The 72089-nt window shown below is 45.1% G+C and overlaps 1 protein-coding gene and 2 long non-coding RNA genes across 3 annotated transcripts; 1 reads left to right on the top strand and 2 right to left on the bottom strand.

The window, feature by feature from the left end:
* Positions 1-3309: 3309 nt before the first annotated feature.
* Positions 3310-4740, top strand: LOC134958762 (paraneoplastic antigen Ma1 homolog). The gene has a single exon (XM_063941500.1). The coding sequence runs from the start codon at positions 3310-3312 to the stop codon at positions 4738-4740; it is 1431 nt and encodes a 476-aa protein (XP_063797570.1).
* Positions 4741-31245: 26505 nt separating this feature from the next.
* Positions 31246-38890, bottom strand: LOC134956851 (uncharacterized). Its single transcript, XR_010186233.1, has 3 exons — positions 37724-38890; positions 36938-37112; positions 31246-31624 (listed from the first exon to the last, which is right to left on the bottom strand). It is a non-coding gene; the product is annotated as an uncharacterized LOC134956851 (long non-coding RNA).
* A 2942-nt stretch (positions 38891-41832) lies between these two features.
* On the bottom strand, positions 41833-68067 carry LOC134956849 (uncharacterized). The gene is made up of 4 exons (XR_010186232.1): positions 67882-68067; positions 66401-66542; positions 45027-45209; positions 41833-44440 (listed from the first exon to the last, which is right to left on the bottom strand). It is a non-coding gene; the product is annotated as an uncharacterized LOC134956849 (long non-coding RNA).
* Positions 68068-72089: the final 4022 nt, after the last annotated feature.

The following is a 72089-nucleotide window of genomic DNA, read 5'->3' as shown; positions in this document are numbered from 1 at the left end:
ACTGCTAAACTTGATGCCACCGGACATCGATGGTTGGCTGCCTTGTCTAATTATAATTTTACATTAAAATATCGACCAGGGACAAGTAACATTGATGCAGATGCGTTGTCAAGAAGTCCAAAGATTGCGGCGATTAGCTCCAATGATGATTGGGTAGAGGTTCCTGCGCCAACATTACAACGCTTATGCTATCAGATGAATCGGATCCAAGAAAACCCGCAAGAGGTTATTAGTTCACTGGGGGCTTCTGCTGCGGTTGTACCAGTGATGTACTGCTGGTTAACACAGGCCGAACTGGGAGGACTTGAGGTAATGTCTAAAGAACAGATTAGGGAAGCTCAACTGCAGGACATTAATTTGGCAACGGCTATTGACTGTATGAATAATAAAATTTCGAGAGAAAATGGAATTGCAATATCAGATATAACTCGAGCGTTATTACGTCAAAGAAAAAGGCTAATCGTCAAACAAGGGATATTACAACGGAAGACAATGACTCGAAAAGGGACGATTCGATACCAGCTAGTGTTACCATCAATATACATTCCTATGGTGCTGCATTCCCTACACGATCATCATGGTCACTTGGGATATGAGAAAACCCAGCAGTTAATCAACACCAGAGTCTATTGGCCATTCATGAATAAAGATATAGAACAATATTGTAAAAATTGTCGGAATTGCATATTGAGAAAAACTATTCCTGTCCCGTCTGCCAAGTTAATAAATATTGATAGTTCAGGTCCATTAGAGCTCATATGTATTGACTTTTTATCATTGGAAGGACTGTCTGGGAAGGAGGGAAATATTTTGGTAGTAACTGACCATTTTACCCGGTATGCACAAGCGTATGTTACAGGGGATCAAAAGGCGATAACAGTGGCTAAAACTTTGTGGGAAAAGTTTTTTGTAAATTATGGGTTGCCAGCCAGAATACACACAGACCAAGGGAGGGATTTCGAAAGCAACCTAATTAAAGAACTCTGTCGGTGTTGCGGGATCCGAAAATCAAGGACTTCACCCTATCATCCCCAAGGAGACCCCCAGCCTGAGAGATTTAATCGCACCCTGCTGGATAAGTTAGGAAGTCCTAGTGAGGAACCTCGATATGTACACCCTAATGTTGTATGCTCATGGCCTTATTATGGGCATGTAAGTAATACTCTACCCATTAATGCAACCGAGTATCATTTTTGAAAAGGAAATTAATGGTGACAGTCAGGAGGTATGTAAGTGTAACATAAATACTTACCTGGCTGTCCCCAGGGGGAGAAGTGTAGCATGATTAGTATGATATATATATATATAGTGTCAACTATATTATAGTAATAATAGTATAAGTTATAAATTCTTTATTAATAAAGGTGATTGAATGTGTATAGGTTTTCCACTACTGTGCATATGAGGGAATGGGACTGAGGGGACTGAGGTTGAAAATCCTATGATGTTGGATAGCGGTGGATCGTGACAAGAGGGAGAGCGAGGATCTCCCGTGGAGACCCGGATAGAGACGTCAGAGAAAAAAAGACGTTGGCGCTGGGCAGTTGGTGCGGGGAGAGAGAGAGCGAGAGCGGCACTGCGGAGAGGGGAGACGGAGCCTGAACGAGAGAGGACGGCTGTGTGGCGGAGAAATAAAAGGATTGACCGGCGGCTGTGACAGGCAGAGAGCGGGGACGGTTTCCCGGTATCGGAGGAAACCGTCGATCGGAAAGGAAGACGAGAGCCGTGGCAGGTCTGGGAGCTGGGGGAGCGGAGCAGAACAGATTTACCGAGGACAGCGCAGCAGAGAGAGACGTGGATACCTGATACACTGAACAAGGTATCTCCTCTAGTGCGTCACTAACACTCCCCTGTGCCTAATTATCCACTGGAGCTGAACCAGTGAGATAGATAATTAAAGTACTACATAGGACCTTATCAGACATTAGCAGTACTAATCGAACTGTTATGAGCAAAGACACTGAGTTTTACAGAAGTGGCTGCAGTAAAGTGCTCCTTATTAACCCCCCACCGTTATAGACATTTATTCCCACTCCGGGTAACAGGATAAGTCTATGTATCCCATCAAATGCCATCGATAAATGTGAGGAGAGATAACCAATTACAATTTTCCTACATTGGCCTAGTGAAAGACTTTTTTCCAGTATAGTCGAATATTATCAAATATACCAATATACATATATATTCCATTTATAAAGACTGTAGCTGCTTCCAGCATTTGGAGACAAAATATATATGTATCGATTGTCTTCCTCTACCTCTCATAACGATGTCTACCTACCAATATCTCCATTAATATTACTGTGAGCCGTAAAATACAGAGTGGTGAAAGTATTAAGTTGTTATTACCACAGAATATTCTCCGCAACACATAGTGCCCAGCTCCCCACTAAAGCGTCACCCGAACTGGAGACAATAGTATTACCCTAAACCGATGCCAACAGTAAATATCGAGTCCATCAAAGTGCAATGGAAATGGGAATTGTTGATTGAGCTTATTACAGTATTGGAAAGAGACAGATCTATACCCCGTGGATACCATTAAGCTACCGCTCTGGATAGAATTTATTTTATTATTACTCAGTCCTCATTCCCTGTCTCATGACTGTGTTAATATTTCACCTAGAAAGAAGATAGAAAACAAACTGCAGGATAATTATACTTCTCCTCCCTTTAATTGACTGCAGTATTCGGAAGGAACTAAACTAGCGAAAACTTTAATACCTAGGTATTCGTAAATATATATGCATATATATATATCTATTGATGGTACATTAGCCTTTAAGCAGAGTAGTCCTATATGTGTATATTATAACTTTGGTTACCAGTAATATTGTATATGTATTGGGAAAATTGATTAATGTTTAACGTAATTATAATAACTTGCTAATATATTCGTAATAGAATTTAACGTATTGTACTATTATAGTAAATTCACTAGTGGACTTGCTTAAATTTGTTGGTGTCAGTTATTTCACCCATCTAACAAGAATACTCACCACAATCCGGAGAGAACGACGAATCTCGGAGACCAAGGTAATCTGTAGGTAAAAGAAATACGTTATTAGAGTAGAAAAGTATCATATAATTCATAGAAGAGTAACAACACCACTTATTGCATGTGGGTATTCCCAAGTCTACCCCATTTTACTCTGTCCTAATCTTTGGTACAGGGACCCGACTTGGGTGGAGGCACTCCCGATAAAAGTTCACACCTATATCCCATGGTAAATAGAACATAGTGCTACATTGGAGGCACTGCTGAGATTCTGAGGGTTACCTAATAGCATACTTACTTGTTCATCTATCATGGAAGCTATAACTGAACACGATATATATCGTTGGTGTAACGACCATGGTGTAATTATACCATGCAGTTTAGGTATATTGGGATACTTTGTTGGAATTACTGATGCAGAGGTGCTTGCAGAAGTACAGAAACTATGGGGCGTAAAAATGCCCATTATAGTGGATAAATGGAAGAGAGAGACCGGAGAAATTAGGGCTCTATTGATAACTACAAAAGAATATTTAGATTCGTCTCTTATTCCAGCCAATGTGATGGTAGGAGGAGAAATGAGTAGGAGATGGCAAATAATGTGGCCTAGGAATATTATCGATAGTGATCAAGGAGGTTCCGAGCCTATCAGAGTGGAGGAGAGAGTGGTATTTACAGCAGAACATCCACTACAAAGGGGAGATGATGCTCAACCTTCTGTGATTAAAGATCTGCCTAAAGCTACCACTGGTGAAAATATAGAGCCGCAAGTTGAGACTGTTATGGACAAAGTAGTGAGCCATTTCGAACGTTGGCATTATAAAGGAGGTTACAGGAGACTCAGAGTATTTTCTGGAATACTTCCTATACCTACCGGGGAAGAAGGATATGATGCTTGGCGGGAAGCTGCTATCCAACATTCAGAAGAGTGGCGTTGTCCTGAACACATAAAAAAACAGAGGATTGTAGAAAGTTTAAGGGGCCCTGCTATGGGAATCATACATGCCACTCGCCGTAGTAATCCAAATGCCACCTTGAAAGATTACTTTAACGCCCTGGATTACTCATTCGGAATATTGGAGGACCTAGGGGATATATTGGTAAGATTAAACCAGACATACCAAGAACCCACAGAAAGTCTCACTAACTTTATCTATCGGATAGATAAGATTTTATATAAGCTCCTAGATAAAGGAGGGATCCAGTCATCTGAAATTGATGAGCGACGCCTCAAACAATTATTGAGAGGAGCCCTAACTACCCATCCAGTGGCACAACGACTAAGGTGTAGTGGACCAGGGGTGAGACCACCTACATTAAGTGAATTGATTAAAGATGTGAAATTGGAAGAAGTCCAAATAGAAAATAGGGAAAGAAGTTTAAAAAGGGTAAAAGTTGTATTGCCTTCACCGGTTGACCCCGCACCCAATGTTCTCTCCCCAAATGAAAAACTATATAAACTATTAGAAGAACAAAATAAGAAACTCGATCAAATAATAACCCTACAGAGAAATGTATCACTTCAAGATAGTCGTGGAAGGGGGAGAGGATCTACCCAACGAATGGAGAATAGAGATCAAGTTATTTGTTATCGGTGTGGCCAGATGGGACATCGATCTTTCGAGTGCCCTCAATTGGGAAATTATGAACTGCATATGGACTCTCATGATAGAAGAAATACTACTCCGTCGGAAAACCAGGAAGGGACGTCGATGAACCCCGCATCGACTCCCGGACAATAGTGGTATGTGCAATGGGGGGCGCTGGGTGGCCTACTATCCTTCCTGACGGGATGATGGGACAGGCCCCTGTGATATCGGCAGCTATCAATGGTCAGTTATGTAGAGTATTATTGGATAGTGGATCCCAAGTTTCAATAATCTTTGAGAGTTGGTATCAGCAACATTTGTCGGAGGTACCCATATTACCTGTGGATGGATTGGTGATCTGGGGGTTGAGTGACCAAAAGTATCCGTATTTGGGTTATATTGCTACCCATATTGAATTTCATCCACATTTAAATAATTCAGAAATTCCCATACCATTTATTGCGTTAATCTGTCCTGACCCCCCTGGAAATCGAGAGGCAGTACCAATTATAGTAGGGACAAACTCGAATTTATTCCGTACTCTTGCTGATTGGTGTCTATCCCAAGATGGGATCAATTTGACAAAAGAAATGGATAGAGCTATAAGCAATAAAATCCAAAATTCCGTTCCTAATGAAGTCGCTATATGCTCTACTACTACTTATGAGTCTAATTCCACCAGACCAGAAGATGACAGTTTTAGTAACAAACTACGGAAATGTTTCCAAGAGAGTGATCTAACACCGACGGCACAAGAACAGCTATTAGGAGAACTAATCAATCGAAAAGGGGTCTTTTCCGTTGAAGAATGGGATCTAGGCACTGCAATAGGAGTGGAACATAAGATTAAATTAAATGACACTACCCCTTTCCGAGAACGGTCACGTAGGCTTGCTCCTGCTGATTTTGATGATGTTCGGACCCATTTAAAGGAACTATTGGAAAATCATGTGATAGCCGATTCCGAAAGTTCATATGCCTCCCCAATAGTAGTCGCTCGGAAAAAGAACGGTAGTATACGGTTATGCATTGACTACAGGACACTAAACAACCGAACGATTGCTGACCAGTATACTGTGCCTAGAGTAGAAGAAGCTCTAGATTGCCTACAGGGCAGCCGCTGGTTCTCCGTATTAGATATGAGGTGTGGGTATTACCAGATCCCCATGAATCCGGAAGATAGATCCAAAACAGCATTTATTTGCCCAATTGGGTTTTTCGAATTTCTGAAGATGCCGCAAGGAGTGAAGGGGGCTCCTGCCACTTTCCAGCGCACTATGGAACAAACGGTAGGGGATATGTGCTACCGAGAGGTACTCGTATACCTTGATGACATTATTGTTTTCGGAAAGACGCTGGAAGAACACAACTCTAGATTGCTCAAGGTTCTAGATCGAATACAACAGAAGGGACTAAAGTTATCTATTGATAAATGTAAGTTTTGTCAAACTACTGTCAAGTATCTTGGACATATTGTTAGCCGGGACGGAGTCGCCACAGATCCGGATAAAACCAAAGCTGTATCTCAGTGGCCGCGACCAAAGAACCTTAAAGAACTGCGTTCCTTTTTAGGATTTTGTGGCTACTATCGTCGGTTTGTCCCACAGTATTCACGAGTAGCAAGGCCACTCACAGATCTAACTCGAGGTTATGCATCGAAAAGTAAACATTGGAAAAAAACATGTCATAGTTCCGCTAAGGTTTACTTTAAACCATCAGAAGAATTTGGAGAGAGATGGAATAGTCAGTGTGAGGATGCTTTTATTCAATTGAAAAGATGTTTGACACAGGCCCCTATTCTTGCCTATGCAGATCCGTCACTCCCATATGAACTGCGCATAGATGCTTCTTACGATGGATTAGGTGGGGTATTGTATCAGCTTCAACAAGCGAAGTTAAGACCTATCGCCTATGTTAGTAGAGGTCTTTCTGATAGTGAACGGAAGTACGCAGTGCACAAGCTTGAATTCCTTGCTCTAAAGTGGGTGGTAGTTGACAAGCTACATGATTATCTATATGGAGTGGAATTCACTGTTCATACGGATAATAATCCATTGACGTACATAAATACCACTGCTAAACTTGATGTCACCGGACATCGATGGTTGGCTGCCTTGTCTAATTATAATTTTACATTAAAATATCGACCAGGGACAAGTAACATTGATGCAGATGCGTTGTCAAGAAGTCCAAAGATTGCGGCGATTAGCTCCAATGATGATTGGGTAGAGGTTCCTGCGCCAACATTACAACGCTTATGCTATCAGATGAATCGGATCCAAGAAAACCCGCAAGAGGTTATTAGTTCACTGGGGGCTTCTGCTGCGGTTGTACCAGTGATGTACTGCTGGTTAACACAGGCCGAACTGGGAGGACTTGAGGTAATGTCTAAAGAACAGATTAGGGAAGCTCAACTGCAGGACATTAATTTGGCAACGGCTATTGACTGTATGAATAATAAAATTTCGAGAGAAAATGGAATTGCAATATCAGATATAACTCGAGCGTTATTACGTCAAAGAAAAAGGCTAATCGTCAAACAAGGGATATTACAACGGAAGACAATGACTCGAAAAGGGACGATTCGATACCAGCTAGTGTTACCATCAATATACATTCCTATGGTGCTGCATTCCCTACACGATCATCATGGTCACTTGGGATATGAGAAAACCCAGCAGTTAATCAACACCAGAGTCTATTGGCCATTCATGAATAAAGATATAGAACAATATTGTAAAAATTGTCGGAATTGCATATTGAGAAAAACTATTCCTGTCCCGTCTGCCAAGTTAATAAATATTGATAGTTCAGGTCCATTAGAGCTCATATGTATTGACTTTTTATCATTGGAAGGACCGTCTGGGAAGGAGGGAAATATTTTGGTAGTAACTGACCATTTTACCCGGTATGCACAAGCGTATGTTACAGGGGATCAAAAGGCGATAACAGTGGCTAAAACTTTGTGGGAAAAGTTTTTTGTAAATTATGGGTTGCCAGCCAGAATACACACAGACCAAGGGAGGGATTTCGAAAGGAACCTAATTAAAGAACTCTGTCGGTGTTGCGGGATCCGAAAATCAAGGACTTCACCCTATCATCCCCAAGGAGACCCCCAGCCTGAGAGATTTAATTGCACCCTGCTGGATAAGTTAGGAAGTCCTAGTGAGGAACCTCGATATGTACACCCTAATGTTGTATGCTCATGGCCTTATTATGGGCATGTAAGTAATACTCTACCCATTAATGCAACCGAGTATCATTTTTGAAAAGGAAATTAATGGTGACAGTCAGGAGGTATGTAAGTGTAACATAAATACTTACCTGGCTGTCCCCAGGGGGAGAAGTGTAGCATGATTAGTATGATATATATATATATAGTGTCAACTATATTATAGTAATAATAGTATAAGTTATAAATTCTTTATTAATAAAGGTGATTGAATGTGTATAGGTTTTCCACTACTGTGCATATGAGGGAATGGGACTGAGGGGACTGAGGTTGAAAATCCTATGATGTTGGATAGCGGTGGATCGTGACAAGAGGGAGAGCGAGGATCTCCCGTGGAGACCCGGATAGAGACGTCAGAGAAAAAAAGACGTTGGCGCTGGGCAGTTGGTGCGGGGAGAGAGAGAGCGAGAGCGGCACTGCGGAGAGGGGAGACGGAGCCTGAACGAAAGAGGACGGCTGTGTGGCGGAGAAATAAAAGGATTGACCGGCGGCTGTGACAGGCAGAGAGCGGGGACGGCTTCCCGGTATCGGAGGAAACCGTCGATCGGAAAGGAAGACGAGAGCCGTGGCAGGTCTGGGAGCTGGGGGAGCGGAGCAGAACAGATTTACCGAGGACAGCGCAGCAGAGAGAGACGTGGATACCTGATACACTGAACAAGGTATCTCCTCTAGTGCGTCACTAACACTCCCCTGTGCCTAATTATCCACTGGAGCTGAACCAGTGAGATAGATAATTAAAGTACTACATAGGACCTTATCAGACATTAGCAGTACTAATCGAACTGTTATGAGCAAAGACACTGAGTTTTACAGAAGTGGCTGCAGTAAAGTGCTCCTTATTAACCCCCCACCGTTATAGACATTTATTCCCACTCCGGGTAACAGGATAAGTCTATGTATCCCATCAAATGCCATCGATAAATGTGAGGAGAGATAACCAATTACAATTTTCCTACATTGGCCTAGTGAAAGACTTTTTTCCAGTATAGTCGAATATTATCGAATATACCAATATACATATATATTCCATTTATAAAGACTGTAGCTGCTTCCAGCATTTGGAGACAAAATATATATGTATCGATTGTCTTCCTCTACCTCTCATAACGATGTCTACCTACCAATATCTCCATTAATATTACTGTGAGCCGTAAAATACAGAGTGGTGAAAGTATTAAGTTGTTATTACCACAGAATATTCTCCGCAACACATAGTGCCCAGCTCCCCACTAAAGCGTCACCCGAACTGGAGACAATAGTATTACCCTAAACCGATGCCAACAGTAAATATCGAGTCCATCAAAGTGCAATGGAAATGGGAATTGTTGATTGAGCTTATTACAGTATTGGAAAGAGACAGATCTATACCCCGTGGATACCATTAAGCTACCGCTCTGGATAGAATTTATTTTATTATTACTCAGTCCTCATTCCCTGTCTCATGACTGTGTTAATATTTCACCTAGAAAGAAGATAGAAAACAAACTACAGGATAATTATACTTCTCCTCCCTTTAATTGACTGCAGTATTCGGAAGGAACTAAACTAGCGAAAACTTTAATACCTAGGTATTCGTAAATATATATGCATATATATATATCTATTGATGGTACATTAGCCTTTAAGCAGAGTAGTCCTATATGTGTATATTATAACTTTGGTTACCAGTAATATTGTATATGTATTGGGAAAATTGATTAATGTTTAACGTAATTATAATAACTTGCTAATATATTCGTAATAGAATTTAACGTATTGTACTATTATAGTAAATTCACTAGTGGACTTGCTTAAATTTGTTGGTGTCAGTTATTTCACCCATCTAACAAGAATACTCACCACAATCCGGAGAGAACGACGAATCTCGGAGACCAAGGTAATCTGTAGGTAAAAGAAATACGTTATTAGAGTAGAAAAGTATCATATAATTCATAGAAGAGTAACAACACCACTTATTGCATGTGGGTATTCCCAAGTCTACCCCATTTTACTCTGTCCTAATCTTTGGTACAGGGACCCGACTTGGGTGGAGGCACTCCCGATCAAAGTTCACACCTATATCCCATGGTAAATAGAACATAGTGCTACAGAATGATCATCCAGATATTTCTAAATCCACTCTTTGGTTGGTACATAAGGAGGTCCTGTGGGAACACCTGATCAGTGTGGCTTCCAGAAAAAAGAAAGAATCCCTCACCTAGATTAACAAACTTTCCATCAAATTCCACATTTTGGAATGACAACATAAATCATCTTCTGACCCTATTACTTTGAACGATCTCTGTGCAACAAAGTTGGAACTTGATCTTCTTCTTTCCAGGCAGGTGGCCAAGCACCTTATATGGCTTTGCCAGTCCTTTTATGAGAAAGGGGACAAGGCGGATCAAATTCTTGTAGTACGACTTTGATCTGTCAAGGGCCCACAAAAATATAATTTCAATCCATGATCCCCACAGTCAGCTGGTTCATGACCCTGCAGCTTTTAGAGTGCCCTTCAAACCTACTACAAACTTGTACAATCTGCCATCTTCCTCTGCCACCCCATCACTCCCTTCCCACTATGAACTGATTTCCAATTTACTTGCCAAGTCTATTCTGACGAAATTATCTCATAGTGTTATAGCCAGGGGCGGATTGGCCCACCAAGACACCATGACTGATTCTGATGGGCTGGTCCCATATCCCCCTCAGCCAGGCCAGTTCACACTGAGGCTGGGCTGGCTCACACTGCTCGGGGATTAACCCCTGGTGCCCCCCAGCACACCAAACTATATGGGTAACATGACTTGAAAACCTACATATAATAGAAATCCAGAGGTCTTCGTTACATATATCTGCAGAAATATGGCAAAGCCACCAGGCCTCGACAAGGCTCCTCTGATGCTGGTGGTCCTAAACCTAATACTATATCTGGGCCTGGGGTGCAGAACCCCACAAACCGGCACAGGCCAGCCACCCCAGGGCAGCACACATGTGAGAAGGTAAAGTGTTAGTATGTGTTAATTAAAGGGAACACAAAATCTGTATACAAAAAGTGATACATTAGTGACAGTGTAATTAAAAGACCTAAAGGTTTAATAACAGTGTTAAGGGGGGTGCTAAATAAATATTATAGTGTGCTACCCCACAGCAGCCCAGCCACTCCAATCAGGGGGAGCTGCACCCCAGACCCATCTCCAGTACTAATAATAATAATAATAATAATAATAGCCCTTCTGGGTCATACTAAATATAGCACTATATTTAGTATGACCCAGAAGGGCTATTATTATTATTATTATTATTATTATTATTAGTACTGGAGATGGGTCTGGGGTGCAGCTCCCCCTGATTGGAGTGGCTGGGCTGCTGTGGGGTAGCACACTATAATATTTATTTAGCACCCCCCTTAACACTTTTATTAATCCTTTAGGTCTTTTAATTACACTGTCACTAATGTATCACTTTTTGTATACAGATTTTGTGTTCCCTTTAATTAACACATACTAACACTTTACCTTCTCACATGTGTGCTGCCCTGGGGTGGCTGGCCTGTGCCGGTTTGTGGGGTTCTGCACCCCAGGCCCAGATATAGTATTAGGTTTAGGACCACCAGCATCAGAGGAGCCTTGTCGAGGCCTGGTGGCTTTGCCATATTTCTGCAGATATATGTAACGAAGACCTCTGGATTTCTATTATATGTAGGTTTTCAAGTCATGTTACCCATATAGTTTGGTGTGCTGGGGGGCACCAGGGGTTAATCCCCATCCTGTTTCTTGCTTAGAATTACCCCTCCCTTTTAAGCACCTGAAGTATATTGTCAAATTGATATGAGCAACTTACATTCTGTTTTGCTGGCTCACACTGCTTCCAGTACTTGCGGTTCATTGGAACGCAATCCAGAAGTTAGGCTTCAGTAGCTGACACTTCCAGGTGTCGCTAGCTGTGAAAAGTTGTGAAGCTGTTCTACCAACGGGGGACCTTGAGAAAGTTAACTAGCCCAGCAGCATCCTCTCCCTAGCTCTCCAACATGCGTGGGAGCAGCAGCATGATGGTCGGAGCCGAGTTCACTACACCCGCCGTCACTCTAGCTCCCGCACTCTCACTGAACTGGCCAGAGCAGCAACTGAGCACTGAAGGAGACTCGGCAGAGAGTTTATTTTTAATTATATTATTTGCATTATCATGATGGTGTAAGGGTTAAGGAATTCCCGGTCACAGTGTATGGTTTGGGGACTGGACAGGAGCAGGATGTACCTGTTTCTCACGATACCAGTTGATCAGGCTGCACTCACAGCCAGCCCTGGGACAATCTCTAATGCAGAGTCCTTCACCCCTATAGCTGCCCAATGTCTGTCCATGAAGATGGGCCTATTTATGTAATGCGGTGGCTGCATATGTAATGTGGTGGATACGTATGTAATGTTGCGGCTATGTATGTAATGTGGTGCTATACCTGTAATGTGGTGCTATTCATGTTATGTGGTGCTATTTGTCTAATGCAGAGCTATACGTGTAGTGTGGTGCTAAACATGTAATGCGGTGCTATACATGTAATGTGGTGCTATTCATGCAATAATATGGTGGCTATGTATGTAATCAGGGGTGGATTGGCCACTGGGACAGATGCCATTGCGCTGGTCCCCTGTGACTGTGTTTCACTACTTGTGTATGCCCCTCCCTGTACCGTGCTGTGCTGTATGTAGTGTGTGCCCCTCCCTTTACTGTGCAGTGCTGTATGTAGTGTGTGACCCTCCCTGTACTGTGCTGTGCTGTATGTAGTGTGTGCCCCTCCCTGTACTGTGCAGTGCTGTATGTAGTGTGTGCCCCTCCCTGTACTGTGCTGTGCTGTATGTAGTGTGTGCCCCTCCCTGTACTGTGCAGTGCTGTATGTAGTGTGTGCCCCCTCCCTGTACTTTGAAACATATAACGTAAAAAAAAGAGGTTTGTAGAATGAAAAATCATGAAAATCAGAAGTAGATTAAAGGCATGACTGCAGTGTCAGTAGAAAAAGAAAGTGGGCATATCAGTCCTTGTATATTCAGACGTACAGATGTGCGTCAGTGAAGGGCATTGTAGCAGCATATTCATAAAGTTGCAGGTAAACATTAGCATAACGTAAAGCAAAGGAGGCCCCAAATGTGTCTATCTCAGAATCAAGACCTCTGAGGAGTGACCCCGCCCTCTTGACAGGCCCCTCCGCCTCAACAGACTGTGGCCCCATTAGGGCTGCTTCCATAAATTTCCCGGGCTGGTGTTCGGTCCCAATCCGCCCCTGGTAATAGCCCACCTTAACACCGAGATTGCAGTTGAGGAAATTGAACAGACCATAAAAGTACTGAAAAGAGGCAAATCTCCTGGCCCTGACAGGTTTACACTAGATGTGCTGTAGATCTTATCCATATCTCAAACTCCAGGAGATCCCCTACCATATTGCTCTCCTTAAATGCTGAAAAAGCATTTGATAGGATCTCTTGGAGTTTCATGAAAGCTGTTCTTGAAGTCTTTGTCATGTCTAGTGACTTCCTAACTGGTGTCCTGGCACTGTACTCTGACCCTTCTGCTACGGTCCTGATCAGTGGTTTACAGTCTGGTCCAGTCTGCATCAGCAATGGCACAACGCAGTGTTGCCCCCTATCCCTTCTGATATTTGCTCTTATAATTTAACCGCTCACATCTCAAATTATATCCCATTCTGATATACATCTGTATAAGGTGTGCAAGTAAGCAACACCAATCCCAAAATACCTTGGTCCTATCCCAATAAGGTGGCACTGTACAGTGTAATTAATACTATATTTGGCCTTTGTATTTTCCAGACCCAAGTGATTTTGCATTTTTTGACAATAAACTGTAATTGCCACACTCTTGACCATTCTTCTAGTCTACCTATATCCTCAATCATTTGTTTTACCCCTGCTTGTGTGTCTACCCTGTTGCATACCTTTGTGTCATCTGCAGAAAGGCATACTTTCCCTTTAATGCCAATTGCAAGGTCACCAATAAAGCACTGCTCCAAGTACAGATCCCTGGGGTACTCCACTGGTAGTGTTCACTCTAGGATTTTGTTAGGGCAGGGTGCTGAGCATTGAAGAGGGCATATTTTTATTTTGAAGGGCACATTTTTGATGTGACGCTTTGCGCACAAAGCATAGCGCATATGTTTATAGTTTTTATACATACATTTTTCCCTTAGTAAATCATATACCCATGCATACATACAGTATAAGACACCTAACATCTGTACTGAGAAACATACTGTATGTGTCCAGTCTTCTTGAAAGATCGGCTGTAGCATATACATAAGTAGATAATTCTAAATGTCTTTTCCAGTGCTGAAGTAGTTATAATCCGTATGTGTTATAAAACAGAAAAGCTAAACAATGGGTTAAAATAGATAGGAAAAAAATAAGTCTGTTCTACTAGAGAAATACTGTAAGCAGTACATGCTCACTGCTTACCCTGTTCTTTCCCTCTTTATCAGAGTGCTGTGTTATTTACAGTGCCTCCTCTGCCATCCAGTTGGCTAAGGATAGAAATTGTGTTTCAATTTCAGAGGTGGGCAAGGAGTAGACGACAACATTGTAGCATGCACTCTGACTGTTGCATTCTGTATACAAGGGGGCGATTTATGGTCCTGCAGGGTGCACTGAAAAAGGGCAGGGTGCTTTTTCACATTTCAAATATGGGCAGGGTGCAGCACCCTGCTGAAACAGCCTAGAAGGAACACTACACTGGTAACCTTTCCCTCCTGTGAATGCACTCCATTTACTACAACTCTGTTTTCTATCCTGCAACCAAGATCTCTTTTCTATCCTGCAACCAAGATCTTATCCATACAACAATCTTAGAATCCAATCCAAAGCTTTCAAGTTTATTTAGCAGTCTGCGGTGAGGGACAGTGTCAAAAGCCTTACTGAAGTCTAGATAAGCTATATCTACGGCTCTACATTTATCCATCACTTTAGTCACGCAGTCAAAAAAGTTAATAAGGTTTTCTCTAGTGAATCCTGTTTGGAATCCTGTAAATTGCTGTATTTGAGATAATGTACAACTCTTTCTTTTAAGAGTGTTTCCATCAATTTCCCTACTACTGATGTAAGACTCACTAGTCTGTAGTTGTTTGCCTATTCTTTGCTTCCTTTTTGTGCAGTGGGACTACGTTTGCTCTTTTCCAGTCCTCTGGAATTACTTCTGTAGCTAGTGACTAGTTGAATAATTCTGTTAATGGTGCTACCAGCACCTCTTTAAGCTCTTTTAGTATCCTTGGATGTACAGTATCCTATCTTGCCCCATAGATTTGTCCACTTTTAGCTTTGAGAGTTCAGTTAGGACCTTTTCCTCTGTAAATGTACTTGTTTCATTTTCCTGAATATCCCTGAAATGTAATTGTGGCCCCTTCCCCTATCTTTCAGTAGTGAATAATGAGCAAAAAAAATTAAGATGATATGCTATTACATTGTCTCCCTCAACAAGACTCCCAGGCAGTGCCGTAACTAGCCATTTTAGCGCTGTGTGCAAGAAACGACAGTGGCGCCCCCCCATGTAAGACAGGGGCAGTGCGCGCCGCAGGCGCGCGAAAAATGTATAGGGTAGAGCCCCTTTTATACATTACAGCAGACAGCATCCCCCTTTTTACACATTATGGCAGCCAGTCCCCCTCTTTACACATTGCGGCAGCAAGGCCCCCTCTTTACACATTGCGGCAGCCAGGCACCCTTTTTACACATTGCGGCAGCCAGACCCCCTTTTTATACAATGTGGCAGCCAGTCCCCCTTTTTACACATTGCGGCAGCCAGTCCCCCTTTTTACACATTGCGGCAGCCAGGACCCCATTTTACACATTGCGGCAGCCAGGCCCCCTTTTTACACATTGCGGCAGCCAGGACCCCATTTTACACATTGCGGCAGCCAGGACCCCTTTTTACACATTGCGGCAGCCAGTCCCCCTTTTTACACATTGCGGCAGGCAGGACCCCATTCTTACACATTGCGGCAGCCAGACCCCCTTTTTATACATTGCGGCAGCCAGGACCCCTTTTTACACATTGCGGCAGCCAGGCCCCCTTTTTACACATTGCGGCAGCCAGGCCCCCTTTTTACACATTGCGGCAGCCAGACCCCCTTTTTATACATTGCGGCAGCCAGGACCCCTTTTTACACATTGCGGCAGCCAGGCCCCCTTTTTACACATTTCGGCAGCCAGACCCCTTTACACATTGCGGCAGCCAGACCCCATTTTTATACATTGCGGCAGCCAGACCCCCTTTTTACACATTGCGGCAGCCAGGACCCCTTTTTACACATTGCGGCAGCCAGGACCCCATTTTTACACATTGCGGCAGCCAGACCCCCTTTTTATACATTGCGTCAGCCAGACCCCCTTTTTATACATTGCGGCAGCCAGGACCCCTTTTTACACATTGCGGCAGACGGTGTCCCCCTGAGAGAGAGAGAGAGAGAGAGAGAGAGAGAGAGACATACTTACCTTCTCCCCGCTGACAGGCTCCTCGTGCAGCTCCGTCTCGGTGCAGGTTGTGTGAGGTAAGAAGGAGGAGGAGGGAGGGGGGATTGGAGCCGCAGCAGCGCTATTTGATTGGTAGTAAGCGCCGCTGCAGCATTCCCCTCTCCTTCTGTATTGGCTGCCTGGCGCTGCTATGGATGCTGGGATGGAGGAACCGCATCCCAGCATCCATAGCAGAGCCGGGTAGCCAATACAGAAGGAGAGGGGGATGCTGCAGCGGCGCTTACTACCAATCAAATAGCGCTGCTGCGGCTCCCTGCTCCCCCTCCCTCCTCCTCCTTCTCTCTGCTGCCTGGCGCTGGTTTCTTCCCCTCCACAGCGCGGCGCACACAGAGGCGGCATGTAATGAGTCAATTTGACTCATTACATGCCGCTGGCCGTTGCGCCCCCAGGGCAACTGCGCTGTGTGCCAAGCCCCCTTGGCACACACGTAGTTACGGCCCTGCTCCCAGGGGTAAATTTACTAAGGTGGGAGATTTTTAGAACTGGTGATGTTGCCCATGGCAACCAATCAGATTCTACTTACCATTTATTTAGCTGCTTCTAGCAGATAATAGATATAATCTGATTGGTTGCTATGGGCAACATCACCAGTTCAAAAAATCTCCCACCTTAGTAAATTTACCCCCCAGTCTCTGTCTTTAGTTTTATTATTCCACCTTTTGGTTTTCTCCTTTCGCTTGTTTGTTTGTTTGTTTGTTTGTTTTTGTATGGGATAAGTCAATCTCTGTCTTATGCTGAACCATACTGCTTGATGATCACTGGATCCCAGGTTTTCACCCACTTTTACATCATATATTCTGTCTCCATCTGTAAGTAATAAGTCTAATATTGCGTCTTTCTGAGTGGGCTCCCTCACCAATCGGTGGAGGGATGCTCCCTGCAGGGAATTTAAAATCTCCCTACTTCTAGTTGAACTAGCAACAGACACCTCCCAGTTTACATCAGGAAGATTAAAGTCTCCCGTGATTATTAACTCTCCTCTTAATGTAATTTTAGTTATGCCTTGCAATAGGTTCTTGTCCAGTTCCTCTTCATGACCTGGTGGCTTATATATCACGCAAATCCGAAGAATCGACTTCTACCCTTTCTATGGTCACACAAAGGGCCTCAGTTTTTTCTTCAATACTTTGTATTAAGGTAGTATTTATGCTTTTTTTTACATACATTGATACCCCTCCTCTGATTCTTCCCATTCTGTCCTTCCTAAATAAAGTACATGCCGGTATAGCTATTTTTACAGCACTGCGATCAGGTCAGAACTGTACATGCGTATGCCCCGCAATGCGCAGGTGCGTCGCATGGGTACAAAGTTGATCGTTGCTGTGCAATGGGTTTTACGAAGAATCCATTCGCACAGCCGATCACAAGGAGATTAATAGGAAGAAGGCGTTTGTGGGTGGCAACTGACCATTGGAAAAATGCAGGCATGTCCAAGCATTTGCAGGGCGGGTATCTGACGTCAATTTCCGTCCACAGACAGGCTAAAGTGATTGCAGTGGCTGAGTAAGCACACAATTTTTTTGTACCGCTTGGCTGCACATGCGATCGCATACTTGCACAGCTAAAATACACTCCCCGATGGGCGGCGACTATGCGAACGCAGGACTGCAAAAACCAGCTAGCGAGCGATCAGGTCTAAATGACCCCCACATGACTCTGTAATTGCCACAATATCTAGATCATCCCTTGTCATTATTGCAATTAGTTCTGGGATTTTATTTCTTAAGCTCCTAGCATCTGCACACATAGCTTTTAGAGTTTTGTTTTTGCTTTTCTGTTCCTAGCTATGTTCATCTCTCTGCCTATGTTTATTTGGTTTTGATCTGAATTATCTTCTGTTGCTTTGGATATGCTTCCTATTTCCATTGCCTGCAGAAACAATACCTATGGGTTGGAGGAGCAGTTTGCTTTATTCCTATTTTGTTCACTGTCCCTCTCTGTTAGTTTAAATAGTTCTTGATGAAGCATACAAACTATTCAATTAGTATACTCATTCTCCTTGAAGATGGGTGCAGCCCATCACTTTTGTATAAGCTCCTATCTTGCCAGATGGTGTGAGTATGGCATGTAAATCCAAATCTCTCCTCATTACACCATGGCCTTAGCAACACATTGAAGTTTCTGTTGTGATAAGTTCTGTCTTCCCCTCTGTGTACTGGCAATACTGCCAAAAAAATGACAGTGGTTGCCACCTGTTTCAGAGCAGTCCCTAACTTTCTAAATTCATCTTTTATGGCCATGAGTTCAGCATTAGCCAAGTCATTTGTCCCCAGGTGGACAATGACATCCACCTCCCCATCTTTTCGTGCTGCCTTCACAATTTTTACCATGAACTCTTTATCCCTTGGAGCTGAGACTCCAGGTAAGTACTTTACTTGTTTATCTACTTCATTTGCATTTCCCAGATGTATTCCTCTAATAATGGAATCTCCCAAGAGAAGTGCAGTACTTTTTTGAGGTGCAATTTTCCTGTTCCTTTTCCTGTTCCTATAGCTAGTAAAAGTCCCCATATCCTCCTGTTCTGTAGTGCCTCTATTATTTGTATCTTCCAGCCTTGCAAGTCCTTGGCCTACCTGATCGGGCGGCCGGGCCATGGCCCCAGTTGTGCACTATGTCCGCCTACCGTCGGCTCCATCCACTGATGCCGGGGGGCTCTGCCATGACTCTTCTGCTACCCCTAAGAGTGGGTGAAAGCTTCAGGATGTTTATTTTAAAAAAAAGAGGCACTTTATCATGACGTACCCTGGCCCCAAAAATTCAGCATAACCTGCTTATATTAACTCCATTAGCACCCAGTGTCAGGTCTCTGGATTTGTCTGTCCCCGGCGGGGGTGCTAGTGGGTCAGTGTTGGTGCGATGTACAAAGCGGGGAGGCAATATGAAAGTCCGGCGCATAAGCGCTGATGTTTATTGTACAGGAATCACAGAGTAAATGGCATAGCAGTGAATGACAAACTGAACCCAGGCAATAAAGTAACTGTGATTGGTAATTGAATCCAAAACAACTGAAAGTCTCTTGCAACAGAAATATAAAGTGACTTGATGCTGAATGTGAATAAAATAAACAGAACTCCGGTAAGACTTGAAAAGCACTCAGTCTCTGTATAACAAAGTCCTTATGGCCACACTAGGCCCAAACAGGAGACAGTCTCTATGCAATGAGATGATATAACTTGCAGAGATGCACAGATGGTAAGTAATTAGCAGTGCACAGGTAATAATGAATGCAACACCTGAGGAGAGTCTCTTACTGCTTGATGAGCTGGTAACTGGCTGTGGATGAAGTCTGAAGAAAACAGGAGAGCTGCAGTGAGATGAGATGACAGGAGGTAACCACGGGGAATCGCTGGAAACAGGAACACAGGAGTCCGGAGAACAAGGCACACCGAATGTGACTCGTTGTCTGAGGCAATGTGAGTGAGCCACGGACTGGGAGTTATACCCGTGGCTCTGCAGTGATTGGTCACTGAACTCTGGGTGGAGACACAGTGCTGGATTGCACACCCGGATCAGCTGAGTGCAGGAGTCATGGCAACGACCTCACAGGCAGGACGCCGGCACACAGCAGAATGCACATAGGACCAGACTCAGAGGTACTCAGCAAGGCGGAAGATGACGCTTGCGGTCCACACACACATGCAGTCGCATCTGGGGCCATGACCTCCGGAGGCCCGCACACCAGCGCGCTGGTAGGTGAGACGTAGCAGAGCGCCGGTTCCTGACAGTACCCCCTTCTTTATGGGTGGGCACCGAACACCCACGAGGCTTGGCAGGGAAGAGTCTGTGGAAGGCTTGGACCAACCGTGGAGCATGGACATCCGTGGCGTTAACCCAACTTCTCTCTTCAGGACCATATCCAGACCAGTCAATCAGGTATTGCAAATGACCATAACGATGTCGAGAGTCTAAGATCTTTTCCACCTCGTATTCCACACCCCGATGAGTTTGAACTTTTGGAGCTGCTGGAAGCGTTCTCTGGAAACGATTGAGAATTAGTGGTCTGAGGAGAGAAATATGGAATGAGTTGGGAACTTTCAAAAAAGCAGGCAGTTTTAACTTATAAGCAACTGGGTTAATAACACTTTCCACCGGGAAGGGCCCAATAAACCGAGGAGCAAATTTCATTGATGGAACTCTGAGACGGAGATTTCGGGTAGATAACCAGACTTTGTCGCCCGGTTTTAAACTAGGAACTGCTCGTCTCAGCAAACATTTTATATCGTTGAGAAACTTTTTTAAGAGATAAATGAATCTTCTTCCAAATTTGAGCGAACCGCTGAAGAGCAGAAGCAGCCGCAGGTACGTCTATGACGGGTAACTCTTGGAAATCAGGTACTCTAGGATGCTGTCCATAAACTGCGAAAAAAGGAGTTGTATCTGTAGAAGTATGATAACGAAAATTATGAGCAAACTCTGCCCAGGGCAATAATTCTACCCAGTCATCCTGTGAAGAGGAGATATAAAGTCTCAAATAGGTCTCAAGCTCTTGATTTACCCTCTCTGTCTGCCCATTTGTTTGAGGGTGATAGGCCGTAGAGAATTTTAGTTTTACTTGTAGCGCAGAACACAGAACCCTCCAGAACTTGGCCACAAATTGTACACCTCGGTCAGATATAATTTCTGTTGGAAGACAATGTAACCCAAATATTTTGTGACAAAACAACTGTGCCAATTTTGGAGCAGAGGGTAACCCCATGAGTGGAATGAAGTGCGCCATTTTTGAAAATCTATCGACTACTACCCAGATGGTGTCATACCCTTTAGATGGAGGGAGATCTGAAATAAAATCCATCGATAGGTGAGACCAAGGGCGCTTGGGAATGGAATTGGATAACAATTGGCCTGCGGGAGCTTGACGAGAAACTTTATGCTGAGCACATTTGGGACATGAAGCTATAAATTCTTGGATATCTATTTTCATTTGAGGCCACCAATACGTTTGGGACAGGAACTTGAAAGTCTTGAGAACCCCAGGGTGACCATTAAATTTGGACGTATGAGCCCAGGACAGGAGATTTGAACGAAGCTCTGGAGAGACAAACATCTTGCCTGGAGGTGGAACTTGCGACACCCCTGTTGCTGCGAAAACCACAGGATTTAATACTGGTCGAGCAGCCTGTTCGGAAGATTCCTCATTTGAGCTCATAGAGCGAGACAAAGCATCTGCTTTAACGTTTTGTGAGCCAGGCCTAAACATTAACTTAAAGTCAAAACGAGAAAAGAATAGGGCCCACCTTGCTTGCCGAGGATTCAGGCACTGCGCAGCTTTCAGGTAAAGAAGGTTCTTGTGATCCGTGTAGATGGTAATAGGAAATCTCGTACCCTCCAGCAAATACCTCCATTCTTCAAGGGCCAATTTGATTGCCAACAGCTCCTGGTCACCGATGGTATAGTTAATTTCAGCGGGTGAGAACCTACGAGAGAAAAACCCACAGGGGTGAGTCTTACCATCAGCGCCCACCTGGGACAGGACTGCGCCCACGCCAACCGTTGAGGCATCTACTTCCAGGATGAAGGCCTTATTGACATCCGGCTGTTGTAACACAGGAGCTGAAATAAAAGCTTGTTTTATTTTATGAAAAGCAGACAGTGCAGCGTCAGACCATTGGGAAGGATTCCCCCCTTTCCGGGTAAGGCAGGTGATTGGAGCTATTAACGTAGAGAAGCCTTTAATAAACTTTCTGTAGTAATTAGCAAAGCCTATGAAACGTTGAACTGACTTGAGTGTTGTTGGAAGAGCCCAGCTCTCTATAGCTTCCAGTTTAGCTGGGTCCATTTGAAGATCTGTTCCGGAAATAATGTATCCCAAGAAAGATATTGAAGAAGCTTCAAATGTGCATTTGGACAGCTTGCCATACAGATGATTCTGTCGAAGACGTCGAAGAACCTCTTTTACTTGTTGACGATGAGAAACTAAATCACGAGAGAATATCAAGATGTCATCGAGGTAAACTACCACACATTTATACAGGAGATCTCTGAAAACTTCGTTGACAAAGTTTTGAAACACGGCCGGGGCGTTACTCTAGCCGAAGGGCATCACTAGATATTCATAGTGGCCGTCACGAGTATTGAAGGCGGTTTTCCACTCATCACCACTTCGAATCCTGATAAGATTATAAGCCCCGCGAAGATCCAGTTTCGTGAAGATGGACGCACCTCTAACTCTGTTGAACAACTCCGTGATGAGAGGTAACGGGTAGCTATTTTTAATCGTGATGTCATTTAAACCCAGATAATCGATACAGGGACGAAGTCCTCCATCTTTCTTCTTGACGAAGAAGAATCCAGCACCAGCTGGGGAAGAGGATGGACGGATGAATCCTTTCTGTAAATTTTCTTTAATGTATACACTCATGCTTGGGTCTCTGGAACTGAAAGAGGGTATGTACGCCCTCTAGGCGGCTTGCTCCCTGGAACCAAATCAATGGGACAATCCCACTCTCGATGGGGAGGCAAGACATCGGCTGCTTTCTCACTGAAGACGTCAGTGAATTCCTGATAGGCCTCCGGAAGGCCAGACTGAGACTTTATACTTGAAGACTTGATTGGAAATATTTGAGCCAGACATGACTGATGACAAGAGGAACTCCATGCTGTTAACTGTAACGTAGCCGAGTCAAATTGTGGATTGTGCAATTGAAGCCAAGGCATACCCAGTACGATCTCATAGCCAGCTTTAGGTATAACCAGGAACTCAATAAGCTCGGAATGCAGGAAACCTACTCCCAGAACCACTGGCTTGGTTTGCTGAATGATGGAACCTTCAGGAATACGGCTTCCGTCCACGGCAGTGAGATATACTGGACGACACAGTTTAGACACTGGGAGATGAAGTCTATCCACTGCAGCTTGTGTGATAAAGTTCCCAGCAGCACCACAATCCACTAAGGCGGACAGAGACTGGAGTCCATCTGGCATTTCCAAAGTGACAGGTAATGTAAGGTCTTGAAAAGAAGGAGCTTTATTCAAGGTCCCTAACTTGACTCCTCCTCTACAAGTTAGGACCTGGCGTTCTCCCGACCGAGCAGGACAGGAACCAATCAGATGACCAGCAGCAGCACAATAGAGACACAGTCTTTCCTTTAATCTTCTGGACCGCTCCTCAGGTGTTAAACGAAACTTGTTTACCTGCATGGGTTCATCAGCAATAATAGGTAGAGACTGTACAGGAGGCATAGCTCGGTGCTTGCGAAGATCACCTCGAGAGCGTTCACAGGCTCGCTCGCGTAAACGTAGATCCAACTTGACGCATAGGGAAATTAGGGCTTCCAGTTGCTCTGGTAAGTCTCGGGTAGTCAACTCATCCTTTATGCGGTCAGAGAGACCATGCCAGAAGGCGGCAACCAATGCCTGGTTGTTCCACTTCACCTCTGATGCCAATGTCTGGAACTGGATAACGTACTGACCCACAGTACGTGTTCCCTGGCGGATCTGAAGGAGGTCTGAAGAAGCAGAGGTCGTATGCCCAGGTTCGTCAAAGATGCGTCGGAATGCGGCAACAAACTCTGTATAGTTATTCAACAAAGCATCTGCTCGCTCCCACAGCGGAGAGACCCAGTTCAGGGCAGAGCCGGCTAAAAGAGAAACAATATAAGCAACCTTTGTTCTAGGTGTTGGAAAGTTCTGTGGTTGCAATTCAAAATGAACCTCGCATTGATTCAAAAATCCACGACACATCTTAGCATTACCATCAAATTTACTTGGAGTAGGTAGATGGATGCGAGACATTGGAACAGGAGCAACTGGAGAATTAGAAACTGTGGAACTAGGAACAGGAGCAGAAACTGATGAGGACACTGAAGAGTCTGAGGTTGGAAATGACTGTTGCAGAGTATCTAAGCGAGAAGACATTTCTTGCAGGAATTGTATAATCTGCTGCTGCGCAGCCTCTTGACCATCTAGTCGTGACACTAAGCCTTGGAGTGTCCCTGACCCCACACTCTGACCGCCGTCCGGGTCCATGGGCCTCAGACAAACTGTCAGGTCTCTGGATTTGTCTGTCCCCGGCGGGGGTGCTAGTGGGTCAGTGTTGGTGCGATGTACAAAGCGGGGAGGCAATATGAAAGTCCGGCGCATAAGCGCTGATGTTTATTGTACAGGAATCACAGAGTAAATGGCATAGCAGTGAATGACAAACTGAACCCAGGCAATAAAGTAACTGTGATTGGTAATTGAATCCAAAACAACTGAAAGTCTCTTGTAACAGAAATATAAAGTGACTTGATGCTGAATGTGAATAAAATAAACAGAACTCCGGTAAGACTTGAAAAGCACTCAGTCTCTGTATAACAAAGTCCTTATGGCCACACTAGGCCCAAGCAGGAGACAGTCTCTATGCAATGAGATGATATAACTTGCAGAGATGCACAGATGGTAAGTAATTAGCAGTGCACAGGTAATAATGAATGCAACACCTGAGGAGAGTCTCTTACTGCTTGATGAGCTGGTAACTGGCTGTGGATGAAGTCTGAAGAAAACAGGAGAGCTGCAGTGAGATGAGATGACAGGAGGTAACCACGGGGAATCGCTGGAAACAGGAACACAGGAGTCCGGAGAACAAGGCACACCGAATGTGACTCGTTGTCTGAGGCAATGTGAGTGAGCCACGGACTGGGAGTTATACCCGTGGCTCTGCAGTGATTGGTCACTGAACTCTGGGTGGAGACACAGTGCTGGATTGCACACCCGGATCAGCTGAGTGCAGGAGTCATGGCAACGACCTCACAGGCAGGACGCCGGCACACAGCAGAATGCACATAGGACCAGACTCAGAGGTACTCAGCAAGGCGGAAGATGACGCTTGCGGTCCACACACACATGCAGCCGCAACTGGGGCCATGACCTCCGGAGGCCCGCACACCAGCGCGCTGGTAGGTGAGACGTAGCAGAGCGCCGATTCCTGACACCCAGATGGTATCAGAATATTAGATCTCAATACTTACTCCAGTGTCCTTTACTAATAACATGTTTCTAATCAATTTATTGACCACTGCATGTTACAAACTCCTTTGCCTGTGTCCCTGACCTCTGCCTAAATCACAGTTTTTGAACCAGTGCCTGTGACCTTGACCTTGGCTACATATGACTACTCTACTGCCAGCTGATTTTCTACCCCACCAGTCTTTACCTTACTACCAACTAGTCACATCTGGGAGCCGCTAGAGTGATCTCCTGACACTGAAGTCCACACCACCTTGTGGCTGTTCTTTGTGAATTCAAATCCATGTCTCCACATTGTCTGCAAAATCCATTTGACTGTCAGCATCCTCTCAGCCTAAAGTCTGAAACACTGCATAACTTATTGCTGCTGATAGTTGGAATTTATGCTGACTGATTATTTTTTCACACATTTTCTTTTTTATTATTATTATTATTATTATTATGGTTATTTACAATTTTTTTTATTTATTTTATGGCACATGCACGGTCCATGCTATTAATCATCATCATCATCATCACCATCATTAAGCATGAACCTTTCATTGGGGCTGAGGCAACCACAACAGGTATGACTCCTAAGTGATCTACAGTATATATGGCTCTTCCCTCCCTTACTTCTACATACAACAAAATGTGTAATAGACTGAGACGAACTCCATTTTACTGTACACGGATAGCGCTGAAAAAAAGCATTTTCAAATGTGCATTTTACGTATAAAATTAGTCATAAAATGTTAGATCAACACAATTACAGTGATGATAAGACACTTATTTACTCTTCATGAGGTCTAAACCTTTAACAAGCCACCTTTTCTAAAGCTAGAGGCCCTTACTGGTACTCAGATGCCCTCAAGACATCCACTCCAAGTAATACAGACTTATCACCTGAGGTTTAGTATGGACATGACATTATATTGGATGAGGTGAGATAGGTATCAGACAAATGATGATAGGAAGCAGGACTGGCAGTGCACAGCCATGTACATAATACACTGCTGGGTTAAGGCTGGCAGTGGCAACAGACAAAAATGGTAAGACTGACTGGGTCAGCGCTGGCAGTAGACAGGCAGATATGAACAGACAGGATGGGTCAGGGCTGGTGGTAGACAGGCAGTTATGATTAACTAGGCTGGGTTTTGGCTGGCAGGAGACAAGTAAGTAATCCAGACAGAGTTGGAAGTAGAAAGCTTGTGGTAATTGAGTGTGGAGGAGACTAACATTATTCTAATATTAAGGAGCATCACTAACCTGTAGAAGAGATTTAGCCCAGTCAGTCATCATGTAAATGTGAAATATAGCAACTCAGCTACTGTTCTAAACTCTGTAAATTTGTTTGAAGTGGCATGCTGAGAAAATTTTTATTATGACTCCCAACATGGATCTCTAGAAACAATTAAGGAATTGTTACCAATATCGGTAGGAATGGCACGTTATTTGAAAATAGTGTGATAAACAATACGGGAAAACCTTTGGCATAAGAAAGCCCAGAGAGTGGAATGAAGTGGGATATTTTGGTAAATTGGTCAACAATATCCAAATAGTAGCAAATCCCGTTGATAGGGGTAGATCTGGGGTGAGTAATAAGTGGCACTCTAGCTGCTTTTGAACTACACATTCCAGAATGACCTGCCACAATTTTGGCATGCCCTGATAGAAAAATTAAAAACAGTGAATGATGCTTTTTGTCCACCCCTGCTTAAATTTGGGTGGCATAGAGCTGGTACAGAATAGAATGTTTCTTGTTGGTTTGTTTTAAAATGCAGGAATGCATCAAAAACCTCTTTAGTCAATTTTGATGGATCTCTCCATTTTTTCGTCAGTGCAGTGAGTCGAGCGGCAATAATATAAAATTAAATAACATATGTGTATTAGTTGGCAAAGATAAGTAACCTCTGAAGTGCTTTAAAAAAAAAGCATTTTATTAATTTTAAGAACTATAATAGCAAATCACGGGAGAATCAATCTGAAATAACCAAAATATCAGGCTACAAGCCCAAGGTAGGAAGATTGTACAAAGGCAATGAAAGAGATTATTGGAATACTGGACGTTTCTTAAACCAGTATACACACATACGGTACATAGAATGACATAAATAACAGAAGAAGCAAAACAAGAAAAGAAGGGAGTTGACAAGGGTGAGATCAAGGGGCAAGAGGTAGGTAGAGAGGAGGGAAGGGAGTAAAGGAGCCTAGGAGTGTAGAGGGAGAAATTTGCCATTGGGTACATCACAGAAATATGTCACCAAATAGTTAATGTGACACAGTCTTATTCCTTGGGATTACTTTTGGGCTTAACTCTAGCGGTAGGTGAAGGAACCAAGAAGTGGACGCAAACATTTTAAAGATATTGGCGTACATTTACTAAGATGGGAGTTCTGTTTAAGATGGGATGTTGCCCATAGCAACCAATCAGATTCCAGGCCTTATCTTCTAGAAGGTGCTAGATAAATGAGAAGTAGAATCTGATTGGTTGCTATGGGCAACATTCCATCATAAATAGAAGCGCTTGAAAAGGGGATTTTCATTTACAAAATCCTCTCTCCCCAAACCAGCTGTTGTGTGCTGACCGTGGCGCTACAAATACTTTTATAAATAAATAATTTCTGAGGAAGCATGGCCATACTTCCCGCAATTAGGCCACACCCCCAACAATTTTACTCAGGCCCACCGAAGCTCCCTACAGCACTGAATAGATTTCTTGATCCCTATATTTTCATAGCTTTTGCATGGAGACCACAGCGCATATATAGCATTTCAAATAATACATTCTCCCAAGATAATAGGCTTCTGACTAACCATAGAGATATTTTCATGGTACAGGTAACAAAATGCTAAAATTGTCATGGCAAAACCATACATTTTTATTTTATTTCATTTTATTTATTTTTTATGTAGAGCCTCTGTGGGTCATTCAGACCTGGTCGCTGCTGTGTGTTTACTCACAGCGGGCGATCAGGTTCTAACTGCGGATGCATTTGCACTGCAATGCGCAGGCATGTCGGACAACAACAACGGGCATCGGCGGTCAGCGACGGGATGGTGCGAAAAATCAGTTCGCACAGATGTTCACAAAGGTGATTGACAGGAGGAGGCCATTTGTGTGTGGCAACTGACCACCTACAGGAAGTGTCCATAAAAACACAGGCGTGTCCAAGCGTTTTCAGGGTGTCTGACATCAGATCCCCGATCAGCCTCTTCTCATCATACTGTAAAAATAAGTCCTGGGCTGCATAGAGATTGCACAAAGTCGATTTTTGCAGCTCTGCGTACACAAGGGATCACACCCTTGCACAGTGAATTTACACTCCCCCTGGAGGCGGTGACTATACAAACGCAAGACAGCAAACTTTGCAGCCCAGCAATCAGGTCTGAATTAGCCCTTCTATCATTACCAGATTAATCCATTGTCATCATCTTCTAATGTCCAATTTCTAATTAGAAAATTGACCATGACTGATAAATCCAACAAAAAAGAATCTGAAGTCATAAGATACAAAATTACTTAAAAGCGGGGAGTGGTATAATAGAACAGCATTCTCTTACAGATAATCAATTTTAGTGGATAAAGACTCTGAGGAGCGTATGAGATCCATCCAGACCTGGACTCTCATCCCCCCCTCCCCAACCCCTTCCCCAGGACCTGGACTCTGCTCCATTGCTGGCTCTCACCCCCCCTCCCCCCTTTCAAATTCCTCCCCTCCATCCTTATTAGCGTCCAGCAAGAGCTCACAGGCTCACTCACCTTGCCAATCTATCAGTGTGAAGCTGAGATAGATGCTGTAAGTGAAACCTCAGCCCCCTGTCTCTCTACAGAGTAGAGGAGGCTGGCTGAGGAAAACTCCTCCATTGACATCTCCATGGACCTGGATACAGAGCACCACATATGTGCACTCCTGTGTTTCACGGTAGACTGATTGAAAACCACTGGTTTAGAGTATATCTGAATTACTAAATCCCTTTTTCAAACTAAAGTGCTACAGATTGTAAAGATCTATATCTCTTTTTAACTTAACTATGAATTATATGAATGATGAAAACCAAAATTCAAATGTACATCTTTTCTGAAAGCAAATGTGTATAACTGCAGTGGATATTGCTTACACTAGAGGGCACCATATCATTAACTTTCTACATAATAACTGCTCCATTTGTAGGATGAGAGGTGTGCAATACATTTCCAGATGTGCAGTGCATAGGTAGAGTAGACACAATCTGTCTGTCTGGTTGTGACCTGTAATCTCTTACTAAAGTTCTTGTGAAATGTCAAGGCACAGAACCGTATATAGGGCTTTAGTCAGACCTGGACGCAGATGCTGCGTTCACACGCACAGACGCATGCAAAGGGGTTGTGCACAAACATCGGCTGTAGTGAACGTGTGTGACCCTTTACTATGCAATCGCATTCCAGAAGGATGCAATAGTGATTGACAGGCGACGGGTGTCAGGGGACGATGACAAGGCATTGGTGTGAAGGAGAGCAGGAAACACAGGCATGTAATGGCCATTTTCGGGGCCAGCTGATGATGTCGCCTGCATTTCCTGCAATTGGAAACATGGCGGAGGTACACCTGCATACGCAGTCATGCTGCGCAAGCAGAGGTCTACCTTTATTCGATGCAAACGCAACTGAATTGCGATCGCATCGTGGGGCGGGGCCACACATGCTGAGTGGTCCCCCAGCATGTGAGCAGTATGGTCGCAGATTTTCTAAAATAGCAAAATTTGTAACCAACTCTGAATAACCCCCATAACCAGCACTGCAATCTGAAGAAGTCAGCATGTTCACTTCCTTAACAAACTTGTTATAGAACTCAACAGGGACTACTGGAGAGCCATGATCTCTTATGACTACAAGAGTAGTCTGAGACAGCAGGAGAGTTTTAACCGACTGCAAACTGCTTTTAGGGCGGAAGCAACATCCCAAACCACTCTGTTTTAGTGGTTTGCAGAATTTTGTCCCTGGAAGATGAGAAGCGATGCGGCCAACTTTGTTCGCCATCACTGAGGAAAACGATGCTGCCGTATGGGCCATGGTTGAGGCAGACATCAAGGTGACCGTGACTCATTTAGAGAAGGAGATAAGTAGATCCATCTGCTTGATACCTCACAGAAAACATAGGCTGAGCAAGGTTTCTGCACGCTGTGTGAGGCATCAGCTGACTCAGTCAGATGACTCAAGAGCAGAAGGAGGCTATGGTGACTTTGTGTCACAACATTCTGGCCAGGTTTGATGAGAGTCACTCAAACTTTGTCTGGGACATCATCAATGTCAATTAATCCTGGATCTACAGTTTCGGCCCTGAGGCCAAAAAACAGTTGTCTCAGTAGACCCCAGTTGGAGGTGCGCCACCACAGAAGTTCCAATGTGAGCGCAGCATGGCCAAGCTGTTTTTGTGGCCAAGACTAGTGATGTAGCTACTATAAGTACCACTCTTGCAGCAGCACACCATCACTGGGGACTGGGGCGCCTACCAATGACTGCCGCAAGTACTGAAAGTAATTTCCAAGTGCCATCCAAGAAGTCATGCTTGTGGTTCCCTTCTCCATCACAACAATGCACCTGCCCAAAAGTCCAGAAAAGTGGTGGATTTTCTGGCCCATGAACGCATCTAGGAGCTTAGTTATACACCGTACCGTCCAGACCTGGCCCCCTGTGACTTTTTCATGTTCCCACAAATCAAGCGCAAGATGTGTGGGATTTGTTTTGAGTCACCCGAAGCTTCAGTGGAGACCATCATCCAGCATGTAGAATACTGTATATACGTTCTTTGGGCTGGTGCAGCTGCTTCACCAAGTGGTTTGAGCACATGCAACTTTGCATAGACTCCCCTTGCAAATACTTTAAAAAAAAATGTAATGTTCACTTTGTTTGCAAAAATAATACTTTTGTGTATCCAGAAAATTATTGCACACAACTCATACAGTACATCATATATGCTTTATTAAATTACAGCATAATTTTCATGTTTATCTCCAGCCTGATCTGATGTATGCCTGGATCAAGATTTAGAACAAGGTTAAAATAATTACTGTAGATCATTCCCAGTTTGTGAAGTATTTGAAATCGGCCATCAGAAATATACTTCTAATTTATGTAAATTAAAAGGTGAAACTGAGTCAATATTTAAATCAATAATTCCAATCCTTCTACATACTGACCAAATTGATTTGCCACAGGTGTATAAAATCAAGCTCCTCCTACAGTAGCTTAGCAGTTTCCATTTGCAAATATTTGTCACATAAAATGGGTCGTTCTGAAGGGCTCATTGACTTTAAGCGTGGTAATGTGAAGGATGTCACCTTTGCAAAAAGACGGTTCGTAAACTTTCATCCCTGCTGGATATTCCATGGTCAACTGTAATTATTAGAAAGTGGAAACATTTAGGAACAACTGCGTAAAATCACATAGCGGGGTCAACAACTGCTAAGGTCTATGTATGTCTCATATTGAACATTTCTATAAGCTTCTCCAACGCCATATTTAATATAAGCTTTACTACATACTATGTGGCCATCTACCTTTAAATTATGGTGGCGTAACTGTGGTAGGGTGGGCTCTCTCTTACATATTTTTGGTACTGCCTGGCACTCTCCAATCTTTGAATTTCAGTCTTTGCCCTTATCTCTACACGGTGAGATCCCTGCTATGTTCAATTTTGACTATGAGATTTCCCTTGAACTCCCCCAGAGCCCAGATAGCACAGATTGTACAGATTTTGACTATCTGTGCTTGAGATTTTGTCTATGTACGTTTTTGACTAAGTGCCAATTTTAACTATACTTTGTACTAGATTGTACACTAGATAGTCAAGATTGACTTGCCTGCACAGTCTATCTAGCCTTACGATACCGACCCCACGGGAGCGCGCATCGGGATCGAATCTGTATTGCAAGCTGCCTAACACCTTGAGATATGCACTAACTTTTCATAAGATTTTGACTATATAGTCAAGATCTGACAGATTTATCTCACCGTGTGTACACACATAAGGTTTTTATCCTTCATATAGCCCCAGACCCTATCACATCCTAGTCCTGGGATATCTGCATTTGTGTAAATGCCTAGAAACATAAAAATCGCTGTCTGCCATGATTTAAAGATGGCCGCCATTTTGAAAAAGGAATCAAGTAAAACAATATATTAGTGGTTTTGAACTATTGGCATATAGGGGAGATAACTGACAAAAATGATTTTATTTTTTTAGTGGTTAGGACCACTTTGTGTGGATTGACCCACAGATAAGGAATGTCCTTACATGACAATAGTGAAATACGTAATTTATCTATGACGACTAGTAATGTCAAAGGTTGACCAATTACAGTATAAGGATATCTTCCCAGTGGTTTATAAAAGGATTCACAACACTCATGCATTATAAATGTATTTTTCTTGAAAGTTATATAGTGGTTAATGGCAAGCTTTCTTCAAAACTGCAGCTTAAATCCCTCTTTTGTGGCTGCCCATTAACCACTCTAATAATGCACAAAGTTCTTCTACTTAATTTAAAAGCCCTCCATTAATTTCCTCCCTCCAGTAACTATGTATTTCATTACTTACTGGGACCGAAAGCTCATAGGAAGCTGTGCACTTACTATAATCCCCCAATTTATCAATGTTCTTTTGGGTCCATTCCATTAACTTGATTACAGGTATACAGTATATTCATGGAATTGTACTTTTTAATCTTTCCGTCATTAGTCTTGTACATTCTGGGCCTAGTCCAGGGAGATGCACGTGTGCCTACATTGCCTGCTAAGAAATAAAGGCAAGTCTTCGCTTGGATTCAGATATGTCTGAGCCTGCAGCTGCAGTGCTCATATCCATCTACTTGTGAAAGTAGTCATCATCACTACCAGCGCACATTTGTACCAGCTCTATACTTGGTGCAAGAGATCCATCTCAGCCTGATATTCTTCCTACTGCCCCCTCCATGCTTTCAGAACTTAAACCGGGGGGGGGGGGGAGCTCATTCCAAGATGATCGTAGCTGTGCAAAATGTAGCACAGCTATGATCATTCACACTGACATGCCCCCCCCCCCCCCCACGAAACGGCTGCTAAATGCCGTCGTTCTGCCCCGCCCCCGCCCAGCGTCCGCCTCTACCTGTCAATCAGGCAGAGGTGAGCGTAGCGGCCCGGCGGCCGGCGGCGTATGCGCAGTTCTGACCCGATCGCACCACTGCGATAAACTGCAGCGTACGATCGGGTCAGAATGACCCCCTATGTGCGAATGCCCACCCAGTTATACCCAATTAGCTGGAAGTGGATGCAACTCTGAACCACTCGTAATTGCTAATTGTTGCTTCTACTCAGCTTGCATACAAGCACAGTGCAAAAAAACGCAGGAAAGATATTTATTTTTACACAAGCAACATTTATTCTGTATATGTATTAAGTTGTTGGTTAAAAAATTTTTATAGAAATATATCTGAGTTAAGTCTAGACACAGGCCACTAGTAATACAATGCAGTTATCATGAAATATTGCAGTTAAGTGAACTGGTGAATGACATGTACATAACAGAAATTTGAGTCACATAGCTGTTTAGGAGAGCTTGCAAAGGGCTCAACCGAAGTATTTCAGCAAGTGCCTCTGCTGCAGACATTGTGCTTCCTGTTGAATCATGGCTTCCTGACTATGTATTACTGGCAGTATTTCTTTAAATTTTAAGACCATTGGTGTATTCCAATTAAGGTCAAAAACGTATTTGAATACTAGCGTTTTCCCACAGATTCACTCACGTGGATGTCTGTTATTAAACAGCTGGACTCATTTTACAAAGACAGTAGTGCCATCTAATATTGTGATGTATATTTTATATTGTACACATTGATCACAAAATATCTTTGTAAACAATACATATGGGGTAATTCAGATCTGATCGCAGCAGCAAATTTGTTAGCTGGTGGGCAAAACCATGTGCACTGCAGGTGTGGCAGATATGTGCAGAGAGAGTTAGATTTGGGTGGGTTATTTAGTTTCTGTGCAGGGTAAATACTGGCTGCTTTATTTTTCCACTGCAATTTAGATTTCAGTTTGAACACACCCCACCCAAATCTAACTCTCTCTGCAAATGTTATATCTGCCACACCTGCAGTGCAAATGGTTTTGCCCAACTGCTAACAAATTTGATGCTGCGATCAACTCGGAATTACCCCCATGTGCACTGCAGATATAACATTTGTAGAGAGAGTTAGATTTGGGTGGGTTATATTCAGTGGTGCAAGTGGGCGGGTACGGGTGGGTACGGCGTACCCGTAAGAATTTAGCCGTGGGTACGCCGTACCCACACCGACGGGCCGCTGCTCCTCTTCCCTCCCTCCCTCCCTCCCTGTGCTGCTCCCCGCCGCCCGCCGTCCCTGCCGCACCCGCTGCTGATGTGAGGGGAGGAGAGCGCAGCCTGCGCCTCTCCTTCCCCTCAGTCTCCGGCGGTTGTCTCAGTTTAATTCAGCGCAATCCGTGAGCCAATCAGAGCTCGCGGATCGGCGCTGAATTAAACTGAGACAACCGCCGGAGACTGAGGGGAAGGAGAGGCGCAGGCTGCGCTCTCCTCCTCTCACACTGACACACAGACAGACGGCAGCGGTGAGCAAGGGGGGGAGGCCAGCATGTATACCTGGCACGGGGGGCATATATACCTGGCACTGGGGGATATCTGGCACTGGGGGGGGGGGCAGGTATAACTGGCACTGGGGGATATCTGGCACTAGGGGGGGGGGGCATGTATACCTGGCACTGGGGGCATATCTGGCACAGGGGGGCATATATTCCTGGCACTGGGGGATATCTGGCACTGGGGGTGGGGGCAGGTATAACTGGCACTGGGGGCTTGTATAACTGGCACTGGGGATATCTGGCACTGGGGGTGGGGGGCATGTATACCTGGCAACGGGGGGCATATCTGGCACAGGGGGGCATATATACCTGGCACTGGGGGATATCTGGAACTGGGGGGGGGGGGCATGTATAACTGGCACTGGGGGATATCTGGCACTGGGGGGGCATGTATATCTGGCACTGGGGGCATATCTGGCACAGGGGGGCATATATACCTGGCACTGGGGGATATCTGGCACCGGGGGGGGCATGTATACCTGGCACTGGGGGGCATATATACCTGGCACTGGGGGATATCTGGCACTGGGGGGGCATGTATACCTGGCACTGGGAGCATATCTGGCACTGGGGGGGACTTGTGTCCCTGGCACTGGGGGATATCTGGCACTGGGGGCATATCTGGCACTGGAAGGACATGCGTATCTGGCACTGGGGGCATATCTGGCACTGGGGGGACATCTGTATCTGGCACTGCGGAGACATGTGTATCTGGCACTGGGGCATATCTGACACTGAGGGCATATCTGGCAATGGGGGCATACTTGTGTATCTGGCACTGGGGGCATAGCTGGCACTGGGGGCATACTTGTGTATCTGGCATTTCTGTATCTGGCACTGTTGGGCAATGTATATATGACACAGTGGGGGCATTTGTGTATCTGGCACTGTGGGGCAATGTGTATCTGACACTGTGAGGCAATGTATATTTGGCACTCTGGGGGCATTTCTGTATCTGGCACTGTGGGGCAATGTGTATCTGGCACTGTGAGGCAATGTGTATCTGGCACTGTGAGGCAATGTGTATCTGGCACTCTGGGGACATTTGTGTATCTGGCACTCTGGGGACATTTGTGTATCTGGCGCTGTGGGGCAATGTGTATCTGGCACTGTGGGGCAATGTGTATCTGGCACTGTGGGGCAATGTATATCTGGCACAGTGGAGGCATTTGTGTATCTGGCACTGTGGGGCAATGTATATCTGCATACCTCCCAACATGACCCTCTCCAGGAGGGACAGAATGCTCTGCTCCTGGACTTTCCTCTTAATGGATGATTGCCTGCACCTGTGGTAAACAGGTTAATGGATAAGAAAGGTGTTTCACCACAGGTGCAGGCAATCATACATTAAGAGGGAAGTCCAGGAGCAGAGCATTCTGTCCCTCCTGGAGAGGGTCATGTTGGGAGGTATGTATCTGTCACTGTGGGGCAATGTATATCTGGCACTGTGGGGCAACGTGTATCTGGCACTATTTGGGTCATACGTGTATCTGCCCATTCCCCCATATGTGTACCACGACCCCATTTCCATTGGCCACGCCCATGTGGCATTTGGCCACATCCACTTTTTTGCGCGCGCGCGCGCACACAGTACCCGTAAGACATTTTTTCTACTTGCACCACTGGTTATATTGTTTCTGTGCAGGGTAAATACCGGCTGCTTTATTTTTACACTGCAATTTAGATTTCGGTTTGAACACACCAGACCCAAATCTAACTCTCTCTGCACATGTTATATCTGCCCCCCACCCCCTTGCAGTGCACATGGTTTTGCCCATTAGCTAACAAATTTCATGCTGCGATCAGACCTGAATTAGGCCCATTGTTTTTACATATATGTGTTTGCAGTTTTTCCTTCAGGAATTAACACAAAAAGATTCCTGGAGCTACTAACTTGTGTGCAAGCCACGTAAAGCTGCCCATGGGAGAGCTGGTCCTGAGATCTATGCCTGCAGCCCTGAGCATTTGCCCCTGCAATTTGTTGATTGTCATAGTTAAGCAGATGCTTAGAAGAAACTGCAGGTGCTTGAATTCAAAAGGAAAATTGTCTCACCTGTGCCACATCTGGTTCGAATCTCTGCCTCCCTTAGGGTCCTCTGCAAAGCAGTCACTTGAAGTTGGGTTCTATTGCATAACTTGGGCACAGTCAAGTTCCGCAGAAGCATGATCAGAACATCAACTTTCAGTGCAGTGCTGTATGCTGTTTTTTTCCTTTATTGCTCTTCTTCCTGATGCCAATACGAACAGACAAACACATAAAAAGTCCAAATATTTTTTTTTTATCTCCATAGTTCGTAAACAGCCACTAGAAGTGACACGCCCCTATTTTCAGTGACCGCGACCCTTGTGGAATGTGGCCATGTCCATTTATTTGACGCGCATCTTTGGCGAGTGCACACAGTACCACTGAGACATGTTTTCTACTTGCACCACTGCCTTTTGGACACAGTCCAGTACACATGGCAGAGACATAGCCTCAGGAATAAAATTGCTGTGAGATAACTGGATAGAGTTGACACCTTCCCTGAAGAATTGCGGAATAACAGGAGAACTAACCAAGGGACTTACTAAAATTACCTGTTGCACAAACTCCAGGGAAATTAAAAACCTTTTCAGACCACTATGCCCAGTCGCACCCGGGATTTGTACACTACACAGGTCCTTTCTGGGTACAACCTGGCTGAGACCCCTTTCAGACTAGCGGCCAAACTCGGCTTATTGCCGAGTTGGGGGGGTCACCTCTGCTGCATCCCAAGGCGCTGCTTACAGATGACATGATCTCCAAGAACTACCTCTTCCTATTCAGCGAAGGGTGCTGGGTTGCATCAACTCGGCTTACCTGTTCACACTGTACTGCGAGCCGGGTCAGTTGAGATACTGGATTGCTCGATCCAGGTTATTTCAACTGGCCCCTTTCAGACTGAGGTTGCTGCACGTTCATTGTACATAACACGGGTTATTGCTGGTGGTCTGAAAGGGATGTAACAGGGGACATATCAGGATCAGCTACTTATGAAAAATACATACCACTGAAGAAGTCAACAACTGACAAAACATATCCGGCATTAGCATTAGAGTGACCTCCAGTTAGGAAAGTTCCTCAGTGCCAGAGGAGCTCTAAACCCTATAAACGACTGAGACAGTTGAAGGGATAACAGCTACCCCAAAGTGAAGTCATACTAGTGTGAATTATTTCAAAAGAATTTCTTGTTATCACCTGTGCTCCACACAGGAAATGTGTAGCTCAATAAAGAGTGAAAATCACTGATAACATGAAATAGTACACAATATATATATATATATAGAGAGAGAGAGAGAGCGAGAGAGAGAGAGAGAGAGAGAGAGAGAGAGAGAGCTATCAAGCACTTTATCTCTAGAGTAAGAAATCCATTTTCTCCCCAATTGGGAGTATATAGATGTCAAAAAGTATAAAAACCTTAATGTAATGTCAGTTACTGTAACTCAGATTCATTCCAATGGAGACTATGGGGTATATTCAATACAGATGGGTCCACGTTTATCTTGACCTTTAATAGGATTAACTGAGACTGGGCAGTCGGACTTAATCCCCTGCTGTAATGATGTAATCCCCTGCTGTATTGTTCTCTGTATTGTATTTCATCTGAGAACAATTGATGAAGGGTTTATGCTAATAAGTCATGTTGTACCTAGGCGCAGAAAACTAGTCAAGATAACAATGGACCCATCTGTAGCTATCGGAAGCTGCCGTGTTCTCGGAAAGACGGCAGCTTCCGAAAGTTTTAGGTCGGAAGGGGTTCCGACCTATTCATTACGGCCTCATTTATTCCGACAAGTCGGGAAACCCGACTTGTCGGAATGCTGTCGGAATACACTCTGATCGGCGGTTTCAGCTGCCAATCAGCGTGCATTGTCGGAAGCGGGGCCAAACCCGACAGGTTTTAGCCCCGTTTCCGACAATCTCAATCCGACTTTAAAAAAAGTCGGATTGAGATAAGTGAGCAGAGAGCAGGAGACGGGGGAGCAGCGGGGAGAGCAGGGACCCAGCGGCAGCGGCTACCTGGCTCCAGCAAGCGACGTCCCGCTTGCTGGAGCCGGGTGGATGCAGCCATGAGCCTCCGCTGCTGCAGCCACTGCTCCCCCGTCTCCTCCTCTCCTCCGCCGTCCCCTCCGTCTCCCCTGGGTGGCCGCCTTCAACTCCACCTGGCGGCCCGCCTTTACCTCCCCCGAGGGGTGCCAACAACAACTTCTCCCGGCTGGCCGCCCCCACCTCCACCTCCTCCTCCCGGCTGGGGAGGAATGGACTTGACTCTTATAGGGGTATATTCAATAAGAGTCGGAATGGACCCGACTCTTATTGAATATACCCCTATAACCGTCTATTGTCTTAAATCAAAATATGAAAAGCAGTACATAGTCACTTCTGATACTTAGCTGTCTTCTAGAAACTATGGGGTATATGCAATAGCGGGCGAATTGGCAAAATAGGCGAATTCCGGGCCGTTTTCGCCTCCAAAAATCAATTCGCCTATGCAGTGCAGTCATTTTTCGCAAAAAAACGGCCCGTCAAAATTCGCCTTTTCTCAATTCGCCTTTTTCCGAATTCGCCTTTTCTGCAATGGTACAGATGCTGCAATTCGCCTCCAGCATATTCAATTCAAGTTTGGAAATTCGCCTGCAGTGCTTTTAGACAGCAAATTCGCGATTTTCACTCCGCCACACTTTGGAGGGTGAAAACAAATAAAAAAATTTTAAACATGTTTTTTTTTGTGTTTTTTTTTTTAGGAATAGCAGATCTATTTATATTAGAAGGGATTAGGTTTTTTTTTTTTTTTTGGGGGAGGCACAAATATTATTTATATATTTTTTAAAATAATATTTTTATTTTTTTATTTTTTTTATTGCTGGAACGGTAAAATCCGGGAAAAAAATGGCGTGGGGTCCCCCCTCCAAAGCATAACCAGCCTCGGGCTCATTGAGCTGGTCCTGGTTCTAAAAATGCGGGGAAAAAATTGACAGGGGATCCCCCGTATTTTTAAAACCAGCACCGGGCTCTGCGCCTGATGCTGGTGCCAAAAATACGGGGGACAAAACGAGTAGGGGTCCCCCGTATTTTTAACACCAGCATCGGGCTCCACTAGCTGGACAGATAATGCCACAGCCGGGGGTCACTTTTATACAGTGCCCTGCGGCCGTGGCATCAAATATCCAACTAGTCACCCCTGGCCGGGGAACCCTGGGGGAATGGGGACCCCTTCAATCAAGGGGTCCCCCCCCCAGCCACCCAAGGGCCAGGGGTGAAGCCCGAGGCTGTCCCCCCCCATCCAATGGGCTGCGGATGGGGGGGCTGATAGCCTTTGTGTTCAAAAAAAAAGATATTGTTTTTTCCATTAGTACTACAAGTCCCAGCAAGCCTCCCCTGCAAGCTGGTACTTGGAGAACCACAAGTACCAGCATGCGGGAGAAAAACGGGCCCGCTGGTACCTGTAGTTCTAATGGAAAAAAAATACCCAAATAAAAACAGGACACAGACACCGTCGACAGTAAAACTTTATTACACACTGCCGACACACACATACTTACCTATGTTCACACGCCGACATCGGTCCTCTTCTCCATGTAGAATCCCGGGGTACCTGAAAATAAAAGATCAATTATACTCACCTCAACAGGCTCCAGAGATAAATCCACGGACTTGGCAAAAAAAGAAAGCGCATTTACCCGCACCAAAAACGGACTGAAAGGTGTCCCATGCTGACACATGGGACACCTATCCACGATTAAGATCTGTCAGTGACAGTTGTCACTGACAGGTCTCTAAGCCAATCAGGAAGCGCAACTTCGTTGCGCTAACCTGATTGGCTGATCGCTGTGACAGCGCATCGCACAGCTCCCTCCATTATATTCAATGGTGGGAACTTAGCGGCTAGCGGTGAGGTCACCCGCCGGTCAGCGGTGACCGGCGGGTGACCCCACCGCTAGCCGCTAAGTTCCCACCATTGAAAGTAATGGAGGGAGCTGTGCGAGGCGCTGTCAGAGTACAGACGGCGTCCAGCCAATCAGATGAGCGCCACGGCAGTAGCGCTTCCTGATTGGCTGAAGGGACATCAGTGACAGGAGTCACGTGATGTCCCGGCATTCGGGGAAAGGATTCTAATGTGAAAACATTGGACCCCTTTCATTAGTCCGGTGGAGCGGGTGTTCGGTTTGTTTTTTTACAAAGTACGTGGATTTACCTCTGGACCTCTGGACGCTGGAAGGTGAGTATAATTTTTTGACAGGTACCCTCGGATCGTCGGAGATCGTTGCAGTCGGCGTGTCAACACAGGTAAGTATGTGTGTGTCGGTGTATGAAATAAAGTTTTACTATCAAGGTGTGTGTGTCCTGTTTTTATTTGGGTATTTTTTCCCCAGTAGTACTACAGGTACCAGCGGGCCCGTTTTTCTCCCGCATGCTGGTACTTGTGGTTCTCCAAGTACCAGCTTGCGGGGGAGGCTTGCTGGGACTTGTAGTACTAATGGAAAAAACAATGTCTTTTTTTTATCACAAAGGCTATCAGCCCCCCCCATCCGCAGCCCATTGGATGGGGGGGGGACAGCCTCGGGCTTCACCCCTGGCCCTTGGGTGGCTGGGGGGGGGGGACCCCTTGATTGAAGGGGTCCCCACTCCCCCAGGGTACCCCGGCCAGGGGTGACTAGTTGGATATTTGATGCCACGGCCGCAGGGCACGGCATAAAAGTGACCCCCGGCTGTGGCATTATCTGTCCAGCTAGTGGAGCCCGATGCTGGTGTTAAAAATACGGGGGACCCCTACTCGTTTTGTCCCCCGTATTTTTGGCACCAGCATCAGGCGCAGAGCCCGGTGCTGGTTTTAAAAATACGGGGGATCCCTGCCCGATTTTTCCCCTGCATTTTTAGAACCAGGACCAGCTCGATGAGCCCGAGGCTGGTTATGCTTTGGAGGGGGGACCCCACGCCATTTTTTTTTCGGGTTTTTCCCCGTTTTTTCCCGTTTTTAAAAATCGCGGCAAAATCCGCCAAATCGGCCGATTTTCGCCCGCGACTCTGGCGAATCCGTTTTTCATTGCATATGGTGAATTCCGGAAGCCACCTTCCGGAATTCACCTGGCGAATTTGGTCGAATTGAAAAAACGGCGATAATTGCCGCGATTTCGCCCGCTATTGCATATACCCCTATGTGTTCAAAACAATCCTATAGGAAACAGTCAATACATGAATAAATCCCTCATCTGCTTCCTCTGTTCAGTGGTTTTCAACACTTTAGACCCCTCATATCACACCTCAAGACAAATCAATTAAGGAAATATAATGTAAAGCCATTATATTTATTGATACAGCAGTATTGGAGAGAAAACTGAATTCTTACTCTAGAGAAAAAGCACTTGATAGCTATATATATTTTTAGTGTGAATATATGTTTTATGTAAGAACAAAAGAACACTTGATTACATTGTTATTCATTTTTAATAAATTCAGGTAAGCTCTAGATGGGCAATTTTTAGTTTCTACAATTAAATCTCATGGGTTTAACTGTTTAGAAAATATAATGTGATGTTATATGATTTCATGCAATTAAACGCGAGAGATTAATTACCCAAATTTAAAAACAACTGTATTGTATTCTGTACAGTATTTCAATGAGCATTTCCCATATCACCTAAAATCTTTTAAATGAGTAATTCATTGCTCATCTAATTAAACTCTCTGGATAAAACTAATTGCCTGCAGTTCATGCAAGGCAATTAAATTGCATTATTGCATGAGTGCAGGAGATAATAGCACAGTAGTTAGGAAACAACAAGAGGGGAATCAGGACCATAGCAGAATTATTGTTCTTTATGACAATCCAGAAACCAGCAAACACAGCCACGGTTATTTACAAATGCTACTCAAAGATGCATATCTAGACTTAAACCATGTCAGCCAATCAGATCTTAGTTTTATTTGTTTGCCATGTCACTAGACTAACTTGGCCTGAACCATATTCATAACCTGTGTAGGTGTATTCTTTTCCTGATACTGCTACCAGGGCCGGGATCTGGTCAGGATCCCTGCTGTTGGGATCCCGGCAATCAGAATACCGACACCGGAATGCAGACACTATTTGGAATGCCAACAAAGGTTCAACATCCCGGCACCGGAATCTCAACAGCTGGGATCCCAAACGACCATCCACTGGGATGCAGAACAGGTAAGCCACAGGGGAAGAGGAGGTTAGGTTCAGGCTACAAGGGGAGGGTTAGGGTCAGGCTGCGCCCTGGGGGGGTTAGGTATAGGAGGGAGGATTAAGTTTAGGCATCCCCCAAGGAGGGTTAGGGATAGGCTGCGGGAGGGGAGGGTTAGGTTTAGGTTGTGGGGAAGGGGGGTTAGGTTTAGGCACCATTGGGGAGGGTTAGGGTTAGGCTGCGGAAAGGGGAGGGTTAGGTTTAGGCTACAGGGATAGCGGGTTAGGGTTAGTGGGCCTAACCCTGTTGGGATTCCAGGCTTTGGGATGCCACAGTCTGTATTCTGATGCCGGCATCCCAAACACTGGCAGATCAATCCCAACTCCCACGGCCATAGAGGGAAATGACTTGTCTGGGTTATGGGTGGGCTCAGGTTTCTGATGTAAGTCTGACACCTATGCTTTTGGTGTATCTTAAGCATATGCATGTGAATACTGTACACATTATTTACTTGCGGCATCTTTTTTATCATATTTTTATGGACATATGTGTCACAGTCAGCATCAGCACATTGTACGTCAGTGATTCAGGGCTGCACTTCATGTCTCAGGCCCCAATGTGATAACTAAGTCTAAGGGTTTGCTGCTACTGCTCTTAACAATTAATTTTGCCCAATGTTTTCCTGCGTATTCATTTAGGTGTCCACCTAACAGAACCATAACAATGTGCATGTTTTCTGGGATAAGGTCACGTTTTAGTGAAGATTACTATACTTCGTTAATTTTATGTTTGTACTGTATCTTATTAAGCATATTTTTGTCAGAACAGCTGCTAAATCTGTCAGCATTCTTTATACAGATGGGATGTGTGGGAGCTGTAGTCATGGAGTGCTTCAGCATCTATAATTGTTATCATAGCTAACAAATAGATGCCAACATTTAAAGGGGTTGTCCACTTTTAATACACCATGCCCTCCAAATAGAAAACATCAGAAGATGGATTACAGAGCATCTCTTAAGATAGGTACACCCTATACAATTATTGGGTTGACTTGTCAATAATTGGGCGATTGGCCTGTTTGTGTAATATATAGGCATGATCATTTTGGCCAAATACAGATAAACAGTCCAAAAATGGCCAGAAATGCTCAGTTTTGATTATCATACAAAAATAAAAACAAATGGTACAATCTGAGTGCGCACAATTAAACTGCCCTAATGAATCATAAGATGAAGGGTCACACCACAGACCCTAAACGAAATATCGGTAAATGGGTTACCTAATACTTATATGTGCGCTTAAGAAAATACAGAAGTAAAAACATATAAAGAAACAGTTAGTACTCCCCTGGTTTTTTTGTTGTTCTTGATGTTGAATGTTTTCAGTACCGCTTAATCGATGTTAACATGTAAAGAAAAGGAAAACACAATGAGGAAAATCCTTATATGATACCATTTGGGTAAATGCACACTTCAACCAATGCTTTCAATTAAAAAGCCACTCAAATGTAATGGAAAAGAATGTGTTGGGAATCCCCCAAATCCAGACACTCACAGAAGTGAAGATTTAAAACAGCCTATCACCACACAAAATAGAGTGTATTAATTTTCACCCAACAGAAATGGTTTCGGGATGCCCCTTCTGGAAATCACTCACAAACATGGACTTTTGTTCAGACAAAAAGTATAATTCTTATTATGTTTTGCACTTTTCCAAAAGCAATGGGTTGGTGGTGACTCCTATAAAGGTCACTCACAAACATAGACTTGTATTATGGAGTAACAGGTGGGTCTTTATACTTCATACTGTATATTCCGTGTTCCCGTATTCTCACTTAGCCACTCTGATTGAGTAGAATTCCTCTCCAAATGAGAAAGCTTAAAATGGGAGCAGGTTTTATATGTAAAAAAAAACAACCTTTTATTCTTACAGCATAGACAAATTCTTCGCTTAAAAGCAAAGGTAGGGATGCATACCCAAGTTGTAGATCACATGTGGGTAGTGGCTGTTAGAAAAAAACGGGGGCCCCATTTTTTCACTGCAATGTCTTCTCCATATCGGTCAGCATTCCCTCTTATTGAACAACAGACTCCCCCACCAATGCATTACGATCCTCTAGGGATCTTTGTCAAGGTGTAGGGAGTAGTCTGTAAAGTAGTCTGTGGAAAAAAAGAATAGAAAATAAAATTAAACAAAACAGAAAAAAAAAATAAGGAAAGGAAATGAGAAAAAAAATTATGAGGGATCAAAAACTTATTGTTGAGGACCCCACTAACTTTGAAATCCAGAATTTACACAAAAACACTTCTATAACAAACAAAGGGAAGGAATACAAAGATGGAGACCCAGAGAGGAAAAAAATCAGAACAGAGAATAGATCCTACCAAATACCAAAAGGAGGGAGAATACAACTAGTTGGAAGGAAGACAATGATAAGAGATAAAGTTACCAAACCCATTCACCACAAAATTGGAGAACCAATTAAATTAGATCTAGACTGAATTATACAACTCCGTATCAGGAGAGAAGAGTATATGAACCCAACCTAATCCCTGTCTGAAATAGATATGATATCTAAGGGGAGATAATAACATAGAAACCCCACGCCCTTTTCTAGAAAGGGACAGGCAGGAGTGGCCACTAAAATAATCTTAAAAACCAAGAGGGTTAAAAGGGGAGGAATAAAAAATACACAGATTAAACCCCATAAACGTCAAAATATGGGAAAAGAACTGTAGGAATGGGAATCACAGAGGAAACACCAAAATCTGGACGTATGAAAACTAAAATCTTTCATTTGCACTAAATGAGTCAACATCAGAGATCAGTCCTAGAAAAGGGACTGAAATATGCACCTTCATTCAAGATAAATGATTTTAACTTTTATATTGATATACACCTCCACATTTAGACCAAAATCTAGGTGTTTCCCTGCACACATGAAGGGGGGTTTCTTAGAGACCTTTTCTGTACAGGTCCTAGAAGAAATAAAAGAAGTCAGCACAAAGAAAATCAGAATCAACCTAAACTCAAAAGAAAGAGAAGCATTAAAGGATCTAAAAAAGAATGATGTCATCATAATTAAATCTGTCGACAAGGGAGTTGGTGTGGTCCTAATGTATTTGGTGAAATACGAACAAGAAGTAATAAAACAGCTAGATGATATAAAGGTGTATATAAAAAGATGAAAAAAAGGACCCTACAGATACTTTCATAGTGGAACTTAAATCAATTATAGACATGTACCATCTAAATGGAACATTAAATGAAAAAGATGAAAAGTTCATCATCAATGATAAACCACAGGTTCTGGTAATATATATATATATATATATATATATATATATATATATATATATTGCCTAAAATTCATAAAGACCAATAGTCTCCGGGATGGAGTTATTTACAACAAATTTATCTGAGATGATCAATTTTTACCTCCAGCCATTGGTGCTCACTAATAAATCCCATTTAAAGGATACAAGAGATATCGTGAATATACTAGATTACATCAAATGGGAGGAAGGATATTATTTAGTGTGGACTTTAGTTCACTTTATACAATAATCACACACACACAGGGGATTGAAGCTGCCAAAACCTTTTTTTAGCAAGATCAGACATGACCCAGACTCTACAGGATTTTCCTCATTAAGGAATTAAGTTCATCATGGAACATAATAATTTTTTTATTTACATACAAAAATTTTCTTCAGACTACAGGAATGGCCATGGGCACTAGGTTTGCTCCTAGTGATGCCAATTTGTTTATGTGCTTCTGGGAGGAGGAGTATGTATTGTGTAATTAAGAAATTGTAAAAGCCAGGTGAAATGGTAGATATATATAGATTATTATTATTTTTTATTTGAAGGGGGGATAGAAAAACTTTGGAAAAGTTCTGCTCTCACCTAAATGCCAATGATCGCAATATTAAACTTTCATTTAACATTGACACTACAAGTCTGAATTTTCTTGACATCTCTATCTATGTCAAAGATGGTAAATTGCAAACAAAGACTTACCAGAAATCCACCGATTCCAATGATAGCTGTCACCATAAGGGCTGGTTAGAGTCTATCCCAGGTGGGCAATTTAAGCATTTAAGATGCAACTGCACAAATAAAACGACGATCGAGGAACAGGCACAAATAATGAAAAGGGTTTTTTTGGCCCGTGGAAAGGATCAAATGAAGAGAAAAAAGGGTTTATTAAGAGCTCAAACTATAAATAGAAAGGACCTCCTGTGCAATAAAGAAAAGAGGGAAGGTGATGACAAATTTAAGTGGGCCTTTGTTACCAGTTATAATTCACAGCACAGGGACATTGAAAAGGTCTTTCAGAAAAACTGGCGGATCCTGCAGAGAGATCCTGTTATCGTGAATTTATTGCCCTAAAAACCAGTACACATCTATAGGAGTGCTAAGAATCTTAAAAGTCAACTAGGTAGGAGTATTTACTCCAGAAGGAAGAAACGTTCTGATTATAACAATTCTAAAGGATTTTACCATGCAGTTCTTGCATTGGTTGTAGCAATATTAAGGGGTCCAGCACCTCTAAATGTAAAAAAGTGAATATCAATGGCTATGAACATAAAGTGGAAGAATTCATTACATGTAATATAGCTAATGTAGTCTAAGAATAGAGTGCACATGTAACAAATTCTATATTGGCCGGACAACAAGACCATTAAAAGGTACGAATAGGAGAGCACTGTAGGAATATCAAAAAAGGCCTTGAGATCCATGCGCTATCATTTCATTTTTTTTAAATACATAACTGCTCATTACAGGAAATAAAATAAAAAAATGGGTTGAACTTGAAACTAGTAGAGACTATAGAAAGATCAAAAGATATTCTTAGTTCACTAGTAAAGATGGAAATGAATATGATTTTTACCTATAAAAATGTAATGCCCACAGGAATAAATTCTGATTTTGAGTTAGTGGTTTTTGTAGCATTAATATACTGAAATTTTGTTTGATTTTAATAGACAGTATATTAAATAAAACTTATAGATATTTTACAGTAGGTGTGCTAATTTACACCTATTGTTTGTATGTTTTAATTTTTTTTGATAGATGATTAAGTATGATTTTATATCTCTTTGAGAAAATCAATTTTTAACAGGTTTATTCAATATTATTTTATATTGGCACTTGCTGTTTTTTATATATATATATATATATATATATATATATACTGTACAACTAGAAATGTGCGGCGGGCACTTTTTGTGTTTTGGTTTTGGATTTGGATCCTCGCTCGTGTTTTGGATCTGGATTGGTTTTGCCAAAAGCACCCTTTCGGGTTTGGTTTCGGTTTTGGATCTGGATTATTTTTAAGAAGAAAAAACATACAAACAGCTAAAATCACAGAATTTGGTGGTAATTTTGATCCTACGGTATTATTAACCTCAATAACATTAATTTCCACTAATTTCCAGTCTATTCTGAATACCTCACACCTCACAATATTGTTTTTAGGCCAATAGGTTGCACTGATGCCACTGGATGACTAAGCTAAACAACACAAGTGGGTGGCACAAACACCTGGCCCATCTAGGAGTGGCACTGCAGTGGCAGACAGGATGGCACTTTTAAAAACTAGGCCCCAAAGAGCATATAGTGCAAAGAAGAAAAAGAGGTGCAATAAGTTAGCTGAATGACTTTGCTAAGCGACACAAGTGTGCGGCACAAACACCTGGTCCATCTAGGAGTGGTACTGCAGTGTCAGACAGGATGGCAGATTTAAAAGATAGGCCCCAAACTGCACATCATGCAAAGAAGAAAAAGAGGTGCAATGAGGTAGCTGGATGGCTAAGCTAAGCGACACAAGAGTGCGGCACAAACACCTGTCTTATCAAGGAGTGGCACTGCAGTTCCAGACAGGATGGTACTTAAAAAAACTAGGCCCCAAACAGCACATCATGCAAAGAAGTAAAAGAGGTGCAATGAGGTAGCTGTATGACTAAGCACAGCGACACAAGTGTGCTGCACAAACACCTGGCCCATCTAGGATTGGCACTGCAGTGGCAGTCAGGATGGCACTTTAAAAAAAATAGTCCCCAAACAGCACATCATGCGAAGAGTTAAAAGAGGTGCAAGGAGTTAGCTGTATGACTAAGCTAAGCGACACAAGTGTGCGGCACAAACACCTGGCCCATCAAGGAGTGGCACACAGTGGCTGAATGTCGAGAGTGGCCCGCAATTTTTCTGGCCACCGACAGCATCTCCTGCACGTCTCTGTCATTTTTAAAAAATATTCTGCACCACCAAATTAATTGTATGTGCAAAACATGGGATGTGCTGGAATTTGCCGCAATGCACGCACAATATTGGTGGCATTGTCCAATATCAAAAATCCCCAGGAGAGTCTAAGTGGGGTAAGCCATTGTGCGATGATGTCCCTCAGTTTCCATAAGAGGTTGTCAGCGGTGTGCCTCTTAAGGAAACCGGTGAACCACAGCGTAGCCTGCCTAGGAATGAGTTGGCGTTTATGAGAGGCTGCTACTGGTGCCGCTGCTGTTGTCGCTGCGGAAGGCAATACATCTACCCAGTGGGCTGTCACAGACATATAGTCCTTAATTTGCCCTGCTCCACTTGTCCACATGTCGGTGGTTAAGTGGACACTGGGTAAAATCGCATTTTTAAGAGCACTGAGGACACTTTTCTTAATGTCCCTGTATAGTCCGGGGATAGCTTTCCTAGCGAAGTGGAATCTAGATGGGATTTGGTACCAGGGACACACTACCTCCATCAATTGTCTAAATCCCACTGCACTAATAGCGGATACAGGACACACGTCTAACACCAACATAGCTGTCAAGGCCTCAGTTATCCACTTTGCAACAGGATGACTGCTGTTATGTTTCATCTTCTTTGAAAAGGACTGTTGGACAGTCAATTGCTTAGTTGAAGTATTACAAGTAGTCTTCCGACTTCCCCTCTGGGATGACGATCGACTCCCAGCAGCAACGACAGCAGCGGCAGCAGCAGCAATAGGAGGAAGTGGTTCTTGATCTTTCCCTATTTTATCCTCCAAATTTTTATTCTCAATTATTTTTCAGGAGTTATATAACAATATGCAGCACGGGAGAGCGTACCCCTACACCACACAGGGCAAACCCTGTAAAAATGATTTGGATTAAATATTAATAACCCCTTTATTTGGATTATTTGGATACGGCAGCACCATTGGACTGGACTTATACGGCAGTAAACCCTGGACTTATACAGCAGTACCACTGGACTTATACAGCAGTACCACTGGACTGGACTTATACAGCAGTACCACTGGACTTATACGGCAGTACCACTGGACTGGACTTATACAGCAGTACCACTGGACTTATACGGCAGTTACACTAGACTTATATGGCAGTACCACTGGACTAGATTTATACGGCAGCACCACTGGACTTATACGGCAGCACCACTGGACTTATACGTCAGTATCACTGGTCTTATACGGCAGTACCACTGGAATTATACGGCAGTACCCCTGGACTTATACAGCAGTACCCCTGGACTTATACGGCAGTTACACTGGACTTATATGGCATTACCACTGGACTTATGCGGCAGTATCACTGGACTTATACAGCAGTATCACTGGACTTATACGGCAGTACCACTGGACTGGACTTATACGGCAGTACCACTGGACATATACGGCTGCACCACTGGAATGGATTTATACGTCAGTACCACTGGACTTATACAGCAGTATCACTGGACTTATACGGCAGTACCACTGTACTTGACTTATACGGCAGTACCACTGGACTTGACTTATACGGCAGCACCACTGGACTTATGGCAGGACAGGACACCACCCCTGGACTGATGTAGCACAACACAGCACCACTGCACTGTACTTATACAGCAATACCATTGGACATATTATTTATTTATTACCAGTTATTTATATAGTGCACACATATTATGCAGTGCTTTACAGAGAATATTTGGCCATTCACATCAGTCCCTGCCCCAGTGGAGCTTACAATCTATATTCCTTACCACATGTATACACACATTCATTATAGGGTTAATTTGTTGGGAGCCAATTAACCTACCAGTATATTTTTGGATTGTGGGAGGAAACTAGAGTACCCGGAGGAAACCCACGCAAGTACGGGGAGAATATACAAACTCCACACAGTTATGGCCATGGTGGGAATCGAACCCATGACCTCAGTGCTGTGAGGCAGTAATGCTAACCATTACACCATCCGCACTGCCATATAGCATTACAGGACACCCCCACAGGACTGATGCAGCACAAGACAGCACCACTGGATTGGATTTATACAGCAGCAGCACTGGACTTATGGCAGCACAGGACACCACCACTGTGACTGGACTGATGCAGCACAAGAAACCACCACTGGACTGATGCAGCACAAGACAGCACTGGAATGACACATAAGAGCAGGTCGCCACACCACTTTCCCACACAGATGGATACTGAGGAGACACGTCCTCTTGCTACACTCACCAGGACTGGAGTGAAAATGGCGGTGACACACGGCTCCTTATATGGAATCCAAAACCCACGAGAATCCGACTGCGGGATGATGACGTTTTGCCTCGTTCTGGTTTCCGAGTATGGTGGGAAGTCCCAAGCCGGGCTCGGATCTGGGTTTCAGAGAACCAAATCCACTCATCTCTATATACAACTGATGCTGCTAAATGCCCCCTTTTCTCTTTTTGTACATGTAAAAAGTGGAATATGCAGATTGCATAAGGTCTGTGAGGATTATGATGAAAACGGGTATCCATAACAATGCCCTTACCGGAAGTCCCGGTTCCGCCATCTTGGTTGTGGTTAGATGGACGAGAGTGGAAGACGTGCAAAGGAGGATAATCACATCCAGCATGGACAGTAACAACGCTGGAGGAAGTACCATAGGACGTTCCGATGACAACTTCTGGTGATGAAAGCGGAAATATGCAGACAACATTTTGAGAAGGAATGGGGATAGCGTACAGCCGGGAACCTGGTTTATTTTAAAGTTATTAATTTTCTGCCACACCACACTAAATTTTGCATAGGTCCGCCCACAAGGAGGATGAGGTAATCAAGATACATCATAGCACTCCACAGTGGTCGTGTGTAGGTAAGTAATTATGTTCACATTGCAAAAGAGTAATATGACAAAGTTAACAGCGAATAGTCACTTCATAATATCCCAATAACTGGTTAACTGTGTGATAATGTATGAACTGTATGAGAATCAAATGTTTTCAGCAGGGCCGGTTCTACATCTTCCAGCGCCCTGGGCGGGCAAAGGGGCGTGGCTTCAAACAGGGGGCGTGGTCATTTATGCCCCCTGTACTGTAGTGAAATGATGTGCGGTGCGCGATAACGTCATCGCGCACCGCACAGCAAAGGTCCTCTCCACAAAGGGAAACTAGACGCTCGCGTCTAGTTTCCCTTCGTGGAGAGGACCTTTGCTGTGCGGTGTGCGATGATGTCATCGCGCACCGCACAGTAAAGGTCCTCTCCATGTAGGGGAAACTAGACGCTACGCGTCTAGTTCCCTTCACAGCGGGGGGCAGCAGGCGGCAGCGGGACAGAGCGATCAGCGGGGGGCACATCAGCAGCGGATCATGCCATGGTGCGGCGCCCTCCGGAAGGCGGCGCCCCGGGCAAAAGTCCTACTTGCCCGTGGCAAGATCCGCTACTGGTTTTCAGTACTGCTTAATCAATGTTAACATGTAAAGAAAAGGAAAATACAAAAAGGAAGATCCTCGTGTGATACCATTTGTGTAAATGCACGCTTAAACCAATGCACGCTTCTCCGTGATTTAATTTTATGGTTACAGCCTACAGGTCAATCTTAAGGGCCATATACACGGGAGAGATGTGCGCTGAGTGAACCGCTCAGCACACATCTCTCCCGCCGCTCAGCACAGCGCAATGTGTGCTGAGCGATGCGGGGGAGGACGGGGGGGCTGCTCATTTCACCCGGCGGGTGAAATGAATGACGTGCTAGATAGAGCCTGCATACAGGCCAATCTAGCACCGGTGATAGCGATGCGCTATCGCTGTGGGAGGTACACACAAGTGATCTGTTCTTAAAATCTACGCAATCTAGTCAGATAGCTTTGATTTTAAGCATGGATCTCTACGTGAGTACCCCCCTTTGTAGATCCTATTAAATCAATTAAAATCATTATTAAAATGATGTTTTCTCTTTAAATTAAATGCATCCTTATTTTCAAAAGGTCTGTAAGTGCCTAACAAGTGTACTGAATTATTCGGCCTGATGTATTAGAGTCTGAGATCACCATTGGTGCGGGATGCCAGCTGATCTGGGACGTTTTTTAAATAGGCAAACATTTACAAGGAAAAACATGCCTTGTAAGTGATTGCCTCTTTAAAAAACATCCAAGATCGCCTGGCATCATGCACCAACGGTGATCTCGTACTCATTACATCCTGCCGATTGTCTTGGTTGGAGCAGACTTCACTGAGTCGGGGAACTGCAGCTTCATGTTTGCAGGACAGAATCACAAATTAGCCACAAAGACAAATAAGTTATTCTACCTCCATCAGCTACCATGCTGTATTCTTTATTTTGGCCTTTCTGTTATGCACACCAGTGCCTGCAGGAATGTACTGGTGTCTGAACGGAGAGGGATGCAAAACAAATGAACTCACAGACAGACTGGGGAATATGACATTACGTACACAGAAGGTGATAGGGTAACAAAATAAACACAAAGTGAACAGAGAAGCCCAGAGGCTAAGAAACTGGGTGTCTCCGTAGTATTAGGAATGCTCAGATGGAAAGAAGCAAGATGTTGTGTTTTAATACGTAGATAACCCGAAATGCTGTTGCTAAGGGCAACAGCAAAACCCTAAAGGGTTACCAACGGGTGTGGCAGTAAACTCCTTGGTCAGAGATGGAATAAAAGACACAAGGAGAGTCTCCACAATCCTAGTCCTCACTTGCAGTGCACTGGTTCAGCTTACTGCCACTAAACTGACCCCTGAACACCTTGCACAGTGAGAAAGGATTTTGGCAGGCAAGTCTGAGAATACAGCCGCAAACTTGCTAAGTTCACAGAGTAGCAAAAGAACCCCAGCAAGTTAAACGACTGACTCCAGTCTTACTGCTAGGTCTGGATTGGCAGAGTGTAGTACCAAATCCCAAGGCCTATTTGCAGTAAGCAACAAACAAATACAAAGTTACACAGTACTGGCTAACTTTCAGAAACTGACTAACCAACAAAGATTCAGCAGCATCTGCTTAACCTGAGAAGAGGGTTTATAAAGCAGGTGCTGTCCACGCTCCACTCAGACCTCACAGACTGTGAGCCCAAAAACCAGCACCGGATCCCCTGCCGTGCACAGAGCCTGTAACCACTGCACAGCAAAAGACCCGAACCGGAGTATCAGCTGCGCTCAGGTTACTCCGCTAGCACTTGTCTCCCGGTTGCCATGACGATGTGGCAGCACAGGGCAGGAGACCCTAACAGTACCCCCCTCTGACGAGGGGTCAAAGAACTCCTACCACCGGGTTTATCGGGGAACCGCGAGAAGAAAGAGCGTATCAGTCTGGGGGCATGAAGATCACAACTGCGCACCCACGACCGCTCCTCCGGGCCATACCCCTTCCAGTGCACCAAAAATGACAGCCGACCCCGAACCATCTTGGAGTCAAGAATCCTTTCAACAACAAACTCCCTCTGGCCACGTATCAGAAGAGGAGAAGGTCTTCCACTGGAAGGATTACTAATCGCCCGTTTTAAAAGGGAACAATGAAATGTTTTATTGATATCCAAAGAACGGGGCAGATCTAACTGAAATGCCACCGGATTGATAACCCTTGTGATCTTATAAGGGCCGATGAACCGGGGGCCTAACTTATGAGATGGCTGTCTCAACTTCAAATTCTTGGTAGACAACCAGACGAAGTCTCCTAATTTGAAGCTGCAGGGTCTTTTCCGTTTGTCAAAAACCCTTTTGGTCACTAATGACACAGACAAGGGCTTTCTTCACTTTCCTCCAAATACCTCTAAGGACCGAAACCACAGAGGAACCACCAGGCGTGGAATCCAGGGGGTCAAAAGAATTGGCCTTAGGATGATGCCCATACACACAAAGGAAGGGAGAGATGCCTGTAGCAGAGTGAGCCGCGTTGTTATAGGCAAACTCCACCATGGACAAATGAGCAACCCAGTCAGTCTGACACTTGGAGACATAACACCTGAGGAACTGCTCCAAGGACTGGTTCACCCTTTCAGTCTGCTCATTAGACTGCGGATGGTAGCCTGACGACAAGCTGACAGAAATCTGGAGATCGGAACAAAATGCCCTCCAGAATTTGGCCACAAACTGTGATCCGCGGTCAGAGACCACATCAAGTGGCAACCCGTGGAGGCGCACAACATGCAGCATAAATAATTCAGACAGGCGTCTGGCCGATGGCAGCCCAACCAGTGGAACGAAGTGCGCCATCTTCGAAAACCTGTCAACGACAACGCAGATGGCTGTCATCCCCGAGGATTTGGGCAAGTCCACCACAAAATCCATTGAAATGTGGGTCTATGGCTTAGATGGGATAGAGAGTGGATGTAATGGGCCAACAGGAACCCCTCTAGGAGTCTTATTTCGGGCACAGATGTCACATGCCCGAACCCACTGATCCACATCCTTAGCCACCGAGGGCCACCACACCGCCCTTGATAGCAACTCCCGAGTTCTGGCAATACCCGGGTGACCTGTCAACTTCTTGGCATGGAATTCCAGGAACACTCGCTGTCTTAACCTAGGAGGCACAAACAAAAGACCTACCGGAAGGTCTGGAGGAGACTGCTCCTGTGCTCTAAGGACTAATGACAAGAGGTCCTGGGTAATGCCCACTTTAATACATGATGGGGACACAATGGGCAATGGCTCCTCGGTGGTCTCCTGGATTGGAGCAAAACTCTGCGAGAGCGCATCAGCCTTGATGTTTTTTGACCCAGGGCGATATGTTATCAAAAAATTAAAGCGAGCAAAAAACAAAGCCCATCGTGCCTGCCTGGCATTGAGACGCTTCGCTGACTCTAAATATGCCAAATTCTTATGGTCGGTGAGAATTGAGACCACAAACTTAGCCCCCTCAAGCCAGTGTCTCCACTCCTCGGGGGAAATTTACTAACATTCGTATTTTTCGGAAACAGGTCAAAGTTCAATCACGAATGACATCGAAAGTGTAAAACTGCAACTTTTTGAATTTGTTACGATGGATTTACTAAGCTGTCGTATTCGGGATTTTCTTTTGTTCCGATGTCGATGTCATTCGTGGTTTTTTTCTCATTTTTACGGCAGTGATTTGCAAAACACTGCAGACTTTTTTTACAAAGAATCTCGGCCGGATCTGTGTGATTCGTGCTGGGGTTCATTTTTTTTTTTTTTTGTAATTAACCAGTGTAAAATTAAAAAAAAAAATGCGTGGGGTCCCCCCTCCTAAGCATAACCAGCCTCGGGCTCTTTGAGCCGATCCTGGTTGCAGAAATATGGGGGAAAAATTGACAGGGGTTCCCCCATATTTAAGCAACCAGCATCGGGCTCTGCGCCTGGTCCTGGTTCCAAAAATACGGGGGACAAAAAGAGTAGGGGTCCCCCGTATTTTTAAAACCAGCACCGGGCTCCACTAGCTGGACAGATAATGCCACAGCCGGGAGTCACTTTTATATAGTGCCCTGCGGCCGTGGCATCAAAAATCCAACTAGTCACCCCTGGCCGGGGTACCGTGGGGGAGTGGGGACCCCTTCAATCAAGGGGTCCCCCCCCCCAGCCACCCAAGGGCCAGGGGTGAAGCCCGAGGCTGTCTCCCCCCATCCAATGGGCTGCGGATGGGGGGGCTGATAGCCTTTGTTGCAAATCAAAAGATATTGTTTTTAGTAGCAGTACTACAAGTCCCAGCAAGCCTCCCCCGCATGCTGGTACTTTGAGAACCACAAGTACCAGCATGCGGCGGAAAAACGGGCCCGCTGGTACCTGTAGTAGTACTACTAAAAAAATACCCAAAAAAACACAAGACACACACACCGTGAAAGTATAATTTTATTACATACACACAAACATACATACATACTTACCTATGGCCCCACGCAGGTCGGTCCTCTTCTCCAGTAGAATCCAAGGGGTACCTGTTGAAGAAATTATACTCACGAGATCCAGGGGCCCAGGGTCCTCGGAGAAATCCTTTGTAATCCACGTACTTGAATAAAAAAACAAAACGCAGAGCCGAGCCACGAACTGAAAGGGGACCCATGTTTGCACATGGGTCACCTTTCCACGAGTGCCAGAAACCCACTCTGACTGATGTCTTAGTGGGTTTCTTCAGCCAATCAGGGAGTGCCACGTTGTAGCACTCTCCTGATCGGCTGTGTGCTCCTGTACTGACTGACAGGCAGCACACGGCAGTGTTACAATGTAGCGCCTATGCGCTACATTGTAACCAATGCTGGGAACTTTCTGCTCAGCGGTGACGTCACTTTAGGTCAACCGCAGGGCAGAAAGTTCCCAGCATTGGTTACAATGTAGCGCATAGGCGCTACATTGTAACACTGCCGTGTGCTGCCTGTCAGTTAGGACAGGAGCACACAGCCGATCAGGAGAGTGCTACAACGTGGCGCTCCCTGATTGGCTGAAGAAACCCACTTAGACATCAGTCAGAGTGGGTTTCTGGCATTCGTGGAAAGGTGACCCATGTGCAAACATGGGTCCCCTTTCAGTTCGTGGCTCGTGTATGCGTTTTGTTTTTTTATTCAAGTACGTGGATTACAAAGGATTTCTCCGAGGACCCTGGGCCCCTGGATCTCGTGAGTATAATTTCTTCAACAGGTACCCCTTGGATTCTACTGGAGAAGAGGACCGACCTGCGTGGGGCCATAGGTAAGTATGTATGTATGTTTGTGTGTATGTAATAAAATTATACTTTCACGGTGTGTGTGTCTTGTGTTTTTTTGGGTATTTTTTTAGTAGTAGTACTACAGGTACCAGCGGGCCCGTTTTTCCGCCGCATGCTGGTACTTGTGGTTCTCCAAGTACCAGCATGCGGGGGAGGCTTGCTGGGACTTGTAGTACTGCTACTAAAAACAATATCTTTTGATTTACAACAAAGGCTATCAGCCCCCCCATCCGCAGCCCATTGGATGGGGGGGGACAGCCTCGGGCTTCACCCCTGGCCCTTGGGTGGCTGGGGGGGGGGGGACCCCTTGATTGAATGGGTCCCCACTCCCCCAGGGTACCCCGGCCAGGGGTGACTAGTTGGATTTTTGATGCCACGGCCGCAGGGCACTATATAAAAGTGACCCCCGGCTGTGGCATTATCTGTCCAGCTAGTGGAGCCCGGTGCTGGTTTTAAAAATACGGGGGACCCCTACTCTTTTTGTCCCCCGTATTTTTGGAACCAGGACCAGGCGCAGAGCCCGATGCTGGTTGCTTAAATATGGGGGAACCCCTGTCAATTTTTTCCCCATATTTCTGCAACCAGGATCGGCTCAAAGAGCCCGAGGCTGGTTATGCTTAGGAGGGGGGACCCCACGCCATTTTTTTTTTAAAAATACGCACTTTCACACCCCTTCCCACTGATATACATGCACGGATCTCATGGATCCGTGCATGCCTATCTTATCACGAATAAAAAATAAAGGTCTGGGTTTTTTTAGCACTTTTTTACGAGTTGTAATTTTTCACGGCAGTGTTTGTTTTTTTTTTGCTTTGCACTTCTTAGTAAATGACCGAGATTCATACTTAAACAGCCGCGTTTTGACCGATGGTGTATTCATTCGTGATTTTTTCCTAGGACTTCAAAATATTACGAATGCCCTCATCACTGCCGTGATTATTGCTTAGTAAATTACCGAGATGACACTTTGATGAAAAAACTGCATCTCGGTCAAAATCGGGAGCTTAGTAAATTTACCCCCTCGAGTGCATCCTTAATAGCCAACAATTCCCGGTTACCCACGTCATAATTCATCTCGGCAGGCAGAAATTTACGGGAAAAGTAAGCACAGGGATGAAGGCGATTATCAGACACTCCCATCTGAGAGAGCACTGCCCCAATACCCATCTCAGAGGCATCCACCTCCACCACAAAAGGACGCTCTGGATCTGGGTGTCGCAGCACCTTGGCCGAGACAAATGCCCTTTTGAGACGGGCAAAAGCCGCTTTGGCCTCACAAGACCAGTGAGAAACATCCGCCCCTTTCTTAGTGAGTGCCACCAAGGGCGCCACTATAGATGAAAATCGAGCGATAAATAGTCTATAAAAATTCGCAAAGCCCAGGAAACGCTGAAGCGCCTTCAAACTAGTGGGCTGCACCCAATCCAGGACTGCTTGTACCTTGGAACCCTCCATTTGGAAACCTTCTGGGGAGATAATATATCCTAGAAATGCGATTTGCTGAACTTCAAATTCGCACTTCTCCAGCTTCGCCCCAAGCCGGTGGTCTCTGAGTTTCTGGAGGACTAAGCGTACATGCTTCCGATGTTCCTCCAGGGAATGGGAGAAGATTAGGATGTCATCTAAGTATACAACTAAGAATCTATCCAAATATTCCCTGAGCACATCGTTCATGAAATCCTGGAAGACTGCCGGGGCATTACAGAGCCCAAAAGGCATCACCAAATATTCATAATGCCCTGAGTGGGTATTAAAGGCAGTCTTCCATTCATCCCCCTCTCTTATTCGGATTAGATTGTATGTCAATCTTAGAAAAAATGGTGGCAGTACGAAGCTGGTCAAACAAGACCGAAATGAGAGGCAGTGGGTATGAGTTTTTAATCGTGATACGGTTCAATTCCCTGAAGTCGATGCAGGGTCGCAACGAAACGTCCTTTTTACCCACGAAGAAGAACCCCGACCCAACTGGAGACTGTGAAGGTCTGATAAATCCCTTAGCCAAGTTCTCCTGAATGTACTCTGCCATAGCCTGAGTCTTAGGACGTGACAGGGAGTACAACCTGCTCTTGGGAAGCTTAGCATTCGGCAACAAATCAATGGCACAGTCATAGGGGCGATGGGGAGGTAGTACCTCTGCAACTTTTTTGGAGAACACGTCCGCAAAATCTGCATAACATCCTGGCAATCCTGGCAAACTTAGCTGCGAAAGCCTGACTGGAAGGCTCAAGCAACTCCTGAAACAATCCGTACCCCAACTAAAAATCTCCCCAGAGACCCAGTCAAATTGAGGATTGTGGGCCCTTAACCAGGGTACCCCCAACACCAATGGGGCAAAAGTACAGACAGTCACATAAAAGGACAATTTTTCAGAGTGTGTGGCTCCAATAAACAAAGAAATCTGGCTAGTGCAAGAGGTAATTTTACCCTGGGATAATGGTTCCCCGTTTAACCCACAGATCTCAATTTCCGATGCCAGGGGTACTAAGGGAACAGAGTGTTTCAGGGCGAATTGGTGGTCCATAAAAACCCTGTCGGCCCCACTGTCCACAAAGGCCTCAGTCTTGACAGTTTGACCGAGGATCTTCAAGGTCACCGGAATGATAAAAGTCTTCTTGGGAAATTCTGACTTCTGGCCTGACAGGATATTTCCCATCACCCTCAGGCCCTGAAGTTTTCCGGCTTTTCTGGGCATGATACTACCACATGACCTTTATTCCCACAGTACAAACACAACCCCTGCTGTCTCCTCTGCGTCTTCTCACGCGAGGAGAGGCAGGTAGCCCCAATCTGCATAGGCTCCTCGGAAAATTCCTCAGAGTCTGAGGTTCCCTTGGGAAAGAAGGGAACCTCGGTCTCCCTTTCAAGCCTACGCTCTCTCAGCCGTCTATCCACCCGGATGGATAACTGCATGAGCTGATCCAAGCTATCAGGCAAGGGATATTGTACCAGTTGGTCTTTTATCTGGTTAGAAAGACCTCTTCGGTACTGGTGTCTCAGGGCTGGGTCATTCCACTGGTTATCATGGGCCAACCTCCGAAACTCCGTACAGTATACCTCAACTGGCCTTCGCCCTTGCTTAAGGATCGAAATCTGAGCCTCGGCTGAGGCCGTCTTGTCAGGGTCATCATACAACATGCCCAGTGCCGTAAAAAAAGCATCAACACTTTTAAGCGACGGACAGTCAGGCTGCAACGCATATGCCCAGACCTGTGGGTCTCCTTGTAGCAAGGAAATCACTATGCCCACCCGCTGAATCTCCGACCCAGAAGACTGAGGCCTAAGCTGGAAATATAGCTTGCAGCTCTCCTTGAAACAAAAGAACTGCGAGCGATCTCCAGAAAAACGATCCGGGAGATTTACTTTCGGCTCCTTAACCCCTGAAGGTGCTGCTGCTGCGGGAGCTCCGCCAGCGGCCTGGGAGGTGTGCATTTTAATGGACAAATCATTAAATTGTCGAGTCAAGACCTGCACCTGATCGACCACCTGTTGCAAAGTATTTTGAGGGGTATGCTCCATATTCCCACAAAATTTCAACAGGAGTATTGGGCTGCTGAATATGTTATGCACACCAGTGCCTGCAGGAATGTACTGGTGTCTGAACGGAGAGGGATGCAAAACAAATGAACTCACAGACAGACTGGGGAATATGACATTACGTACACAGAAGGTGATAGGGTAACAAAATAAACACAAAGTGAACAGAGAAGCCCAGAGGCTAAGAAACTGGGTGTCTCCCTAGTATTAGGAATGCTCAGATGGAAAGAAGCAAGATGTTGTGTTTTAATACGTAGAGAACCCGAAATGCTGTTGCTAAGGGCAACAGCAAAACCCTAAGGGGTTACCAACGGGTGTGGCAGTAAACTCCTTGGTCAGAGATGGAATAATAGACACAAGGAGAGTCTCCACAATCCTAGTCCTCACTTGCAGTGCACTGGTTCAGCTTACTGCCACTAAACTGACACCTGAACACCTTGCACAGTGAGAAAGGATTTTGGCAGGCAAGTCTGAGAATACAGCCGCAAACTTGTTAAGTTCACAGAGTAGCAAAAGAACCCCAGCAAGTTAAACGACTGACTCCAGTCTTACTGCTAGGTCTGGATTGGCAGAGTGTAGTACCAAATCCCAAGGCCTATTTGCAGTAAGCAACAAACAAATACAAAGTTACACAGTACTGGCTAACTTTCAGAAACTGACTAACCAACAAAGATTCAGCAGCATCTGCTTAACCTGAGAAGAGGGTTTATAAAGCAGGTGCTGTCCACGCCCCACTCAGACCTCACAGACTGTGAGCACAAAAACCAGCACCGGATCCCCTGCCGTGCACAGCAAAAGACCCGAACCGGAGTATCAGCTGCGCTCAGGTTACTCCGCTAGCACTTGTCTCCCGGTTGCCATGACGACGTGGCATCACAGGGCAGGAGACCCTAACACTTTCTTTGTTTATATACAGATAGATCTAAAGATCAACCTGTCAGGTAAAAACTGGGATTTTCAGAGGTATGCTTATTTTCCTCAGGCATAAAGCTTTAAATGTTAACAGTTGTGCAACCAGGAAGAAGTCCGTCGTACATTCATGGTGAGTTTGCCTATTTATATTGACAACCATCACACACTTATAATGTTAATTAAGACAATAATGTCTTTTTTTTTTTATATATATATATATATATATATATATATATATATATATATATATATATATATATATATATATATAGAGAGAGAGAGAGAGAGAGAGAGAGAGAGAGAGAGAGAGAGAGAGAGAGAGAGAGAGAGAGGAATTCCCAGAGGAAGGTTGTAAGATATTTACCTTTTTCAACAATGACTTCATTCAGAATCTATTGAATGCTTTTTATCTATGCTGTTGCGTCATACCTTCTTACTTTGTCTTTGTCCTACCCGGGATAAGATGCAGCTGACCACACTGGGGTGAGGGGACAGATTCTTTCCGTCATTAGGCCATGTCAAGGAAAAATGCAGCAAATCACAGGCTCATGTGGAGGGGATGGCGGCTAAAATAACGCAATTCCTGCCATCTCCCTATATTAAGTCCCATTTCTGTCAGCCTCACTAGGAGATATGGGAGATCATATAGTATTCACATTTCAACTCCTAATGTTGTGTTACTCTTTAAATACTCCATCTGGATGTGTGCGACTTTTCCCATTCATTTTAATGCGCTTACTGGGGGAGATTCAAATGTTTGAAAAGTCAGTTGAGAGGTTTTTTTTTCCTATCTAATAGACAGGAAAAAATGGACACCCAACTGACTTTTTAAACATTTGAATTCCACCCACTGAGTTCTAACAGGGTTAAAAGTGAATCTGTGAAAACAACATAATAATGGATGGGCTAATTTATTCCACTACTTGAACATACTAAATACTTTCTAGTTAAAGCTGAGTGTCTGAGTCCAGTGAAAACATTATTGATAATTTCCAAGATTAACTAAATTGATCTTTCATAGATTTGTGGTACCCTGACCAATAAATGTACCTACTCATGTTGGTGCCATGATACTGTATATAAGTATTTATTTGTATAACGAGAATGCTTGTTTATTTTCCTTTTCATATGTGTAGATAATTATATGAATATTTATTGTAATGCCTTCAATGTGCTGTAAAGATTCATTGACAATGGCAGTGAGGGAGTTGGTGTGGGAGTGTCCAATTTCCATGGCAACCAGGAGCCTCTGTAAATAGTACTGAGACAAGGGGAGGGGCGATTGGCCTGAGGTAATTGACTGGAGAGGGAGTACATGGCTGGCTCCCTATATCTGGTGAGGAGATTATAAAGCAGGCCAGGACCTCAGCAGCACTGCTATCGGTCAGTCTAGAGGCATAACTGTAACTTTGTGGGCACCAAAGAAAATTCTCAAAAAGGACCCCCCCTCCACCACTGTCACTACAATGCCCCTTGGGGGGAGAAGAAGTGAGTAACAAATAGGGTGTCAGAGGGAGCGAGAGAGAGTGTTTTAGTAAGAAGCAAGAGAGGCAGGGGTGCGAGCGGGAGTGAGATAGACAGAGTGTCAGGGAGAAAGGAAGAAAGAGAGAGAGGGTGAGTGAGTTTCAGGGAGAGAAAGGGGGGGAGAGACAAGAAAGGAGAGAGAGAAAGAGAATGAGAGAGTGTCAGGTAGAGAGAGAGGGCGGGAGAGAGAGAGAAATAAAGACAGTGTCAGAGAGAAAGAGTGTGTCAGGGAGAGAAAGACAGTGTGGAGAGAGAGGGAGAGAGAGAGAAAGAGAGTGTCAGGAAGAGACTGAGAGAGAGAGAGAGAGAGACAGTGTCAGGGAAAGAAAGGAGAGAGAGAGTGTCAGGGCAAGAGGAAAGAGAGAGGGGTGAGAGAGGGAGATAGGGTGAGTAGGAGAGACACTACCTGAGAGCACTGGACGGGGGACATACACGGAAAGACATATGGGTGGCATAGACAGACAGACCGGTGGATGTGGGGGCATAGATGGATGAACAGGGCACTATATGGGGGCATAGATGAATAGGTGGACAGATGGCCGGGGATGGCCACAGACGGATGGATGGGGACATAGACAGACAGAGCACCATATGGGGGCATAAATGGATAGATGGACAGATGGATGTAAGGGGGCATAGACAGACAGAGCACTATATGGGGCCATAGATGGATAGATGGACAGGAGCCAACCATAGACAAACTGAGGAAGGGGGGGGGGTATAGATGGACAGGCGGATGTGGGGTGGCATAGACAGACAGAACACCATATGGGGCATACTGTAGATGGATAGATGGACAGGGACCGGGCAGGCCATGGACAGACAGGAGGGGTATGGGGGAGCATAGATGGACAGACTGATGATGTATGGTAGGGGAGGGGTGTTAGGGAAGAGGAGGGATCAGCATCAATGGGACTGTGTAGCACTATCAAAGCACGATCCGTTCATCAGTCATGCAGTGCCACCCCTACTGCAGGTATGTTTCTGGGTTCTCTCCAACAAGTGCGTCTGTACCCCAAACCCCACCTCCCTCCCAGGGCACCAAGCATGGCGTGTGGCAGTGGTACTATTTTTTTAAGTGCAGTAGGATTATTTGCTGGGCCTTTGGGCCCCCCAAATGGCCAGGCCCCATAGCAGTTGCATCCCCTGCACCCTCTATAATTACAGGTCAGTGAGAGGCAGCACTGGGACACAGACTCTGACAAGTGCTTCAGAGAGGACTCCTGCAAAGCAGCTACCATGGATAGGACAGACACAGAAGAGGTTGGTGAATGCAGCATCACAGCTCCCTACGATGCAATTGAACACACACTAAAGCATCTCATACTATACAAGAGGAGTCTAGTCAGTAAGTGAAGTCCCCTTAAAATAGAATTACCTCAAATAAAAAGAAACATGACTGTGACAGAGGGCTGCCCTGTAAGAGGGGCTGTCAGAGCTATTCAGTGATCTAATGAATAAAGATGGAACAAGCCAGGCTCTTTGAGTACAGTTACACTTCTACACCTCAAAGGAGTTGTTATCTACCTAAACAGTCAGCAATACAGATCTCTTCTATCTATACCCCTTATACAAGCTTCCGCAAATTATGCACCATTCAAGTGGTCCCCATAGCACCATTAGCTCTGTTACTAATAATACTAAACTTTTGTAAATGTCTGGGACAGTGGCGTGCAGTGAGGTCAGTGGCTGGTGAGGCACTGCAGTCATAATGTCCTTTGAGTATCGATGATGACTCCTACTGCCGCCGAGTCAATGCCCGCTACTGCCGCCGCCCCTGCCAATGCTCGCAGCCTCCCTGCTCATGAAACTTGCGATGAGCTGGAGGCTAATGTATTGTCAACTTTTATACATTTATGGGACAGCGAGAGAAGGAATATGGGTGAGATGAGAGAGAGGAGGAATAGGGGGGAGACGGCAGACAGGGAGAGAGGAATAGGGGGAGAATGAAGAGAATGAATAGAGGGAGACGAGAGAGAGAAAAGGAACAGGGGGAGACGGCAGTGAGAGAGGAGGAATGGGGGAGATGGCAGACAGCGAAAGAGGAATAGGGGAAGAAGGAAGAGGCGTGTCTGGACCGTTTGTGGGGTGGGCTGTGGCGGCTGTGTGACGTCACACAGCCGATGTGCCCAAAAACATGGTGGGTAGCCGCCTGCCTTAGCAGCTAGGCTGCAGAGGCAGGGAGCTACTCAGCAAGTGTGAAAGCATCGCCACTGTGCGATGATTTCGCATATATACGGGGGACTGGTAGGGCCCGGTATGCGGGGTGGAGTCGCCCTGTGCTGGGTATGTCAGAGAGTTTGATCGCAGATGTACATTTTTTCGCACATCTACGATCAGCTCTGAATTAGGCCCATAGTTACAGGGAAAGTAGACAGACAGGAGAAGGATGATGGGGAAGGGGAGGGGGAGTGGGGGAGACACAAAAGGAGGGGGGGTATAAGCAAGGGGGTCAAAACAAATACCGGGTTACTGGAGATGAGATGAGCCATCTGCAGCAGCAGGAGCCTGAGAATGAGGAAAATATGCAGCAGCAGAAACAACAGGAACCAGGAAAGGACATCCGCACGGAACACTCCAGCCAGGATATGCAGGGGGCACAGCTACCTGAAGAGCAGCATTGAAAAGAAGGTAACAATTCAGCAAGTCTTCTGCTGAGCCCAGTTGAGGAGTCAGGAGGGGCAAAGCCAGGGGCGTAGCTATACCAATGGGGGCCCCATAGCATAATTTCTATGGGCCCCCTGACTGACTGCTCAGAGGCACGCCCCCCCCCCCCCCCCCCTGACCATTTAAAGACCCCCCTGGTGGAGGGGGATATGGAGGCTGGCTACAGGGGAGCACACTATGGGGAGGGGGTTATGGAGGCTGGCTACAGGGGAGCACACTATGGGGAGGGGGGTATGGAGGCTGGCTACAGGGGAGCACACTATGGGGCGGGGGGTATGGAGGCTGGCTACAGGGGAGCACACTATGGGGCGGGGGGTATGGAGGCTGGCTACAGGGGAGCACACTATGGGGAGCGGGTATAGAGGCTGGCTACAGGGGATCACACTATGGGGAGGGGGGTATGGAGGATGGCTACAGGGGAGCACACTATGGGGAGGGGGGTATGGAGGATGGCTACAGGGGAGCACACTATGGGGAGGGGGGTATGGAGAATGGCTACAGGGGATCACACTATGGGGAGCGGGTATAGAGGCTGGCTACAGGGGAGCACACTATGGGGAGGGGGGTATGGAGGATGGCTACAGGGGAGCACACTATGGGGAGGGGGGTATGGAGGATGGCTACAGGGGAGCACACTATGGGGAGGGGGGTATGGAGAATGGCTACAGGGGAGCACACTATGGGGGGAGGGGAGTATGGAGGATGGCTACAGGGGAGCACACTATGGGGAGGGGGGTATGGAGGATGGCTACAGGGGAGCACACTATGGGGAGGGGGGTATGGAGGCTGGCTACAGGGGAGCACACTATGGGGGGAGGGGGGTATAGAGGCTGGCTACAGGGGAGCACACTATGGGGAGGGGGGTATGGAGGATGGCTACAGGGGATCACACTATGGGGAGGGCTGTATGGAGGATGGCTACAGGGGAGCACACTATGGGGAGGGGGGTATGGAGGATGGCTACAGGGGAGCACACTATGGGGAGGGGGGTATGGAGGATGGCTACAGGGGAGCACACTATGGGGAGGGGGGTATGGAGAATGGCTACAGGGGAGCACACTGTGGGGAGGGGGGTATGGAGGATGGCTACAGGGGAGCACACTATGGGGTGGGGGTATGGAGGCTGGCTACAGGGGGCTACATTGACTACAGAAAATAGCTGCAGGCAGACTATGGGGGTGGAGGTTTGGGGACTGGCTACAGGAGTGGTAGGTGGGAGTTAGAATGCATATTGCAGGCTGTGGTGGAGGAGCTGGAGGCAAAATACTGTATAGTTTACCTGTGGCCTGTAGCTGTCAGGGGATGAAGGAGGAAAGACTCAGAGCAGCAACACGATCCATCACATGGCCGGCCAGCAGCAGCCTAAACTTGGTAAGCTCCATGGAAAGTTCATGCCTGGGTGGGGGTTGAGCTACACGCATGGACAGGAAGCTGCCAGTGCCTGCAGCTGCAATGTATCCTGCAATGTATCAGGAGGGGGGGGGGGAGTATTCAAGCAGCGGGGGAAGTAGAGAGCCCAGGCCCAAAGTATTCCGCATGAGTAGGCAGGTAGAGAACAGACAGGCAGGGAGCCTAGACGTAGTCGGGGGCGTGGCCTAATCACGGACCCGTGGCCACGCCCCCAACAGAGAAGAAAAAATCCTTATCATGGTGGGGTAGCCAGTCCGTCCCCGCCCACTGCCCAATCACAACAGCCTCAGGGGCAGATTTAGTAAGCTCGGTGAAGTGATAAATTGGAAGGTGATAAAGGACCAGCCAGTCAGCTCCTAAATGTCATTTTTCAAACCCAGCCTGTGAGTTGGTAGTTAGGATTTGATTGGCTGGTGCATTATCACCTTCCACTTTATCACTTCACCGAGCTTAATAAATCTACCCCTCAGTGACAGGGACGTGCTTTTATATGGACTGAAAGCACGCCCCTGTCACAGAGGCACTTCTAGAGGTGCCGCTTACAGCGCTTTTTTCAATGGGCTTTTACTGCCCGATTTTTGGCCCCGCCCCCCATTTCCGGCCATTACATATTGACAGCAGGAGGCACCGAGAGCATTGCCTCCGAACCATTTAAAACTTTTTAACATGATAAAAATGATTTAAACGATATGAAGGCTAAAGGAGATACTTATGACACAGAATCTGTGTCATAAGTATCTGCTTCATATTGTGGTAATCAGAAATGACAGGGGAGGCACTGCCTCCCCTGACTGCACGTCCCTGGTCTGGGAAAAGAAATAACAATTTATTTATTATTATCCAAAAATGAAATTATAAAAATCATTGACTGGAAAATTTTTATATATTTTCATATATTCCTATATTCAGTTATATTGTTTGTATTTATACAATATACAAGGAAACACAGCAAGAATACTCAACCTCTGACAAGAGTGATACGCAGTAAATGCGATGTGCTGTTTTAGTTGAAATACTGTCAAGTAGTAAAATTAATTGTCATTGTTTCTTTGAACACTGTTTATGTATCCCTCTTGTGTACTGAATATCATGATTTATGTGAACCAAGAAATGGCATGTTTATTAGTTTAATGTGATTTTCAATAAAGAATATTTTTTAAACTTTTTATTTAGTCAACAAGAGCCAATATATGCAGACATCCTTGAACAGATAGCTCTCAATTTTACAAATCAGAAAAAACATAGTACAAAATGAAGTTAATGAAAACAAATCAAATGAAAGGTGGGGGGGTTAGGACAAAAAGAAGAAAAGAGAAAGCAAGACAATAGAAAGAACAATTACTGGCGGTAAAGTATACAGTAGTAGCATATAGTAAAAACAGTGTGTAGAGCCGTGGGGAGGGCTCAAGAGCAAAATGTCAAAGGTTTATGAATAGTTTTTGAGAGAGTTGCCAATTAACTAGGGTAAGGTGACCTTGCTGATAACTAGGGGTCCCAAACAAAATTGAACTTATAGTACGTAATCTTCTCCATGTTGGCAATAAAACATATATAGTTGTTAAGAGCTAATAAAGAATATTTTTAAGTACAGAAGAGTGCCCCAGTAAAGAGAGTTTACTTCTAGATCCTTTGTTTAAAATAAATAAACAATATGTGCACCAACGAATGAAGAAACCTGGCCAGTAGGTGAAACTCCTTGTAAGGGAACTAATATTGAGGGTCATTCCGAGTTGATCGCTAGCTGCCATAATTCGCAGCGTAGCGATCAGGCTAAAAATCGGCATTTCTGCGCATGCGTACGGGCCGCAGTGCGCACGCGCAAAGTACTTTCACAAAAAACCATGCAGTTTTACACAAGGTCGAACAACGCTTTTCAGTCGATCTGTTGATAGGTGAGTGATTGACAGGAAGTGCGTGTTTCTGGGTGGTAACTGACCGTTTTCCAGGAGTGTGCTAAAAAATGCAGATGTGTCAGGTAAAAACGCAGGCATGCCTGGGGATACGGGGGTGTGGCTGGCCGAACGCAGGGCGTGTTTGTGATGTCAAAGCAGGAACTAAACAGACTGAAGTGATCACAAGGAAGGAGTAGGTCGGCAGCTACTCTGAAACTGCTTGAAAAAATGTCAGCACTGTTCTGCTAACCTTTCGTTCGCATTTCTGCTAAGCTAAGATACACTCCCAGAGGGCGGCGGCTTAGCGTGTGCACTGCTGCTAAAAGCAGCTAGCGAGCGATCAACTCGGAATGAGGGCCATTGTGTGTTATCTTCTAGTAGACTCAATAGAGATAGAGAGACACCTATAAAGACAGTGGCATTCATTCTGAGTTGATTGCTCGCTGCCGTTTTTCATAGCGCAGCGATCAGGTGAAAAATCGGCATTTATGCGCATGCGCATGGTACACACTTTCACAAAAAACTATGCAGTTTTACACAAGGTCGAGCAACGCTTTTCAGTCGCTCTGTTGATCGGTGAGTGATTGACAGGAAGTGGGTGTTGCTGCGTGGTAACTGGCCGTTTTCCAGGAGTGTGATGTCAAACCAGGAACCAAACTGTCTGCAGTGATCGCAAGGAAGGAGTAGGTCTGGAACTACTCAGAAACTGCATGAAAAGATTTCCAAGCAGTTCTGCTAATCTTTCGGTCGCACTTCTGCAAAGCTAAAATACACTCCCAGAGGGTGGCGGCTTAGCGTTTGCACTGCTGCTAAAAGCAGCTAGCGAGCGATCAACTCAGAATGAGTGCCAATGTTAGTGTCAGGAATCGACTCACCACGGTCACATCTGTCCGCCGGTGCGGACTCCGTCCTGGGTCCCTGCGTTCTACTGTCATCCGCACCTCTGCCATCAGACATCATCCTGGGCCTGGGAGCGCTCCTGTGACAGCGGGCGTGTAGCACGCCGCGTTCCCGTTAGGCCGCGGCATGGGCGCCGCCATGACAGTCTCCATCAGTCAGAGCACGGCGGCCAATCCGGTGCTTGGCCGCACCCACTTTCCTCACTCCCACCAATGACTGTACAACAGGGGGTATATTAAGAGCTGCAGGATCAGTCTGCAGGCATCCTGAACTTTGTGTCACTCCTGCGACCCATGTGTCTGGATCTGGTTCCTGTTCCTGGATACCTACCTGTTGTTCCGTGTTCCTGGATACCTACCTGTTGTTCTCCGTGTTCCTGGTCCTCTACCTGAGACTCTGTGCTCCTGGTTATCTTCACAGCTCCGTGGAACTACAAGCCTCAGCAACACTTGCTTCTGTTACAGGCTTCACACTAATCATCATCTCAGTGTGCTTCAGCCTAAGCAGTAGAGACTGACTCCAGGTGTGTTCCATCTCCCCACCTATGATGCAGCTTGCTTGCTGCCAGTGCCTCATCACCTGCACTGTGGACATCGTCAGTCTCCTGCCTCTGCTACCAGGTTTGCCATTCATTACCATCTCTGCTGGCTCCACGTTTTAAACTGCTCTGGTTCCCATACCAGTTTATATCCTGCCAAGTTATTATTTCATCTGTATACTTTCACCTGTTATTATTATCATCAGTTATCATTCATCAGTTACCATTCATCCATCTGCCATATTTCCGTTGCCATAGACTTCCAGCTTCCATGCTGCACTATTGACATTTGCATTTATTACTGTTTATTTTTACTGCCGTTGTGAACCTGCTGTACAATAAATATCATTGCGCCCATGCGCAGAAACTTAATCCAGCCTCCTCGCTTTCTCCCTTCCACCTCCACTGACCCACTAGCGCCCCCTCCGGGGACACAGACAAACCCGAGTCTGACAGTAAGTTCAGGATCGATGGACTCGGACGGTGGTCGGAGTGTGGGGTCAGAGGCTTTACAAAATCTGGTCTCCCGATTGGATGGTCAAGAGGCTGTGCAGCAGCAGATGTTTCAGTTCCTGCAAGGGATGTCCTCCCGGATTGATACACTACAGCAAACCCTGCCTAGTGTACTTACTACTACAGTTCCAGTTACTCCAGCACCTGCAAGTGCTGTGAGTTCTTCCATACCGGCTGCATCAACTCCAGTGTCACGCTTGCACCTACCCGTGCCTAGCAAGTATGATGGCAGCC

This window comes from Pseudophryne corroboree, chromosome 9, assembly GCF_028390025.1.
Source record: "Pseudophryne corroboree isolate aPseCor3 chromosome 9, aPseCor3.hap2, whole genome shotgun sequence".
NCBI lineage: Eukaryota > Metazoa > Chordata > Amphibia > Anura > Myobatrachidae > Pseudophryne > Pseudophryne corroboree.
This window is presented reverse-complemented; position numbering and strand designations above follow the sequence as displayed.

What these genes read in the sequence shown, in the direction of transcription:
- LOC134958762 (XM_063941500.1), top strand. Translation starts at nt 3,310, where the DNA reads ATGGAAGCTATAACTGAACACGATATATATCGTTGGTGTAACGACCAT.